Genomic DNA, 72089 nt, shown 5'->3' on the forward strand with positions numbered 1-72089 from the left:
CGGAATATTAGAGATGGATCAGTAACCGTCGCTAAAAGCGATGGACCTAAATTATCCGTGCTAATAGCAACGGATGTCGATAAAATCCGTCTCTAACAATTGGATTTTTTTGTAGTGCCGACGAATGATGATTCAGAAAGCACTCGATCAATGGGATCCAATTGGGGATAGGCGTAAAGCACCCGGTCGGTGTTCAAAGGGATGCTCGATTGAATCTCCACTTTGTTGAATTCCTCTTGACTTTGACTTTTTGACTTTGACTTCTAATTCCATCACCTTTCGGGATCCCCTTACTTACCACATCAACCCCAATTTGTCATATCAATACAATATGAAAGTTTATTGAAACATCTCTAATAGTTAGAACTCTAAATAAGCTTTTTTCAGATCTAATTCATAGCATGAGTTGCTGATTTTATACATATTACATCAATTTCAAAACAAAAGTACAAGCTTAAGTTTTACTTCTATTTATAAATTATAAGCCTCAAGCTTCACCTCTACAATGATTCAAATAGCTTGTTATTCAATTTTTTTATTTGACAAATTTCTCATAAATCTTGGCCCTAAGAGTGCTTAAGATTTTGATAGCTATATTTATGGAGAAAAAAAAAAATCTCAAGAATCTAAGTTAGAAACCATCACAAAGTTGCCAATAATTAAATAGGAATCTTCAATCAGATGCGTGCTATTTTTGTTTGATTAGTTAGCTAAAATTTTTCTTTTCAATCAAACTGAAAATTGTAAGAAGAAAAATTTTTAATCTCCAAAGGTTACGTCTGAAATCGATTTTATTTTAATAATTTTCTTTTCAATTATAATTTTAAGAAGAAAAAAAAATTCATTTTCCAAAATAAAATGGAATTACTTTGATATAACTATAAGTTTGCGAGCAATGAAAATTAGGAAGTTTTGCTTGACAAATTATTCACTTTTGATACATACCTTTTATGTTTGTGGTTACTTAGGCAAATATATTAGTTTTTTAATTAATGAAAGAGAATGATTTTTCAAGTACACAATAAAATAAATTAAAGAGAACCACATTAAAAAAAAAAAGTCAGGCTATTTACAACCCGTTTTCTGCTTGCTCAGGCAAATAGATTGGATTTTTATATATAATGAAAGTAAGAGCGTAATTTTTTAAGTAAACAATAAATGAAAGGGCACCATTTTGAATAAATTCAAAATATTTTTTTTAGAAATTTATAATATATTTTGGCAGTTAATTATAATTACATTAGATAGGATAAAATTTAGCATCCTTCATGAACATATAAAACAATTATTAGGCATCTTATTTTGCATTTGTTTAGTTATAATAGGTATATATCTATAATCCAACCGGGATGGATGTAAAGCACCTGGTCGGTGTTCCAAGGGATGCTCGATTGAATCTCCACTTCATTGAATTCCTCTTGACTTTAACTTTTACTTCCATCACCTTTGGGATCCCCTTACTTATCGTATCAATCCCAATATGTCATATCAATAAAATAAAAACTTATTGAAACATTTTCCATAGTTAGAACACTAAATGAACTTTTTTGTGATCCAATTCATAGCATGAATTGCTGACATTATGTATATTATATGAGTTTTACTACTGCTCTTGAACGGCAGTCCTCAAACTTCACCTCTATAATGATTCAAATGACTTTTTATTTAGTTTTTTGATTTGATAAATTTATCATAAACTTTACATTAGAGATGCCCTAAGAGTGGTTAAGATTTTGATAGCTATATTTGGTGAAAAAATTCTCAAGAATCCAAGTCAGAAACTATCACAAGTTGCTCGTAATTAAATATGAATCTTCAATCAGATCCGTCCTATTTTTATTTGATTAATTAGCTTAAATTTTTCTTTTCAATCAAACTAAAAATTTTAAGAATAAAAACTTTCAATCTCCAAATGTTGTGTTTGAAATCGATTTTATTTTAATAATTTTCTTTTCAATTAAAATTTTAAGAAGAAAAAAAAATCATTTTCTGAAATAAATTGGAATTACTTTGATATAACTATAAATTTGCAAGCAATGAAAATTAGGAAGCTTTGCTTGACAAAATATTCACTTTTGATTGCATACCTTTACTTAAGTAAATAAATTAGTTTTAATGAAAGAGAATGATTTTTCAAGTAAGCAATAAAAGAAATTAAACAGGACCACGTTAAAAAAAAAAATTAAAAAAAAAGCCAGGCTGTTTACAACCCTATTTCAGCTTCTTCAGGCAAATAAATTGAATTTTTAAAATAAATTAAGAGTGTAATTTTTTAAGTAAACAACAAATGAAAGGGCATCATTTTGAATAAATTTAAAATATTTTTTTAGAAATACATTTGATAGGATAAAATTTAGCATCCTTCATAAATATATATATAAAAAACTTTTATTAGTCGTCTTATTTTGCATTTGTTTATTATATATATATATATATATAATTGAAAATCCAAATTGGAAGCAAATTAACTAATTAATTCGGTTGGCGCGTTCCTTCCGTTCAAGAGTTCCCCCCCTGACATTATAAATACGACTAGTTGTCATAAAGACATTTGGCGAACAAAGACGACCTTTGGCGATCGAAATGGCTTCCAAGCAGTATTGTTTTCTCCTTGTCATCGTCGCCCTTCTTCTCTCCTCGTCCCCTGTGCTCGTCAAATCTGGTACGGCATGCCACACACACATTTGTCATTGAATTTATCTCAAGATATTTGATTATATATATATTGTTAGCTAATGTTTACTTTCTTGATCTGCAGATGGCGAATATAAGCCCCCCACTTATTATGTTTGTAATGATTACACTTGCATTAATGATGGTTACTGCTTCTCCGTCTGTCCGGGATCAACTTTTGCCGAGTGCCGAAATGGCGTCTGCTGCTGTAGTAAGCATGATTAGCAGAGAGCTAGCTAGGGGATGATAGTCGGATGATGTCAAATCCTGTTTTGCTTTCTGATGTTGTTTAATTCCTCTGTGGATCCAAATTAATAAATGATACAGAGTCGAGAAAATGAATATTAATCTGGAAAGAAAATGATGAAATTAATAAATGGATTTGCCCATTCCTTCCATTATATATATTGGAGCACTACTACGATGGTAAAAGATAAAATCGTCAACTTAATATATAATCCCTTTAGGACAGCGATTCTTTTAATTTTGTAGAGGACATAACTTTTAACTCAAAATTTTAAATCAAACTCTGTTAGTGCTCATCGCATAGAATTGAAAAAACTACGTTTATTATGAGATACTCGTAACGCTAAATTCCAAGCCCAAAACTAGATTTTTTTTTTTTTAAGCATCTGATGATTTTTTAAATTAGTTTTTATTTTATTAGTATTTAGAATATTTCTCATATTTATGGATTAATGTTTATATAAATTAATGTAATATTTTTATTAATTTTTTCTGTTAAGATTTTTTTTTTTTAACAGACGGCGGCCCCAATGACGGATAATATTTACCATAAAAATTCAAACTGTTATCTTAAGGGTTCCTATAAAACAGCCCCATAAATTTTAAAAGTTGATCAATTATAGGGGTATTTTACTTTAATACAGTGACATTTTATAAAAGCAGTAAAATGGATAATAGTATTATAAATTCAGTTAGCTTACTAGTCTTGGGTGGTCAGTCGGATCCTATAAAATTTTTTTACTGACTACTAGAATAAATTTTAAGACCTCATATAGCAACACTCCATGTCTTAACTACTGCACCGCTCTGAGGATATATTAGTAAAAAAAATAATAAATCCAGTTAGCCTCATTAACTATATCTGGGGACAAGGGCGGATGTACCGGGGGCGGCGGCGTCTTACGGTTGCCCCCTCCCCCTTGCCGGCGGAACAAAAAAAAATCGATACGGTAAGAAGCTCTTCATAGGCACTCGCAGCAGCCGGAGAAAAAACACGAGGGTAAGTAGAGAAAACGAAGAGTTGAATAGACGAAGACTAGTTCCTTTTTGTAATTGTGAACCATGTGTCCATCGACGTGACACGTTTCCATATATATCAAGATTTATTTTTTATAATTTTTATTTATCTCTCTGTTTTTTTGTTCCGCCGCTCACAAAACCTGTTGATCTTGCCATTTGTTTTTTCTCTCTATCGAGCACCGACCAAAACGACAAAGCCTTGCGCGGTTGAACCCAAAGGCTTTTTTTCTCTCTGCTGAGTGCCGATCAAAACGACAAAGCGCCAAAGTCCAAAGGTGAAGCCTTCAGCCTTAAGTAAGTGGATTTGATTTGATTTTATTTTATTTTTTAATAGTTATTTGATTATTTCTTGATTGCAATGTATGATACAATTAATAATTTAAAATTTTGATTGTTTAAATATTTAGTTGTTTTTTATATTTGATTGTTGGATAATTGAAAATTTAGATTTTGTATATTTAATGATTGGATAATTTGTAATTTAGTTTTTTATAAACTCTAATATATAATTAGTTTTTTTATTAGCGGTTAGTTAATTGTAATTTGTGAAAGTTGATAATTTATGCTAAATTAATTTTATTTTTTTTGAAAGAATTGTGTTGATGAATGATGTTAAATAATTTAATTGTGTTATTGTTAAATTGTTCACATTACTTTATGTTGATAATTTTTTCTCATACACTATAATTTATAGAAAATGTTGAAATATTTTGCAAAGAGGCCTAGGAATTTAATTGAATCGTCTAGTGTTCCGGATGAAGAGTCTACTCCTGCACCACAACCAACATCACCTCCTCCTCCTCCTTTGCAAATTTTATTTGAAAATATTGAAAATATGAGTAGTGAAGTAGAATTTGTTGCTAATCCTGATTTACGAAAATTGATCAAAGAGTATGATGTTGGTGCTAGAGATCGTATTCAAAAAGAATATATTGCTATGGGCCCTTGTCAACTTCGCGACCATAATTTTCCAAGAAAAAAAATAAGTAAAGACAATAGATGTTTCAGAGAGGTTTGGTTTAAAGACCGTGATTGGTTGGAGTATAGTGTTTCAAAGGATGCAACCTTTTGTTTCTAGTGTTATCTTTTTAGACCTAGTAATATAGAGTTTGGAGGAGATGATGTGTTTACGAGATCTAGTTTCATAAATTGAAAAAAAGCAATTGAAAAATTCAATGAGCATGTAGGTGGAGTTGGTAGTGTGCACAATGAGACAAGAAGATTCCATTTTCAAGGCACAAAAAAATTGAAAGAAGATTCCATTTAAGATTTCCTCCCCACATTATAAGTATTACTGATCATCACAAAAATCTTGACTGGCTGAGGAAAGGAAATGGCTTCCAAGCAGGACTGCTTCCTCTTTTTCATTGTCGTTCTTCTTCTCTCCTCCTTCGTTGTCGCCAAATCTGACATTGTCCCCAATGACCAAACTGCCGGTACGTGTAGCGCATGCATTGATTAGTTATTAGATTAATTTCTAAACTAATTATAAGTAGATCGATATTTTTTTAATTTAATTCATGTTGAGTTGCACTATTTACGTGAAATTTATAATTTGCAGGCGAAGTTTGCCTCTATGAAAGCTTTTGCGAGTTAATTAGTGACTGCATCGATGCGTGCGCCGATGCTCATTTGAAGGCTCCTGCTATATGCAATGATAACCTCTGTTGTTGCTCGCGTGATTAATGATTAATGATTAATGGTTAGCTTCTTGTTAAATAAATTAGAGAGAAGGGATATGTCGTAATCCTTTTTATTTTTTGAGAGGTTGTTTAATTCCTTTGTGGAAAATTGAATATTTTAATCTCAAAAGAAATGAAGGAATGGGTTTGAGTTTTGTCCAGTTTTTTAAATCATGATCATATATATATATATATATATATATATATATATATATATATATATATATATATATATATATATATATATATATATATACGGTTTTGATATCCTGCGCGCCGCACAGTGCGCGACTGTGCGCGCGCGCAGGATATCAGTGATTTTAATTTGTTTTTTATTTTTTTTTTTAATTTTTGAATTAAAAAAAATAATTAAAAAATTTTTTAAAAATTTTATTTTTAGGGTTCAGGCTTTGGGTATAGTGTTAAAGTTATTTTTTTTTTTAGATTTTACCTTTGGGGTTTAGGCTTTTCAATTAGGTTATAGTGTTTGGTTTTAAAAAAAAATTAAAATAGCTTTTATTTAAGCTTTTATTGAGTATTGTAATATGTTAAGGGGATATATTAAGGTATTAAAAATTTATATAAGGAAATGTTAAATTTTTTAATTAATTTTTTAAATTTAAAATATTAAAAAAATAAAAAAAATAAAAAAAAATTGACCGATCTCCTGCGCGCGCGCACAGTCGCGCACTGTGCGAGCGCGCAGGAGATCAAAACTCATATATATATATATATATATATATATATATATATATATATATATATATATATATATATATATATATTTTGAAATTTGTAAGATGAAAATTAAAGGTAAATGGATTGAATTTCTAAATTAAAGACCATGAATTTTAAGTAAACGATAAAATGAAAGAGCACAATTACAAATAATTGATTTTAAAATATTTTAAAGAAATGTAAAATATATTTTTACTATTAATTATAGCTATTCATATTAAATAGTTTAATTAAAATTGGGCATGTTTCACTAACATATAAATAATACTTTTATTAGTCATATTATAAATTTATTTCTTCCAATTATGATAAATTTCTTCACTTTAGCATTTACAGTTGTTTAGTTATAATAGGTGCGTTGGTTTAGTATTAGTATTGCAAACGTTTTGAAGAGGTTTATCCTCAACCCCATATCAAAATTAAAAACCTTACTCCTTTTTAAAATCTCTCTTATATAAGAAAACAACTCTCTTACTCCTTTTAAAAATCTCTCTTATATAAGAAAAAAACTCTCATTTTTTAAAAGACCTCCCTTTTTTTAAAATCCTCTCTCCATTTATTTTTTTTATAAATTTGGTCGTAAAATTTTGATATAAATTTGTAAAAATACTATAAACCATACTTATATAGTGGAGAGGGATTTATATTGAAAGGTTTATAATATAAATCACATGCTATAAATCCTCCATTGCAATGCTCTAACCATAGTACTTAGCGCAGGCATTGATTAGTCATCAAATTTCTGAACTGAGGAGATGTTGTTTAATTCCCATTGATCATGTTGAACGTACGTGATAAATTGCAGGTGAAGTTTGTTATTATAAAGGCAGCAATTGCAAGACAGTTGATGTGCATTGATCATGTTGAACGTACGTGATAAATTGCAGGTGAAGTTTGTTATTATAAAGTCAGCAATTGCAAGACAGTTGATGACACTATGTGAAAATGTGCAATATACTTGAGATATTATCTGAAGTAATAAGTAGATAATTATCGAAGTACACATGAAGTAAAAAGGTAAATTTATTACTTCGTCGGAAAAGTACCGAAGTCTTTTGCCAGTCTAAAAATTGTGTAACTGGTTCAAAATTAAACCGATTTCGAAGTAAAAAATCTCTTCTACTTCAGTGATTCCTTAAAAGTATCGAAGTAGTTGATTATATATGACTTCACTTGTTACATTAATTGATGAAGTAAAATATGTATACGGCTCCACATTTTTTATATTGTGACAAAGTAAATATTTTCTTTAACTACATCACTATTTATATTCGTCGAAGTCTTTTATTTTATATTACTTCATCATTTATTTGTAGTATAAAGTAACGGATCATATTTACTACAACACCATTTTAATTGAACAAAATATTAATTTTAAGTATCTAGAAAAGCACAGGAATATAAATTAAAATGTTAGGATATTTGAATGCAATTTATTTAAAGTACAAACCTTGTCATCTTCTCAACTTGTTTTGCCACATTATATTCCAAATCTGCATACTTTTGTTTCGCTTGTCCAGATTTAGCTAACTTTTTGGATCCCAAAATGCTTGGAAGAAGATAAAGCTGATAATCTTCATGTAATAGATCATACTGTATGAAAAATGTTAAAAATCTACTTAGAAATTTTATAATAATTAAAGAAAAATAACTTTCTCATTAAGGCAGGTATGGTATATCAAAGTTCAACTTAAATAAGAAGGATTATGACATGCATATTGCCTCATATAAGAATTTTCATGGAGAGTAATATTCAGAATAAGAAACGATTTAATATCACATGATAAGCAAATAAGCGACAATGGATGCTTATAAGAGATGTCATGTGCAAGAAATTTTTTGTTTAACAAAGATATAATAATCCTCTTCTCCTTTTAGCCTCATGAAGCAAAGCAGACAATCAAAATCTATATGCCCAAGATATGATAATTACATTAACAATTATCAAGATTACCTGCAGGTGAAGCATGCACATCACCTATAATTTTTGTAGAATACTTTAGTGAACAAATTAGTTAATCAAGCCTGAAGGAAGATAAAACAAAGCCAACATTTGACAGAAAATGCCTTTTGAACAACAATCTTCATACATCTGCATCTAGTTAAAGTTAGACATGTTTTCCAAACCTATTCCATAGCCATTAAATTAGAGAATTCAACAACAGGCATTACATATAGTATAATAGCTTAGTGGGAGCATACATTTTTCAGTAAACTATTAAATAGCCTAGATATCTAGGAATTCATGAAGAAGTATTCTTGACCTAATTGCTTGTAAACTTGAACTAGTGGTGTTACAATAGATATAGAGTTAGCTATGGATAGTGGTCTTTTTTTTTCTCGATGACAAAGTTCTTTCATTGTAGCCTTGATGTTTAGGAATGACCTTAGGCCTTTGGAGAGCCTACTCTCTGTACCTTAGCCATGTGAGCTTTCGAATTGGCTGCGATTTGACCACCAGATGCACTCTTTGTATTTGTAGAATCAACTGTCAAAACCATTGACTTTTTAATCTAAAAGAAAAGAAATGTGATAAATAGCAAACTGTGGTCCGAGCATGCATGCACCAAAAGAAAAGCATCAAAGCACTATAATTAAAACTATGGAAACGTAACAAAAGATAACATGTCTAACTTATGTCAGTCTCCATATTTACACAGGTACAAAAGATAAAATAGATAGAATACCTATTCTGGTCTATCCAATTAAAATGCATTGCATAAATACAAATATTGATAGAAAAAAGAACAAACACGTCCTGTTTCACTTAGATCAGCTTGTAACCACCAATGCAACTTCTATATGGTATATGATAAACCAAGACCAATGAAGCACAACTTGTTTAGCTGAACCCCAATCAGAAAATGTGCCTGCAAATAATTTTTTTTTATGTTTTTGCCACTATAATTCTAGTAAGCATATGAACTGGAATTGAGTGAGTGATTTGTGTGGTTGGTATAGTGAAAGGAAGTGCCGGATTTTGATAATATTCTTCAAAGATGCATGATAAAACATTGGAATTACTTGATTATAACTGCAAAGTTTGGATTTTGAGTATATTTGTGGTTCAGATTGTTGGTTGATCGAGAAGAAGCAATAGCAGGATCGGTAGATCTTGAGAGAAGAGAGTTTGGTGTAGAAGAACATGTGGTAAAAGGTGATTCGCTCGCCCCCATTGCCCTCGCCAATCCGTCCCTAGGCCAACACGATTGGTGTAGAAGAACATGATCAAACAGAAAGTGGGCAAATTATTTAGGGGAGATGAAGGAGGCACTAAAACCTTTTATGTTGTTGTAGACAGTGGCGGATCCAGAAATTCAATCATGGAGGGGCGGCCGTGATCTGAGCGTAGCGAATTTTTTTTGAACAGTTAATAACTTCTATGTAATTAAAAATTTTTTTTAAATAACTTGCCATACAGAAGAAAAAGGTACAATATTATGAAAAAAAACTCATACAATAATATTAAAATATTAAAATAGTCTACAAACGAATATGTGACAATTGCATTCTTCGAGACTCCATGTTCTGAAAATGCTGTAAAATTGACTCATTGTCGACAGTATTAAAAACATCTTTCTCGATATAGACTATCAAACTATTATTCATCCATTCATCTCCAATCTTGTTTTGACAATATTCATTGCCAAAAACACTCTTTCAACGGTTGTAGTAGCAACTGGAAGAAGTAAAGCTAGCTCAAGTATCCGATAAACCAAAGGAAACACACGGTTCTTCATTGTTTCAATCATTTTCTTTGTAAGAGCTCCCAAATCTGAAATGCCTTCAAACTGTTCATCTGATCTGACGTCATCAATATATGTTTCAAGCTCTTGTTCAACCAACATACGCTCATTCCAAGAAAAATCATCCTCATAAAAATGAACCAGACGCACTAACTTCTGTACATCAAATCTAGAGAACGAGTTCCAAGGATCAATGCATGACATATAAATCAGCAAATCTGTAGTTGTTTCAGAGAAACGACTATCTATCTCCTGTAGAATAATATCGATAACCTACAATTTAAAAATCAAACAACAAAAGTAAAAAATTAATAAATATGTTACTATTTAAAAGAATTTAATTGACGATAAAAAAAAAAGAATTATGAAGTTACCTCACAAAAGATTTCAACATGGTAGTAGTGATAAAAATTAACATTTTTTCCATCTCTCTTCAAACGACTACGACTATTGATGTTATCTGTCATATTAATTATTTCAACGGAATGAGTGTTACAAAATTTCTTCACATCCTTAAGTAAAATATCCCATCCGGAATCTCTCAACTTTTGCAATTTGCATTTCACATTATTGATCAAATGCATCGCATTCACAATATTTTGATCTTTCTCTTGTAGAACGGTTGACAAATGATTTGTGATTGCCAATATACGTTTCATTAATAGTAGAATAAACACAAATTCATACCTCTCCATTCTTTCAACCAAAGTTCTACTTAAACCCTTAGAAGAACAATCACCATCATCAATCAAATTTTGAAGAACCACTATAACAGATGGCCACATTTGTTCAATACGACATAAAGTTGAATGATGAGACCCCTATCGTGTATCTCCAGGTCTAGCTAGACTAGTTTCTTGGTTTAGTCCTCTACCAGAACTAATCTCTCCTCTTTCAAGAAGTTTAACTTTTCTATCATGTTCAAGTTGTCGAAGTTTGTCGACCCTTTTGCAAGATGATGCAGATGTGTTCACAATCGAACCAACAATCCATATGAAATCACAAACATATTGATTTGCTTGAGCAACAGCTACAACCACTAGCTAGAGTTGATGAGCAAAACAATGAACATACAATGCATACAGATTTTCTTTCATTATCAGTGACTTTAAGCCATTAAATTCTCCAGACATATTTGAAGCACCATCATATCCTTGAACCCTCAATCTCGCCACCGACAAACCATACTTAGCAAATAAAGAGTCGATTGCCTCCTTCAAACAAACAGCTGTAGTTGTTGCAACATGAACTACAACCATAAATCATTCAATCACCTCTCCATGTTTGTTCACATATCTAATAACAACTGTCATTTGCTCTTTTACTAAACAGTCACGCGCCTCATCAAGTAGTAAAGTGAATCACCTATCTCCAAGATCAGCTAGAATAGCATTTGTGGTCTCAACTGCACAAACATTCACCAATTGCTTTTGAATTTTTGGGGCAATCATTTGATTATTTCTAGGTGTATTCATTCCAACAACTGCCGCAAGTTCTGAACACTCTGAGCTATACCATTTGAGCAATTCTAAAAAATTTTCTCTATTGGATGATGTCGAAGACTCATCATGTCCTTGAAAAGGCAATCCTTGTAACAACAAAAATCGAATTACTTTTAAAATGGAAGTCAAGCGTTTGCGATAAGCAACTTCAAGCTCATGTTTCCCCGATGAAAATGAATACTCCACACTTTGTCTTTGATTCTTGAAACCCTCAAACTGTATTCTTGCCTCATTGTGCACACTACCAACTCCACCTACATGGTCATTGAATTTTTCAATTGTTTTTTTTCCAATTTATGAAACTAGATCTCGTAAACACATCATCTCCTCCAAACCCTATATTACTAAGTCTAAAAAGATAACACCAGAAACAAAAGGTTGCATCCTTTGAAACACTATACTCCAACCAATCATGGTCTTTAAACCAAATCTCTCTGAAACATCTATTGTCTTTACCCATTTTTTTTCTTGGAAAATTATGGTCGCGAAGTTGACAAGGGCCCATAGCAACATATTCTTTTCGAATACGATCTCTAGCACCAACATCATACTTTTTGATCAATTTTCGTAAATCAGGATCAGCAACAATTTCTACTTCACTACTCATATTTTCAATATTTTCAAATAAAATTTGCGAAGGAGGAGGAGGAGGTGATGGTGGTTGTGGTGCAGGAGTAGATTCTTCATCCGGAACACTAGACGATTCAATTGAATTCCTAGGCCTTTTTGCAAAATATTTCAACATTTTCTACAAATTATAATGTATAGGAAAAAATTATCAACATAAAGTAATGTGAACAATTTAACAATAACACAATTAAATTATTTAACATCATACACAATTCTTTAAAAAAAAAAAATAAGATTAATTTAGCATAAATTATCAACTTTCTCCAATTACAATTAACTAACAGCTAATAAAAAAACTAATTATATATTAGAGTTTATAAAAAACTAAATTACAAATTATTCAACCATTAAATATACAAAATCTAAATTTTCAATTATCCAACAATCAAATATAAAAAACAACTAAATATTTAAACAATTAAAATTTTAAATTATTAATTGTATCATACATTGTAATCAAGAAATAATCAAACAATTATTAAAAAATAAAATAAAATAAAATCCACTTACTTAAGGCTGAAGGCTTCACCTTTGGACTTTGGCGCTTTGTTGTTTTGATCGGCACTCAGCAAAAAGAAAAAAAAGCCTTTGGGTGCATCCGCGCAAGGCTTTGCCATTTTGGTCGGCGCTCGGCAGAGAGAAAAAACAAAGGGCAAGATCAACAAGTTTTGTGAGCGGCGGAAAAAAAAAAAAACAGAGAGATAAATAAAAAATATAAAAAATAAATCTTGATATATATGGAAACGTGTCACGTCGATGGACACATGGTTCACAATTACAAAAAGGAATTGGTCTTCATCTATTCAACTCTTCATTTTCTCTACTTACCCTCGTGCTTTTTTTCCGGCTGCTGCGAGTGCCTGTGAAGAGCTTCTTACCGCATCGATTTTTTTTTTCCGTCGGCAAGGGGGAGGGGGCAACCGTAAGATGCCGCCGCCCCGGTACATCCGCCCCTATCCCCAGATATAGTTAATGAGTCTAACTGGATTTATTATTTTTTTACTAATATACCCTCAGAGCGGTGCAGTATTTAAGACATGGAGTGTTGCTATATGAGGTCTTAAGATTTACTCTAGTAGTCAGTAAAAAAATTTTATAGGTCCGACCGATCACCCAAGACTAGTAAGCTAACTGGATTTATAATACTATTATCCATTTTACTGCTTTTATAAAATGTCACTGTATTAAAGTAAAATACCCTTATAATTGATCAACTTTTAAAATTTATGGGGCTGTTTTATAGGAACCTTTAAGATAACAGTTTGAATTTTTATGGTAAATATTATCCGTCTCTGGGGCCGTCTGTTAAAAAAAAAATCTTAATAGAAAAAATTAATAAAAATATTACATGAATTTATATAAACATTAATCCATAAATATGAGAAATATTCTAAATACTAATAAAATAAAAACTAATTTAAAAAATCATCAGATGCTTAAAAAAAATCTAGTTTTGGGCTTGGAATTTAGCGTTACGAGTATCTCATAATAAACGTAGTTTTTTCAATTCTATGCGATGAGCACTAACAGAGTTTGATTTAATAATTTTGAGTTAAAAATTATTTTTGTCATGATCGTGAGTTAGAAATTAAACTGGAGAAAAGCAAATCCATTTATTAATTTCATCATTTTCTTTCCAGATTAATATTCATTTTCTCGACTCTGTATCATTTATTAATTTGGATCCACAGAGGAATTAAACAACATCAGAAAGCAAAACAGGATTTGACATCATCCGACGATCATCCCCTAGCTAGCTCTCTGCTAATCATGCTTACTACAGCAGCAGACGCCATTTCGGCACTCGGCAAAGGTTGATCCCGGACAGACGGAGAAGCAGTAACCATCATTAATGCAAGTGTAATCATTACAAACATAATAAGTGGGGGGCTTATATTCGCCATCTGCAGATCAAGAAAGGATGCATATATGCATGGAGTAAACATTAGCTAACAATATATAATCGCAAATATCTTGAGATAAATTCAATGACAAATGTGTATGTGGCATGCCGTACCAGATTTGACGAGCACAGGGGACGAGGAGAGAAGAAGGGCGACGATGACAAGGAGAAAACAATACTGCTTGGAAGCCATTTCGATCGCCAAAGGTCGTCTTTGTTCGCCAAATGTCTTTATGACAACTAGTCGTATTTATAATGTCAGGGGGGGGGAACTCTTTAACGGAAGGAACGCGCCAACCGAATTAATTAATTAATTTGCTTCCAATTTGGATTTTCAATTATATATATATATATATATATAATAAACAAATGCAAAATAAGACGACTAATAAAAGTTTTTTTTATATATATTTATGAAGGATGCTAAATTTTATCCTATCTAATGTATTTCTAAAAAAATATTTTAAATTTATTCAAAATGATGCCCTTTCATTTGTTGTTTACTTAAAAAATTACACTCTTAATTTATTTTAAAAATTCAATTTATTTGCCTGAAGAAGTTGAAATAGGGTTGTAAACAGCCTGGCTTTTTTTTAATTTTTTTTTTTAATGTGGTCCTGTTTAATTTCTTTTATTGCTTACTTGAAAAATCATTCTCTTTCATTAAAACTAATTTATTTGCTTAAGTAAAGGTATGCAATCAAAAGTGAATATTTTGACAAGCAAAGCTTCATAATTTTCATTGCTTGCAAATTTATAGTTATATCAAAGTAATTCCATTTTATTTCAGAAAATGATTTTTTTTCAGAAAATGATTGAAGATTCCTATTTAATTATTGGCAACTTGTGATGGTTTCTAACTTAGATTCTTGAGATTTTTTTTTCTCCATAAATATAGCTATCAAAATCTTAAGCACTCTTAGGGCCAAGATTTATGAGAAATTTGTCAAATAAAAAAAATTGAATAACAAGCTATTTGAATCATTGTAGAGGTGAAGCTTGAGGTTATAATTTATAAACAGTAGTAAAACTTAAACTTGTATTTTTGTTTTGAAATTGATGTAATATGTATAAAATCAGCAACTCATGCTATGAATTAGATTTGAAAAAAACTCATTTAGAGTTCTAACGATTAGAGATGTTTCAAAAAACTTTCATATTGTATTGATATGACAAATTGGGGTTGATGTGGTAAGTAAGGGGATCCCGAAAGGTGATGGAATTAGAAGTCAAAGTCAAAAAGTCAAAGTCAAGAGGAATTCAACAAAGTGGAGATTCAATCGAGCATCCCTTTGAACACCGACCGAGTGCTTTACGCCTATCCCCGATTGGGTCCCATTGATCGAGTGCTTTCTGAATCATCATCCGTCGGCACTACAAAAAATCCAATTGTTAGAGATGGATTTTATCGACATCCGTTGCTATTAGCACGGATAATTTAGGTCCGTCGCTTTTAGCGACGGTTACTGATCCATCGCTAATATTCCGTCCCTATTAGTGATTGAATTTAAAAATCCATCTCTATTTAGTCGGGTTTTGATTTATTATTTATATATAGCGATGGATTGTTTATTTATTACCCGATGGGTAGAATTCCGTCGTTATATATAGGTAATACAATATATTAGATGATTATTTGCAATAGAATATTTAATTCCGTCGCTATTAGTGATAAACGATTTATTTTTAGTTGCTAAATTAGGTTGAAATTAGAGTTTGGGGTCGTGATTTCCATTTTCACGATCTCTCCTCCTCCGACGATCGACTTCTCCCCTCTGGCCTTCTCTCCTCCTTCGGTGATCGACGATCTCCCCTCCGGCATACTCTCCTCCTCAGGCGACCTTTCCTTTGGCGTGTAAGTAATTTCCTCTTCCTCTCCCCTTTTCTCATTTCTCCGTGGCTGCCTACGCCGATCACCGGCACAGCCGAGGATGTGCATAGATTGTATACACCTTTACATATATTTTGAGGCGCATTCACATACTTTTCTTATGATTGATTTATGCATTTTAATACCCCTTGTCATATTTTCAGCTTAATTACTCTTCTTTGTCGGAGATCTACTTTTTGTGCGTATTTTTGTTTGTAGAAACTGCTTTCAGAGTGAAAACGACATTTGTCGACGAACCGGAGAGCAAGCAAAGGCCATTGACACCGACCATGTGACCCCACACGGCCATGTGGCCAGTCTAGGAGCAAAGCAGCACACGGTTGTGTGATCCCACACGACCGTGCAACTCATCTAGAGGTGAAGAAGCACACGGCCGTGTGATCCCACACGGTCGTGCAACTCATCCAAAACCGAAGAAGAACATGACCGTGTGTAACCACAAGGTCGTGACACCTGACCAGAAGCCACGGCAACTTCAGCCGTGTGGATCTCACACAGCCGTGGCACGGGTCGTGCCATGCCGGTGCCCTATACTATATAAAGGGATCTTTGCCCTTTTTTGAGGGAGGAAGTCTCTCCCCTGGAGAGGATCATCTTGGTGTCGTTCCACGTTGTTCTCGTGTTCCTTTCAATGATATGAGGCTGATTCCTTCATCCCATCGACTCCAGAAGCGAAGTGTTGGATCCAAAGATTACTCGACGGGATTGGATAAGCATTCCTTTGCCTCTTTCTTCTAGTTGGGTTTGAATGCTTTTCTTTCTTTATGTCTTTGGATTCCTTTGTAAGTACCTCAGAGTAGTTTTGATGTGATCAACCAAGTCATGTTAGGTCCTGTTGGTATTTAACCCCTGTGTCTAAGTGTGCAGGAACTTATGAGCACAGGAAGTCTAGCGAAAGACGCAGCGAGTGAGAAGGATGACACGGAAGAGAGTTGACGAACTCATTGCGTCTGAGGGACGAAGTGCTACGGAAGAGTACGTGGGTTGACGAGAAGAAGGCGCACGACGTTTCCGAGGGATGAGAAGCCAGAGCGAAAGTTTGCTCGAGAATGACGTAAGTTAGGTTTGGGTGAGTCCTATTCCCGATGACCGATATCACCCAAGCGAGTGGAGCCGGAGTGGAAAACCCGGACCAATGCGAGCGGAACAATAATGGAAGGCTCAGACCAAAAAGTCAACTGGGAGTTGACTTTCTGGTCCAGGCGCCGAGAACCATTTCGGGCGCCCAAATCAGAATTTTATCCGGAACGCGACATGGCACATTCCGTTGCCATGGGGATAAAAGTTTATCCCCTCAGGCGCCTGGAACCCTTCCAGTCGTTCCGATCAGGGTTATAAATACAGTCCTAGTTCCATAAGGTCAAAACAACGCTTGTGGTTGATTCTTCTTTGAGTTTGTTCTGTAATTGAGTGCTTTAATTACTGTAAAGAGGCTTCTCCGTCTGAAGGAGATTGTTTAGTAAGCTCCAACTTCCTTGGTTTAATAACCTCCCCAGTTGTAATCAAGTAACCATTTCATGCCTCTTATTTTTTAGTCTTTTACTGTGTTCATGCAAGTGTTAGTTTAATTAAGCTGCAAAAGTTTGAGAAAGGTTCGTTTTATTTTGCATTGTTATTCACCCACCCCCCCCCCTCTAGCCTGCCGCCAGGGGGCCTTCAATTGGTATCAAAGACAAGGTCGCTTCAGGAGGACTAACCGCCGAATGAAACACACGAGATGGTCGGACCAAGCATCTTCCTCGATTAATAAATTTATACCTTTATGATTGGCATGAGCATGTTTCCTATATTAGTTTATCTTATGTCCCTATTCACCACATTGATAACATCTGATAGGGTCGTTATAATTAACCTATGGTGGCTATCACTAAGGCTATTGTTGTGACGAATGAGAATTCTAAGGGCGAAATGATTGACTATTTTGATCGTTTCTCCCAATTAGACTCCGATTCTATTGCTTTTCAACCACCAGTGCACGCTGGTGGGCCTCTAAAACCGTCAACAATGAATTATGTTTGAGGACATCTTGCAACTGTTGGAATGTATACTAAAATCCTAGCTTTTGTATAAACATTTATTTAGAAATAAAGAATCACATTGGTCAAATGCATACATTTATATGCTAAGTGTAGTTGTTCAATTAATTTATATTGCAAATAACATGGTGTGTAGTGTCACACACAGAAGATCATGTTATCAGTTCTTTATAAATTATAAACAGTTGCTCACGACTAAGATGGATAGGAACAAACCATTGGAATGGTCGTAGTGTAATTTGGTATTAGTTTATCTTGACTATAAAATTAAATTAATACACTCAGAGTGTATTGAGCTGGATCATTTAAGGTAAGTTCTTTTTATACTGACTAAATAAAAGAACAAGACCTTTGTTATTATGGAAGTGTGTGCTCTTAATCCTGATATAATAACAAGCGCATATATCTAGTATTTATTTCTTTGACTTATCAAAGGGTGAGATTTAGCTCGATAAATCAAAAGACCCGATAAATTGGGAAATGATATTATTTATAGTGTGTGTTGTTGATTATTGAAGGAAACTGTGTTCTAGGAATCTAGGTTGATGATGTCCCCAAGGGGAGCTCATAAGGATTGTCATGTAAACCCTGCAGGTGGACTTAGTCCGACATAATAATACGGTTGAGTGGTACTACTCTTGGACTAAGATATTAATTAAAGTGAGTTGTCAGTAACTCATTTAATTAGTGTACATTCGATATCTTAGACACAGGGAGATTAACACAGTCATGAATAGAAAGAGCTCATATAGTAATATGGAATTGATGCGGTAGTTCAATAATAACTCTTTAGTGGAATGAGTTATTATTGATGAACTCGAGTTGGGTGTTCGGGGTGAACACGGGAAGCTCAAGTTCATCGGGAGATCAAAACCAATTCCTCCTCTCGATCCCTGTCGTAGCCTCTTATTTATAAAGTATTATACCCACCCATACCCACCTTCTTACCCACCTTAAGGTGGCCGGCCAAGCCTAGCTTGGAGCCCAAGCTAGGGCCGGCCAAACCTAGGTGAGTTTGTTTGCTTAGGTGGCCGACCCTAGCTTGAACCCAAGCTAAGGTGGTGGCCGACCATAATAAAAAAATAAAAGGATTTTATTTTTAAAATATTTTCTTATGTGGAAGCATGGTTTTAAAAGAGAGTTTAAAATTTAAATCTTTCCTTTTATAGCTTTCTACAAAAGATTAAGTGAAAGGTTTGATATCTTTTCTTATTTGTAGTTAAAAGGAAGATTTTAATTTTTGATAAAACTTTTATTTTATGAAAACATCCTCATGATTTTAAAAAGAGAGTTTTAAAATTAAATATTTCCTTTTATAACTTTCTACAAAAGATTAAGAGAAAGATATCTTTCCTTATTTGTAGTTAAAAGGAAGATTTTAATTTTAGAGAAAATATTCCTTTTTTGTAAATCATCCATATGTTTTAATAGAGAGATTTTAATTTATAAAAGTTTCATTTTATAACCAACCATAAAGAGAATTTTTAAAGAGAAAATTTTATTTTAAAAATTTCTAGAAATAAATTAGGAAGTTTTAATTTTTGTTTAAAACTTTCCTTGTATAGAGGATGTTGAGGTGGCCGACCAGATAAAAACAAGAAAGAAAATTTTAATTAAATTTTCCTTTCATTGGCAAAAAGGATAAGGAAGGTTTTATTTAAATTTTCCTTATTTGCCAAGGCCAAGGAATATAAAAGAGAGGGTAGAGGTGTCTCGCATCACAACAACCTATTATCTAGTGTTCCTCTCTTTTCTTCCTTGTGGTGGTCGGCTCTTCTCTTCATCCTCTTCCCCTATTCTTCTTCTCAAGTGGCCGACGACATCATCTTCTTGGAGAAATATTGGTGGCCGGATTTTACTTGGAGAAGAAGGAGAGATAGGAGACTTTGTTTCTTGCATCCCTTGGAGCTTGGTGGTGGTGGTCGAACCTCATTCTCTCTTGGAGTTCTTGTGGTGGCCGAAACTTGCTTGGAGAAGAAGGAAGCTTGGGTGGATTCTCGTCTCGGTAGATCATCGCCCACATGACGTCCGAGATAAAAAGAGGAATACGATAGAAGATCGTGAGGTCTATAAGCAACAAAAGGTATAACTAGTTATTAGTTTCCCCATCGTAACTAGTTCGTACTTTTTGTTTAGATCTTGAAATACCAAACACAAGAGGCTAGAGATTCTAGGTTTCGGATTTGCGATTCGAATTTGTGTTTCTTTGTTTTTCGATCTTGTGATTTAATTGTTCATTTTGGTTAAACCTAGGGTTACTATAAGAAGATTAAATATTGAATTTCTTTGAAAGGCTTTGTCGAGACAGTGGTGGATGCTCCCATTCCCAGGAAGGTCAAGTGCCTCGTCATGTTTTACCTGAGAGCCGATCTCTGAAATAAATATTTAATCGAATTTGTAATATAGATGGATTTGGATCAATAATGTTAAGTATCGTTTGCGATCCAAGTCTAAACCTCTAAGAACAGATAAGTTAAATTTGGAATCAATAATGTTAAATTATGTTTGCAATTTCATATTTAATTTCTAAAGAACACAATAGGTTGTTAGGAAAGGTTCAAAACTTGTACAAAATTTTTGTATAAAGGAACCGGTAGGATATTCCTAGGAGCAACCAACAGCAACAATAGGTGCAACCCCCTTAAGTATTGTTCCATCATCTACTCCTCCGTTTTGGATAAGTTGTTTTGGGCAGCCAACTAGAAGAATTCATCCATATATTTGTTGATCAATCTCACGCACTATCTCAACGAGTGGAATCATTAGAATAAAGTTTGGGTGTAGTTAAAAGGAAGGAAGTGTTCCTTCATCTTCTCCTAGTTAGTTATTTAGATTTACCCTATTTGTCTCATGAGCATCACATCGGTTCCCACCATGCCAATGTTCACCCCTTGAGTCTGATGGCAATCAACTATACCTTCATCTGATCCGGAGCTTGCTTGTAATCGAAGATCCGCTCTATTTCATTCATCCAATTAATAAAACCCTCTGCTTGTAATGTACCAGAAAATATGGGCAGATACATGAGAAAACAGATGTCTCCGTAGGACTCCTCCTAACTATAGCATTTCAGGTATGTATCCCACTAGTGATAAGGGTTCTCAAAGGAAGACTCAGATCCAAGATCTAAGATCTCACGATCCTCTAATTTTCGTGCCGACTCAAATCCACGATATAAGATCTTACAATCCTCCAGTTTTTGCTTCGCCTCATCAAGTTGTTGGGTCAAATATGCGACTTACCTAGAAGGTAAGAAGAGAAGCCGAAGAAAACAAAGAGAAACTCACCATTTGTCAAAAATATAAGCTTTGTTAATAATAGAGGATTATCCCTTAAGCATCTAAATTGATGCTTATAGACTCTAGACTCTAGACTCTAAGATTGAAAAAATGAAAGAATTCCTAATATTATTATTTCGATTCCTATCTTATAAATAAAGAAAAGAAATCTTCCAAAAAAAAATTCTTAACAAAAATAAATTAATAAGAACATGATGTTAATTTAGATAAACATAACTCATATATACTAAATACCATAAAAATAGAAATTACTAAAAATAAAACAAAAAATCTTCGGAGGTTCTAAAAAAGAGACCTAAACAGTTGATTCTGAGCCCAAAATTTAACGGTTATGGGTACTCGTAACAAACATAGATTTTTCAATTCTGCACGATAAGTGCTAACAAAATATGATTCTAAATCCCAAATCAAAAATTATATTCTTGTAAAAGATTAGATCTTCCTATATATATTCATCCTACATCACAAAGTATGTGAGACTGTCATGAAGGGACCATTAAGATGATGATTGAGCTCCAGTATATAATGAGAGCAAATGGGTAGAAATTTTGTCAATGATGATGAGTTAGAAATTAAACCGGAGAAAATCAAATCCATTTATTAATCTCATAATTTTCTTTCCATATTAATATCCATTTTCTTGGCTCTCAATCATTTATTAATATTCCTTTGTGTGGATCCACAAAGGAATTAAACAACATATTAAAGAAAAACAAAGATTCGACATCATCCCATCATCCCCTTTAATTTCATACTGCTAATTTATTTTAAAGAGGCAGACCACAGCAGCAGATGCCAGATACGCAGCGGACAATAGGAGATGAGCCACAGGCCTCGAAGCAGGTTTCTTCATCAGTGCAAGCGATACCCGTACAATCATCATCTGCAGATTAAAAAAGGATACATACATGGCATAAACATTAGCTAACAATATAAAATCAAATATCTTGAGATATATTCAATGACAAATGTGTATGTGCCATGCAGTACCAGATTTGACGAGCACGAGGTATGAGGAGAGCAGAAGGGCGACGACGACAAGCAGAAAATAGTAGTGTTTCGAAGCCATTTCAATCGCCAAGGTTTTTTGTGATTTAAAAGTTAGCTAGTTTGATAGAATTAATGTTTATGATGACGACGGGTTATATTTATAATATTGTGAGGAAAAGACGTTAGGTTGTCATTCAATTGATGATTTAATATTTGTAAGATTTTTATTTTTTAAATGGGACATATAATTGGATGTTAGATTTTTTAGGTCATTGGTCATGAATACTTATCAATTTATTTTGACAATTAATAGAAAATTTTTATGGACCCAATCAATCTTCTCAAATTTGATATTAACGGCTTCCAATTTGAATTTTCAAATATATATAAATAGATAGATATTAATGCACCTATTATAACTAAACAAATGCAAAATAAAACGGCTATTAAAAGTATATTTTTATACGTCATGAAGGATGATGAATTTTATCCTATCTAATGTGATAATAATAAACTACTAAAATATATTTAAATTTCTAAAAAATATTTTAAATTTATTCCAAATGATGCCCTTTCATTTGTGTTGGTGCAACCTTAGGTCAAGGTTGACCTGGTTGACCCGACTCGAGTTGACCTGACTCGAGTTGTATTTTGATGTTTGACAAGAACAAAAGAGTTGTATTTTGATGGGAGATTGTGGGTGCAACCTTTGGTCAAGGTTGACCTGGTTGACCCAAGGTGAGTTGACCTGACTCGGAAAAGTCCAAGCAGGGAGTTTGGCATGTGAAAAGTCCAAGCAGGGAGCTTGGCACGGGAAAAGTCCAAGTATGGAGACTTGGCACGGAGAAGTCCAAGTATGAAAGCTTGGCACATGGGAAGTCGGAGAGGGCTCGGTAGCTCGTTCTCCGGACTGTGGTCAGAGAGGGCTCGGTAGCTCGTTCTCTGGACCGGAAGTGAAAGACGGAGAGGGCTCGGTAGCTCGTTCTCCAAACTAGGTCAGAGAGGGCTCGGTAGCTCGTTCTCTGGACCGGATGGAAGTCGGAGAGGGCTCGGTAGCTCGTTCTCCGAACTGTGGTCAGAGAGGGCTCGGTAGCTCGTTCTCTGGACCGGATGTGGAAAGTCCTGGTGAGTGAAGCCAGGTAGTTGTGAAAACCCTAGTGAGTGAAGCTAGGTGAAAGTCCTGGTGAGTGAATCCAGGCAGTGGGAAAGTCCTGGTGAGTGAAGCCAGGCAGTTGGAAAGTCCTGGTGAGTGAAGCCGGGCAGATTGAAAGTCCTGGTGAGTGAAGCCAGATGAAAAACCCTAGTGAGTGAAGCTAGGTGAAAGTCCTGGTGAGTGAAGCCGGGCAGATTGGGAATCCTGGTGAGTGAAGCCAGGTGAAAACCCTAGTGAGTGAAGCTAGGTGAAAGTCCTGGTGAGTGAAGCCGGGCAAGGGAAAATCCAGATGGATCAAGGGTGATCGGACATCTGGTGTTGAGAAGGTCAAGTAGGTCAAAGGAGTGACCGGATACTTGGCACGAAGAGAAAAGTCCAAGTGGGTCAAAGGGATTGACCGGACACTTGGTGGGGAGTCTTAGCAGGTCAAGGGAGTGACCGGACACTAAGCATGATGTACCAACAGGTCAAGGTTAACCGGATGTTGGTGTGGGAGACTTGGGACTTGGTATTGGGAAAACCCAAGCTCTGGATCGATCTGGGGACCGATCCAGTGATACGGCTGATCGGTCTGGTGACCGATCAGTAACCACACAGTGAGCTTCTGTGTGTTATCTGATCGGACTGGAGACCGATCAGTGATCGATCAGTAGCATACAGTGAAGTTCCTGATCGGTTTGCAGACCGATCAGGAAACGATCAGAAGGAGACGATCAGGAGGAGAGAAAGGCCCTGATCGGTCATGGGACCGATCAGGGAAGGACCTGATCGGTCACCATGACCGATCAGGGAAGGGCCTGATCGGTCCTGTGACCGATCAGGACCCTTGTGGACCGATCAGGAAGAAGCCTGATCGGTCCACATCCTAGCCGTTGCGTAGCAACGGCTAGTTTCTGTTGTGTCTTCTTCGCAGGTTATAAAAGGGGTTGAGGAGCTACTGTTCGTACTACTTCTTCTTTCTTCTCGAGCTGTTGTTCTTCTTCACTGCTGTAATCTGAGCTTTGCTGAGCTCGCTTCTGCTTGAAGCTTCGTGTGAGCTTCATCGGCTGGGTTCTTGCTGTTGTAGGCGTCGTTTGAAGCTGCTGCTTCATCCAGTCGACAAGAAGGCAAGCTAGGGTTATTACATTTTTGTATTGTACTTAGTTTCTTGCTGTATTCTTGTACTCCTATTTATCTTGCTGTTGCAAGACATTGTGGCGAGGTTTCTTCACCCAGAAGGAGTGATTATTAGCCGGGTTTCCGGGGACTCATCCACCGACGGATTGATAGGCTTCGTCCACCTTACGGACACGCCGAGGATTAGGAGTTTCATCTCCGAACCTCGTTATATCGACGCGTATTGAGGTTTGATTTCTTGTCTTTGTTTCTTTGTTTTATTTTCCGCTGCGCTAACGTCAACTTGTAGAAAGAAACGAATATTTGGGGTCGGCTATTCACACCCCCCCTCTCTAGCCGCGATCATCGATCCTAACAAGTGGTATCAGAGCGAGGTCGCTCTTCGCCGGATTAACACCCGAGGGAGCACAAGCTAGAGATGGATCAACTCGGAGAGGACATCACGATTCCACCCTTCTACGATCGCGACGACTTCGCATTTTGGAAGGTAAGAATGAAATATTTCCTTATGACTAATCTTGAGAATTGGAGGTGTGTGCAAGTAGGTTTCACTCCTCCGGAAGATGAAGAAGGAAAACCTCTCAAGAAGAAGAAGTGGACGAAGGAAGAAATCCACCAATTCACAATCAACGATGAGGTAACGAAAGTTTTAGAATCTTCTTTACCTAATGATATTTTGTGTAGGATAGATAGATACAACAATGCCAAGGAGTTGTGGAACAACTTGACTAAGTTCCATGAGGGAAACTCCACTTCAAGCCATGAAGAGGAGTCAAGTGAGCCAAGGAGCTCATTTCATGGAGGAATGGATTTAGAAGTTGAGGGCCACTCAACATCTAAAGAAGAAGAGGAGAAGAGTTCTTCTTCAAGTTCAGAGCAAGAAGAAGAAGCGTCTACCTCCGGAAGGGATGAAGAAGAGAGCTCTCATCCACCCTCATGTTGGTGCAACATCCCTCAGGTCAAGGTTGACCTGGTTGACCAAGCTGAGTCTTGGTTTGAGTTTAGATGTTTGACAATAAGATACTGATTGAAGAAGAGTCAAGTAGGTCAAGGGAGTGACCGGATACTTGACTGGGAAGTCCTACTGAGTGAAGCTAGGCAGATGGAAAACCCTAGTGAGTGAAACTAGGTGGAAGTCCTGGTGAGTGAAGCCAGACAAGGGAAAATTCAGATGGATCAAGGATGATCGGACATCTGGAGTTGGGAAGTCCAAGTAGGTCAAAGGATTGACTGGATACTTGGCATGAGGAAATCCAGATGGGTCAAGGTTGACCAGACATCTGGTGGAAGTCCAAGTAGATCAAGGGAGTGACCGGATACTTGGCACGACTAGAAAAGTCCAAGTGGGTCAAAGGGATTGACCAGACACTTGGTGGGAAGTCCTAGCAGGTCAAAGGAGTGACCAGATGCTAGGCATGATGTACCAACGGGTCAAGGTTGACCGGGTGTTGGTTTGGTAGGCTTGGGACTTGGTTTTGGGCAAAACCAAATCGGATCGATGGATCGATCCAAGCCTTCCTAGCGAGCAGAGCCTCGGATCGATCCGTGGATCGATCCAGATGTCCCAATCGATCGCGATCGATTGGGAGCTTCGCGCGATAAGCGCCGGATCGATCGGTGGATCGATCCAGCGCTTTCACAGCAACAGGCTGGATCGATCCATGGATCGATCCAAAGCCTCCCGATCGATTGGGAACATTCGAATTGATCGATCCGACCGTTGGTTTATAGCCGCAGGCGGACGTTGTCTTCGGCATCTCTTCTCCGATTCACTCCAGATCTTTCGCCAACTTCTCCACAGCGCTCTCAAAGATCAGATCGCCAGTTCTTGAAGGATCTTGGAAGCTTTCCAAGTCAAGAGGCGGATCAAAGACAAGAAGAGAAGCTAGGGTTAGGGTTTTCTGTACTCATTGTAAGCTTTGCGCTTGTATTTAGTTTCCCTTTCCTTTCTTCTTGTACTGAGAGTCTTGTAGGGCTTCTCCGCCCTCGGTAGTTACCAAAAAGGAGTGTTTTCATAGTGGAGGGTGCGTGCGTGGTGTGGATCCTTGGACTAGTCACCTCTTGTGAGGTGGATACCAAGTAAACCAACCTTGTTAGCGTTGTGTGTTTGTTTCCGCATTTTCCGCTGCACATCTTAGAAGAGACGAGCACGTGACGAGCTATTCACCCCCCCCTCTAGCTACTTTTGGTCCTAACACCTCAAACCTAGGTAACTCAAACATTTCAATTTCAAATAAATTGCATATATTATGCTTTGAGTGTAGGGAATTTGGACATTACAAGAGTAAGTGTCCAAAGAGGGTTAGGAAGACTCCACCGGCGCCAAAGATCAAGGAAGTCGGAGTCCCGATACGCAAGGGCAAGGAGCACGTGGTGTGCTTCCAATGCAAGCGAAGGGGACACTATAGGAGTCAATGTCCGAGGGGGAGGCAATCTCACAAGGACAAGAGATCGAGCACATGTATAGGGGGAGCTAGGGCAAACCCTAAGGTAATCTCTAAGGCACATTCTTGCAATTCTAGTAGGATGCATGCTAGTAGCCTTATTGCTATTGTCAAGAATGATAAGCATGATAACATTAGAAATCGATACACATGCTTAGGTGCTAAACATGTTAGCCTAGATAAGGACAATTCTAGAAATGTTGACCCTAGAATTAACTCATCTAAGGCTAAGGAGAATCTAGGTAGAAATCCCAAATCAACTAGACACATGCCTAGGAATATCTCAAAGAAAAATGATAAATTAAAGCTTGAGGTATTAGAGAAAGAAAATCAAGTCTTGAGGTCAAGACTTGACTCTCTAGAAAAGGCTCTTGAGGATTTGACTCTAGGGTCTAGGGGTCAAAAACCCAAGTCCAAGGACAAGAAATGTTTGGGTCACAAACCTAAGTCCCAAGTGGTCAAGCCCACTTATCATAATGTTTCATTCGATTATGGAACAAAATCTAGGGCTAGGAAGACCATCACCAAGGTCACAAGGGGAGTCACCCCTAGAGTTGATCTTGATGAGTCTCAAATGACCAAGGCTTCAAAGCCTAAGAGGGTCATTAGGAGGGTTGCTAGGGAAGTCATCCCTAGTGAATACTTAGTGAACCCAATGAGCTCCAATAGGTATTGGGTTCCTAGGAGCGTGATTTCATCACGCTAGATGAGTTAGGGTGTGCCAACCTTACTTGAATAGGTAGTTAACCTAATCATGGCAAAAGGTGGCATGTTAGGAATTTTCAAGGTGCAATCAAGCCTTGAAAATGAAATTGAAAATTATTCCTAAGGTGATTAGGATGTGCCAATCACATTTGAGGAGTTCTCTTAGGTCAATTTAATTGGCACATGGTGATCTAAAAATCCTTAGTATATGATTTTAGGTCTAATACACTTAGGAATATGGATTTTATGGCAAAATGATCAAAATTATCAAAAATGGCAACTAAAGCTAGAATTAGGTATTTTCTATACCTTTATATGTTATTTGCCATGTATTGTTTGCCATATGTCATGTCATGACATCATATTTATTTTATGATCATTTAAAATGTCATGATAATGCTTAGGTTATTTATATGTCATGCTCTAGTTAAGTTTCATACTTTATGCCATGACATCATGACATTGGCACATGTTATTATGTATGATATCATTTTATGCCATGTCATCATTTCTTGCATTTATAATCAATGAAATTGATTTAAGGTTAAAAACACAATTTGATATGGAGATCAAATTGATGTTTAGAAAATGCATGAGACCTTAGTTTAAGATAACCTAAACCCATATCTCACATCAAAATTGACTTGGATGTGTTTGATACACCTTAGATGTGTGTGAGATATTATGATTGTGAGTTAGGATCAAGGTGCATAGTTCTTGTACCTAGATGAGCCTAATTCTAATTGGGGATCATAGGAAAAGCTTATGTACAAGTCATGTACATTTAGCCCAAAGATTGTGGTCCTAAATTAAATGGTTTAAAATCATTTCAAAATTGATTTGAAAAACCTTGATGAAGCTTTTCTAGTGATAGCATTCATCATTGAACAAGTTGATACAAAGATAAGTTAACTTTGAGCTATTTCAAAGACTTTTGAACTTTGTATCAAGATTGAAAAATGGAAGTTATTTTCATAGAAAATTATTTTTCCATGATAGTATATGTTATGAGGAATGTATCCTCAAAATTTCACAATTTTTGGAATTTTCTGTAATTTTCTAGAGGTTTCTGAACTTCGGGAGAAGAAAAATTCAGAAAATCAGAAATCAGAGGTCGTGGACCGATCAGGAGGTTCCCTGATCGGTCCAGGTCAGTGTGGATCGGTCACTAGGACCGATCCAGGAGAGTGTGGATCGGTCTGGTGACCGATCCAGTGAAGGCTGATCGGTCTGGTGACCGATCAGCGCGTGCCAACTTGCTGATTTTCGACTGTTTTGTCTGAAATTTTAGCTGGGAGTTGGTGTTTTGGATTTCTAAAGGTTTGAAACTCTCCAAGACATTGTTGGTGCAATGGTCAAGGGGGAGTTGACCTTTAGGGGGAGTTTTACCTATTAGTCAAGGAGGAGTTGACTTTTAGGGGGAGTTTTTACTCGTCGAAATTTTTGAGGATGAGTGATATGGGATTATCACTGAGTTGATTGTTGAATTTAGTATCAAGGGGGAAATTAAGGGTTTCAATGAAAGGTATGGGACTTTCATTAGGAAGAAACTCTTGACCTTGATTCACTCCTTTTGATGTGTGTCAAAAAGGGGAAGAATGTCTAGAGAATGTTCAAGGAAGAACATTGGAGTTAGTGGGAGAGTTTGTTGATCACGACGAGTGAAGTTGTAAACAACGATAACTTACTCTTCAGGGGGAGAGTTTGTTGATGTGTGCCAATAGGGGGAGAATGAAGGGTTTAAGTTAGGCCTTCATTATCGAAGAAGGAGGTTGCCTTCTTAGAACGAGAATGTAAGGTTGTAACGTATGTTTCATTACCTAGTGGCATGAGGAAAGTTGAGGCTATTGGATTAGCCTAACTTAAAGGTATTGTCAAACATCAAAAAGGGGGAGATTGTTGGTGCAACCTTAGGTCAAGGTTGACATGGTTGACCCGACTCGAGTTGACCTGACTCGAGTTGTATTTTGATGTTTGACAAGAACAAAAGAGTCGTATTTTGATGGGAGATTGTGGGTGCAACCTTTGGTCAAGGTTGACCTGGTTGACCCAAGGTGAGTTGACCTGACTCGGAAAAGTCCAAGCAGGGAGTTTGGCATGTGAAAAATCCAAGCAGGGAGCTTGGCACGAGAAAAGTCCAAGTATGGAGACTTGGCACGGAGAAGTCCAATTATGGAAGCTTGGCACATGGGAAGTCGGAGAGGGCTCGGTAGCTCGTTCTCCGGACTGTGATCAGAGAGGGCTCGGTAGCTCGTTCTCTGGACCGGAAGTGAAAGACGGAGAGGGCTCGGTAGCTCGTTCTCTGAACTAGGTCAGAGAGGGCTCGGTAGCTCGTTCTCTGGACCGGATGGAAGTCGGAGAGGGCTCGGTAGCTCGTTCTCCGAACTGTGGTCAGAGAGGGCTCGGTAGCTCGTTCTCTGGACCGAATGTGGAAAGTCCTGGTGAGTGAAGCCAGGCAGACGGATAAGTCCTGGTGAGTGAAGCCAGGCAGTGGGAAAGTCCTGGTGAGTGAAGCCAGGCAAACGGATAAGTCCTGGTGAGTGAAGCCAGGCAGTGGGAAAGTCCTGGTGAGTGAAGCCAGGCAGTGGGAAAGTCCTGGTGAGTGAAAGTCCTGGTGAGTGAAGCCAGGCAGTGGGAAAGTCCTGGTGAGTGAAGCCAGGCAGTTGGAAAGTCCTGGTGAGTGAAGCCGGGCAGATTGAAAGTCCTGGTGAGTGAAGTCAGGTGAAAACCCTAGTGAGTGAAGCTAGGTGAAAGTCCTGGTGAGTGAAGCCGGGCAGATTGGGAATCCTGGTGAGTGAAGCCAGGTGAAAACCCTAGTGAGTGAAGCTAGGTGAAAGTCCTGGTGAGTGAAGCCGGGCAAGGGAAAATCTAGATGGATCAAGGGTGATCGGACATCTGGTGTTGAGAAGGTCAAGTAGGTCAAGGGAGTGACCGGATACTTGGCACGAAGAGAAAAGTCCAAGTGGGTCAAAAGGATTGACCGGACACTTGGTGGGGAGTCTTAGCAGGTCAAGGGAGTGACCGGACACTAAGCATGATGTACCAACAGGTCAAGATTAACCCGATGTTGGTGTGGGAGACTTGGGACTTGGTATTGGGAAAAACCAAGCTCTGGATCGATCTGGGGACCGATCCAGTGATACGGTTGATCGGTCTGGTGACCGATCAGTAACCACACAGTGAGCTTCTGTGTGTTATCTGATCGGACTGGAGACCGATTAGTGATCGATCAGTAGCATACAGTGAAGTTCCTGATCGGTCTGCAGACCGATCAGGAAACGATCAGAAGGAGACGATCAGGAGGAGGGAAAGGCCCTGATCGGTCATGGGACCGATCAGGGAAGGACCTGATCGGTCACCATGACCGATCAGGGAAGGGCCTGATCGGTCCTGTGACCGATCAGGACCCTTGTGGACCGATCAGGATGAAGCATGATCGGTCCACATCCTAGCCGTTGCGTAGCAACGGCTAGTTTCTGTTGTGTCTTCTTCGCAGGTCATAAAAGGGGTTGAGGAGCTACTGTTCGTACTACTTCTTCTTTCTTCTCGAACTGCTGTTCTTCTTCACTGCTGTAATCTGAGCTTTGCTGAGCTCGCTTCTGCTTGAAGCTTCGTGTGAGCTTTATCGGCTGGGTTCCTGCTGTTGTAGGCGTCGTTTGAAGCTGTTGCTTCATCCAGTCGACAAGAAGGCAAGCTAGGGTTATTACATTTTTGTATTGTACTTAGTTTCTTGCTGTATTCTTGTACTCCTATTTATCTTGCTGTTGCAAGACATTGTGGCGAGATTTCTCCACCCAGAAGGAGCGATTATTAGCCGGGTTTCCGGGGACTCATCCACCGACGGATTGATAGGCTTCGTCCACCTTACGGACACGCCGAGGAGTAGGAGTTTCATCTCCGAACCTCGTTACATCGACGCGTATTGAGGTTTGATTTCTTGTCTTTGTTTCTTTGTTTTATTTTCCGCTGCGCTAACGTCAACTTGTAGAAAGAAACGAAGATTTGGGGTTGGCTATTCACACCCCCCCTCTCTAGCCGCGATCATCGATCCTAACAATTTGTTGTTTACTTATTTAAATTACGCTCTTTAATTTGAAAAATCCAATCTATTTGCCTAAGCAAGTAGAAATAGGGCCGTAAACTATTTTTATGTTTATTTGCATGCACTCCCCATTGGTAAACACAACTTTACATGCAGTCTCCATCCATGAAAAACTTTCTTTTCACTTCCCAGTCAAACATATTTACCTAATTGCCCATGATATTTTTAGGTACAAAAAGTCCAAAAATCAGTATAAATCCTCTTAAATTCAGTATATTAAATTAGAATCTAGTATATTTTCTATTAAATTGAATACGATTCTTTTTTCACCTCAAAATATACTCGATTTTAGTTTATTGTGCTGAATTTAATAGAAAATATACTCGATTTTTAATATAAAGTACTGATTTTAAGAAAAATTATACTCATTTTCGGACTTTTTGTACTCAATTTTTGACTTTTTGTACCTAAAAAATATGGGTTAATTTCAATAGAAAATATACTTGATCATAGTATAGAGTACTGGATTATAGTGTAAAGTGCTGAATTTAACAAGAATTATATTTATTTTTAGACTTTTTATACCTAAAAAATAAGAGGGATAATTTTGATAGAAAATATACTCGATTTTTAATATAAAGTACTGACTTTAAGAAGAATTATACTTGTTTTCAGACTTTTTGTACTCAATTTAGGACTTTTTGTACCTAAAAAATCTGAGGGGCAATTTAGGTATCAATATTTGCATGAGGGAGTTGAAACAAGTAATACTTTGCATGTAGGGAGTGGAAACAAAGTTTTTTAGGCATGGGGATTGCATGCAAAGTTATTATTACCATTAGGGATTTTTCTCTAATTTACCGTTTTTTTTAATATGGTACTCTTTAATTTCTTTTATTGTTTACTTGAAAAATCATTCTCTTTCATTAATTAAAAATCTAATTTATTTGCCTAAGTAAGCACAAACATAAAAGTGAATAAATTATCATCAAAATTTCCAAATTTTCATTGCTTGCAAATCATTCTGATCTTCTTCTGATCCATATATTATTCTTAGGGGGTGTTTGGTTGATGAGTTTGGGAATGAGGGAATAGAATGATAGTAAAAGATAGTGTTTGGATTGTGGGTTTGGATGAGGGAATACAAGCTTCCAGATTTTATTAGAATACATATATTCTAATTCTATTATTCATTACTCTTTGCCAAGATGCTGCATATTTATCTTGGAGTGCTTCGTCATATGTCCGGAGATCAGGTTTATGTCCTTCAGGGATCGAGTCCAAAACTCTCCCAAAACATGACCTATTTAGGTTGCCTAACAACCCTCCCACTACGACAAGGCACTTTCTGCAATTGTGTATCATTTGTGATACGTGTTACAGTTTTCTTGTGGTATCTTATCTTGTACAGTTGGTACTAGGTTAGACATGTCCTTTATTATTTCCTTAAGAACAAATTTACTTATGAGCACGTGGTTCATTATATAGTCCTTTTCTAAAAATCAGTCATTGTTGCTAACAATGACTTTCTGATTTTTAAGACTATAAACCTACTTTTGTTTATCTAGGATAACTTACAAACAAGTGAACTTTTATCCAACTTATCATTGTCTCTCATATGTGCTGGATTACCCGAATCCGAATATGCTTCAAAATAGGTTTTCACCTATTCAGCAATTCTATATGAGTAGAGAGTTCTAACTTGGAAGGTACTATGTTCACTTTCGTTTTCAGAGTTTATCCTTAAAACAAATTTGATAATTTTCTGAATAACTCATCATCTATCTAATTATTCCATAAGAGTCCTTTACCTTCTTTCTACTACACCATTCTGTTGGAGTGTACCAGCTGTAGTTAGTTGGGATTGAATCCCTACTTCTGATAAATGACTCCTAAATTCTCCCAAGAGGTACTTGCCACTACGATCTTACCGTAGTGTCTTGATATTTTTACTTTGTCGTTTCTCCACATCAGCCTCGTACTCTTTGAACTAATCAAAGCACTTAGACTTGCGGCACATCAAGTAAATATATCCGTATCTCAAATAGTTATCTATAAAATAGATAAAATATTTGAAACAACCTCTTGCCTGGATGCTCATAGGATCACACAAATCAGAATGAACCAATTCCTATATATCTTTGGTTCCATACCCCTTAGACTTAAAAGCTCCTTGGTTATTTTCCTTCCAAGTAAGACTCGCAGGTTGGAAAGATTTCCACTACTAATGAACCCAAAAGTTCATTAGCTACCAATGAATCCTACTCAAGTATAACCTAGCTTTTAGATGTCAAAGATATAATTGGTTCATTTCCGAAGGTTGCTTTCTCTTAAAATTAGAAGATGTGTTACTAATTTCCATTTGTTGTATCGTGGGAGTTATTGGATTATAAATTGTCAACCATCATACCAGAATAGATAACTTTCCTATTTTTCTTGATAACAACTTTGTTATCAAAATAGACACAATATCTATAATAGTTTAGAAACTGAAATCAGGTTCTTTCTAAACTTGGTACGTAAAGACAATTACTTAAAATCCATATTTTATTCTTATCAAAGGATAAACATCTCCCACTGCAACAGCTACCACTTTTACAGTAGTGCCCATGTGGACGGTGATTTACCTTTCATTTAGTTGTCGGGTTTCTTGGAACCCTGCAATGAATTGCAGACATGATTAATGGCATCTTGTATCTACACTCCAGGTTCTGGTAGATAACACCACTGGACATGTTTCAACTAATGAATTAAATACATCTAAATTGTTCTTAGTTCTAAGAAGACAGTCTACCTTAATGTCCAAGTCCTATTTCCAATCATTACAATTGGGACTAATAAGTCTTTTTCTATAGTATGACTACTAGGGATTGACAAACATCCTAAGAATCACAAAATATTTGGTCAAGATCAACTCCTTAAAATCTCCATGAATTTTGTGTATACAAAATCGAAGAGGAGATTTTATTCATTAATTTTATTATCTCGTCAACTTTACTTTATGACGAATAAAATTAATAGTTGATCTGTCTTTGATCAAATATTTGGTCAAAACTCTTTGAATTTAAAATAAAATATTGATTCCTCAAACAATATTATTTAAATTCACCAACACCGTGAATTTTGCATGCCACGTTAGTGTGGACGTATACAAATTCAACATTTGTAAAAGGAGGGTTTTACCCATTAACTATCTTGTCAACGTATCTTTATGACAAATAAAATTATCTCAAACACCGTTAATTTTGTATGCCACGTTAGTGTGGACGTATACAAAATCAATCATTTGTAAGAGGGGTTTTACCCTTTAATTTTATTATCTTGTCAACCTAGTTTTATGACAAATTAATAGTTGGTTTCATTTGGTCACACAAATAATAGCAGTGACTCCGATGGGAGGATACTATTAGATGTGTCTAAGTGTATACCATTACTTGACACTAAGTCCATTAATAAGATTATGCCCCTTCCGCTGGGGAAGATCACACGCTCTTAATTAACTTCCTATAGTCATCCAAAATGGAAGTCTTCTAGTGATCCACAAACAAGCTCATCCGTTATGGAGGAAGGCACTCGAGCCAACGCAAGCTTGTTTGCATCACTTACAAACCAAGAATGGAGACCATGGGATTTATTTAAAATCCCTCTCCCACTTAGTTATTTATAAACGAGGAATTTTAACTATGCTAGCCTACTAGTCATGTATACTAACATGCACACAAGACAATATAAAAGCAATAAATAGAAAATCTAATTTTCAACTATTATGGCTTTTATCTCTAGTTGTCCTCCGTGTGTTGTCATCCCAAGTGCTGCCATATTTGGCCACCGCCACCGGGTCTAGCGCATCCATCTTGCTCCTAGTTCCGCTGCGCCTCTGGTCCTTAGAAGGTTCCACGCTTTGCAAGATTCGATCCATGACATAAATAGAATTTTACATTTTGATCCTATATTCCACAAAAGGAATGTACATGTATCTAGATCAAAAATAAAATCCTAATAAAACTAAATACTCCTCCTGTATTTTAATACAATCATGCACACACATATAAATTGCCCTTGACATGTCCAAGGGTCCAATCACACACATAATTAACTAAAAGCCATAATAGTTGGATCCTGCATCCACAAAGTTAGCACATCCTACTATTATCCTGCCTAAATTATGTATGACATGTGCATAATTAAACTAATACCAAATACACAGAGGCAAAACCCTAGCTCTGATACCAATTGTTGGTTGCTACTCGGAAAACCTATAGGTTCCACTGTACAAAAAATTTTGTACAAAGGTCTGAACCTTTTCCTAGCTACCATGTGTTCTTTTAAATTAAATTTTGGATCGCCTGCGGAACTTTACACGTTTGATCCAAAACTTAATCTATTTGTTCTTTTAGGTTTTGACTTGGATCTCCTGCGGAACTTAACACGTTTGACCCAAGTCTCCTTAAGTTATTAATTCCATTAAATATTAATTTCCATAAAAGGTTCCCAAGATCGACGTGGCGAGGCACATGGCCTTCTTGGATATGGGAGCAACCACCACCGACTAGACAAAACCTTTAATAGAAAGCTAATATTTAATTTCCTAAAATAACTTTAGGTTAACCAAAGAGAACAATCAAATCACAAGGAAAAGAAAGAAACAAAAGAACACAACTTCGAAAAACCATATTCGAAACACTAGAACGTAAGCCTCTTGTATTTGGTATTATTTCCATAAATAACTAGCATGATGCGGAAATAAAATTTACTAGTTATACCTTGTAGAAAAACCTCTTGATCTTCTACCGTATTCCTCTTCTAACCTCGGACGTTGTGTGGGCAACGATCTTCCGAGATGAGAAACCACCAATCACCTTCTTCTCCTCCTAGCTAGGTTCGGCCAACAAAGAGGAAGCTTCACCAAGGAAGAAAAACAAAATACTAACCAAGGTCCAAGAGATGCTAGCTTTCTCTCCTTCTTCTTCTTCTTCTCCGAGTAGTATCCGGCCACCACAAGAGCTCCAATAGAAGGGTAGGGTTCGGCCACCACAAGAGGAAGAAAAGGAGAGATTGGCCGGCCACACCAAGGAACAAAAGAGGGAGAGGAATAATAGATGTTGTGTCTTGTGAAGGCACCCTCACCCCTTCTTTTATATTCCTTGGCCTAGGCAAATTAGGAAATTTAATTACAATAAATTTTCCTTAATTTCCTTGACATGATTTAATTGAGAGAAATAAAATAAAATTTCCCCAATTAATTTCAAGTGGCCGGCCACATCATTGGAAAACAAAAGAGGACAAGTTTTAATCAACAATTAAAACTTCCTAATTTGTTTCCAGAAATTTTAAAAAATAAAATTTCTCTTTAAAATCTCTTCATGGTTGATAAAAGGAAATTTCTATAATTTTAATTTTATCAACATGTGAATAATTTTTAAAGAAAAAATAAAACATCTCTCCAATCTACAAATAAGGAAAGAGATCTAATCTATTTCTTTAATCTTTTGTAGATCTTTTACAAAAGAGATATTTTAATTTTAATTCTCTTTAAAATATATCTTCCACATAATAATAAAAATTAAAATTAAATTTCTTTTTAATTTATTTTGGCCGGCCCTACTAGCTTGGGTTCAAGCTATGGCCGGCCACCCAAACCGGCCCTAGCTTGTTCCCAAGCTAGCTTGGCCGGCCCCCATTGGGTGGATATAGAAAGTGGGTATAGGTGGGTATAGAACTCTATAAATAAGAGGCTACGATAGGGACCGAGAGGAGGAATTGGTTTTGGTCTCCCGATAAAATTAAGCATCCCGTGTTCGCCCCGAACACACAACTTAATTTTATCAATGATAATTCATTCCACTAGAGAATTATCATTGAACTACCGCACCAATCCCAAATTACATTTTTGGGCTCCTTCTTATTATGAGTGTGTTAGTCTCCTTGTGTTTAAGATATCAAATGCCCACTAATTAAGTGAGTTACTGACAACTCATTTAATTAATATCTAAGTCCAAGAGTAGTACCACTCAACCTTATTATCATGTCGGACTAAGTCCACCTGCAGGGTTTAACATGACAATCTTTATGAGCTCCTCTTGAGGACATTATCAACCTAGTATCTCTAGGACACAGTTTCCTTCTATAATCAACAACACACACTATAAGTGATACCATTTCCCAACTTATCGGGTTTATTGATTCAACGAACTAAATCTCACCCATTGATAAATTAAATAAATAAATATCAAATATATGTGCTTGTTATTACATTAGGATTAAGAGCACACACTTCCATAATAACCGAGGTCTTTGTTTCTTTATAAAGTCAGTATAAAAGAAACGACCCCAAATGGTCCTACTCAACACACTCTAAGTGTACTAGTGTAATTATATAGTTAAGATAAACTAATACATAATTACACTACGACCTTCCGATGGCTTGTTCCTTTCCATTTTAGTCGTGAGCTACTGTTTATAATTTATAAGGAAACCGATAACATGATCTTCTGTGTGTGACACCACACACCATGTTATCTACAATATAAATTAATTGAACAACTACATTTATCATAAATGTAGACATTTGACCAATGTGATTCTTATTTCTAGATAAATGTTTATACCAAAAGCTAGGCTTTTAGTATACACTCTAACACTTATTTGTCATGATCTAACATAAATAAATATATTATTTAGTATTCAGTGCAATTCATATGCATGCAATTTATAATTGACTCAATATTAATTTGAATTGGTTTACAAAATCAAGTGATAACTACGTTTCCACTCATCATTTGTATGGTCCAATCAAATCAAAATTGATCAATATATACTATTACATACATCCCAACAAATGAACTAATCATTGTTCTATCATGATTTCTTTAATTAAATAAACTAATCATTTTTCATGTATCATGAAGTAATCAGCATATGAATGAACATATCATTCATATAAACATGTCGCATATGTTAACATATAACAAATGGACATGAATTAAATGGACTAATACTGTTCATACATAATGACAATAACAATAATAGAACTCTTACAAACGAGATAGGCTGACACCACTCCCACTAGGACAGACACTAGTGCAGTGGTCAACATAATTCCCTTCAATCTGGACTCATTTGAGGCAATCTCAGATAGAATAATTTCAAGATTTTCAATTTGATCTATCATTGAAATTTCTTCAGAATCCTCTTTAGATTCTTCAGGATCCTCCTCTAGAAACTCATGGTGAAATAGCTCCACACACAACTGTGCATATAAGATTCTCCCTTCGGAGAGCCTCCATATCTGGTGTGCTACCACCTTAGGATTCTTCGGTAGTGAACGAATCAACGCCCAGATCCTGTAATTATCTAGGATTGGAAACTCTTCTTATTCGAGTTTCTAGGATTGATAATCATTCGTGCCAACTTTAAATTGAAATTAAATAAGTTAGTACAAAACCAACTAACCAGTACAAAACTGACTTTATTTAATTTATATAGGCATGAAACCAACATTATTAATCAAGAAAAACAAATCTTCTTGATTTACAAGAGTCTAAATCGATTGATCCATTTGATCGATTGATTAGGAATTCAGATCCTGAGCTCTGTCCAATGTCCTCATTAGAACTAATCTAATTGGACTGGGATTTCTTACATGTGTTCTGTTAATCTAAGTCCATTTAAGTCAATTTCAGACATATTGATCAAACTCAGACCCATTTGATCAATCCAATGCTTATTGGATTAAGTCCGACCCATTAGAACAAATCTAATCATTTTGGTTAAACCAACTTATGTAATCAAAATCATCCCAATTAATTCAATAATAAACTAAACTGGTTAAACCAACGAATGATTTGAGCTCGATCTAGGTATTATTGAATTAAACTGGTCTGGTTAAACAGACCAATGATTTGAACCAGATCTGGGATCAAGCTGGTATAGTTCAATTTTCAATTAATCAATTTCAATTGATTAAATAGTGAGCAATCGGTTCACGCATGATTAGCATAACATACTGTTCATGCATGAAATCTTAATCGATTAAAACAATCGTTTTCAAACAGTGTTGACTGACAGTAATTAATACGGTTTATCTTCATTTAATCGATTATCTCAATCAATTAAAAAAAAACTATTTGAATCGATTACTCCAATTGGTTACACAGATTCACTGTGCTTCATTAGTTTAATCGATTGCACAGCTTCTTCTCTTCTCTGTCACGATCGCGACACTCTCTTCTTCTGCCGCGATGAACGCGATTGTCATTACCTTCGATTGTCAGCCTCCCGACGTGGTCATCGACACTCTCCAGCCATGGATGCCAATAGCCAGCAACTTCTCGGGGCTCGACAACTACGACAGATCGCAACCCAGTCGCGATCTTGCCTAGCGACGGCGGCAGAGAGATTTTTATTTCGACGAAGAGATTATTTCATGCTTAGGTATTGCTCTAATACCATTGTTGATAGTTCTAAGCATGAAAAATAGTAAACACGAAAACTGTAAACACTTACAACGATCTCCCGCAGATCTGCAATCGGTGCCGGTAAGACTTACTGACGGAAGAACGATCACAGAATCGGAAAACTCTTCATGGTTCATAAACCAAATCGCTCTTGCGAGATTTGACAAACCAATATTGAATGTTCTTCTATCCTCTTACAATCTTGTGCACATGGACGAACCTTGCACAGTGACCTTTCCGATATGGGACGAACCCTTTCTCAACCTTGCGCACAGCAAGTCCCCTCTTCTTCTTCTTTCTTTTGCTTGGACGCATATATATATTGAGGAAGATGACTCTTCCTCTTCCTCTTCCTCCATTAATGAAGGAAATGAATGTGCTAGAAGATGAAGGGGAAGGGGTGCTCTTTCATCTTCCAACATAAAATAAATGAAGATGGGGCTGAAATAAAATTTTACTTGTAAATTTTTAAAAATGGGTAGGGCTGGAGTCCACCCTAGCCCAAGGGTGGCTCTGCCCCTGAAACAATCAACTAAGCTAAGGGATTATGGAGCAAGTCGGCTGAGGTCGATAAGACAGGGATATCCGACCGAGTGGTTCCTCAGCTTAGCCAAACAGTAGGACCCCTTTCATATCCTTTAATATCCATTTGAGAGACAATGCCGTCGGCAATAAGACATGGTCAATAGGTGAATTGTACGACAGAAGATTTTACTGTCACATTAGAAATTTGCATACCCTATTAAAGTATGGTGTCATAGACACTTTCCAGCTGACAAGTCCTTTCATAGGATGGTTAGGGAAGCGTGTCCGCGCCTTAAGGCACATGCACGTCGCCCACTGGGGTACTATATTAAGGGGGTCCATGTACCGGCGGAAGTACGCATTATTCACTATTCATGTGGCAAAAGGCGATTCGCTCGCCCCCAGCGGCCCCGCCAACCCGTCCCTAGGCCAACACGGAGGAGGTAAATCACGGGTGACTACTAGCCATTAGTGCAAATGGCCAAGACATGGGGGAGGTTATGCTCGGTCACGCCGAGTTTCGACCCCAAGACCTCATGTGGCAACACCCCATGTCTTAACCATCGCACCGCCCCGAAGGGACGCATTATTCACTATTCATGCATGTACTTATTGTTGCTCCATTTCCTTCATCTTTTCAATGACTAATTTGAGCGTCGGAGGATTAATGTCGTCGGAACCCTTTCCCTGACTTGACACTGACATTTTCTATATTACATAGTATAGTGAGGTCTACGCATAGTTAATCCAGACACTATATATAGTTCCAATCAAACCTTCTTTATAATTTTCAGGCAGGGTTATTGGATGCGATCAACAACGATGAGGAGGCAAAAAGCAGTACTGCTTGGAAGTCATTTCACCAATGTTTTAATAGCTAGCCAGTTTGATAGATTAATGTTCATGACTAGTTCTATTTATAATGCGGGGGAGAACCCCACCAGACAACTAATTTGCTTCCAATTTGGATTTTTATTTTTTAGAAAGAAAATTTAATAATAAAAGAACACATTTTAGTATTATATTTACTACGTGACTATTTTTTTCCATCCATATTAGTCTTATATTTAGAAGAAAAATACTAAACTAACGCGCCTATTATTACTAAACAACTGTACTTGCTAAATTGAAGAAATTTATCTTAATTGAATGAAATAAAATAATATGGCTAATAAAAGTATTCCTTATATGTTAGTGAAGGATGCCCAATTTTAATTAAACTATTTAATATGACTAGCTATAATTAACAGTGAAAATATAATTTAAATTTCTTTAAAATATTTTAAAATTAATTATTTGTAATTATGCTCTTTCATTTTAGTGTTTACTTAAAATTCATGATCTTTCATTTAGAAATTCAATCCATTTACCTTTAATTTTCATCTTAAAAATTATAATTTAATTAAATATATATATAAAAAATAGCCAGATGATCATGTGTTAGAAAAACTGGACAAAATCAAACCCATTCCTTCATTTCTTTTCAGATTAATATTCATTTTTCCACAAAGAAATTAAACATCTCAAAAAGGATTCGGCATAACCCTTTAAGAAGCTAGCCATTAATTATTAATGGCGTGAGCAACAGCAGAAGTTCTCAGTGCAACTGGTAGGAGCATTCAAATGAGCATCAGCGCACACAACGATGCAGTCATCAACAACGTCGCAAAAGCTTTCATAAAAGCAAACTTCGCCTGCAAATTAAATTTCACGTACATAGTGCAACTCAACATGAATTAAATTAAACAATATCGATCTACTTTTAATTAGTTTAGAAATTAATCTAATAACTAATCAATACGTGCGCTACCCGTACCAGTAGTGTTATTGGGGACAATATCAGATTTGGCGACCACGAAGGAGGAGAGAAGAAGGGCGACGATGAAAAGGCGAAAGCAATACTGCTTGGAAGCCATTTCCTTCTTTCCTCAGCAAGCCAAGGTTTTTGTTTCTTAAAAACTAGTTCGGTAGAATATTTAAAAGATTGTGATGATCGATTATAATTATAGTGCGGGGAGGAAATCTTAAATGGAATCTTCTTCAACTTTTATTGTGCGTTAATAATCTTCCAATTTAGAATTTTATTTTTTAAAAAATAAAATTTAATATAAAGGAACAATATTAAACTAGTGCACATTTGTTAACTATAACGGTCTTTGGGAGAAGGTGAGGGAAGGGGAAGGAAGGAGAAAGGAAATTTTGAACCTCGTTTAGGAAGGAGTGAAGAAAGGGAAGGAAAGGTAAGGAATGGTAAGTTTTAACCTTCGTTACTCATGGAAAGAGAGATTTTCTTATGCCCCGAATTGGGGTGTAAGGAAGGGGAAGGGAAAACAAAATATTTTTTATTCCAATTTTATCCCTGTTCTTAATAGTTTAAGAAATATTCCAATTTCTAATTTTGCTATGTCACCGGAGTTCAATTTCCTCGCTTTCTTTACAGCTCGCTTGCTGCCAGATTATTAGAGGAGGGGATCCGACACGTCTTCTAACTGAATTGAAGGGAGAAACTATTTTTGTTGTCAAAATTTAAGAGGATATCTACTGTTTTTTAATTTTTTCATCAAAATTTAATAAGTTTTTAAAGAATAGGAAGCGTTATCTTTCAAATTTTTTTATTTAAGGTTTCTAAAATAATTATTTTCATTATTTCTCATTTAATTACTTGATTATCGTTAATTCATTGTTTTGTTATGAATAGTATAAAAAGATTAATTTTTTATTAAAAAAATAGTTAATTTAAATGATAATATAAAAAATTAATTTTATTATTAAAAATATCTAATTTATATTTATAAAATAAATATTAATATTATGAAAAAAATTTAATTTAAAATGTAAGAGTATTTTTATAATTTTATCTATTTAACTTTCATTCCCCTTCCTTTCCTTCCAAACAAAGTAACACATGTTATGTTAATGAACCTTCCCTCCCTCCCAAACAAGGAGAAGTTAAATACTTTACTTCCCCTCACTTCCCCTTCCTTCCCCTCCCTTCCTCTTCCGTTAATGAATCTTCCCTCACCCCATCCAAATAGAGGGTAAGGGTGTGTTTGGTTCAAGTTATCATGTATAACCTTGATTATGTGATTACCAGGTAATCACATAACCAAAGTTATGGGGAATAAAACATAACCAAATGTTGTTTGGTTCAACCTAGGTAATGCAAAAAAAAATTATTTATTTGAAGGTTTTAATGAATACCTTAGTTTAATATTTTACCGTATTACCCTCAGTTACAAAATCAACTATACATATTATTATTATTATTATTATTTATTTTTTTATATTTTTTACTTTTCTTTTTCTTGTATTTTTTTTTACATTTTTATGTGTTTTTTTTATTTTTTTTATGTTTTTATATTTTTTATATTATTTATATTTATATTCATATTTTTTTATTTTTTAACATTTTTAAAATTTTAATTTTAATTTATTTATTTTTTAATTTTTATAAATTTTTTGTTATTTTTTTATTTTTTTAAAATTTTTTTAAATTTTAAAAAAAAAATTAAATTTTTTAAAATTTGTTAAATTTTTTTTAAAATTTAAATTTTTTATTTTTACAATTTATATTTTTTATTTTTTTAAAATTATTTATTTTAAAAAAAATAAAATTTTAAATTTTTTTTACATTTTTTTCTCTTTTTTCCAATGTTTTTTCTTATCGGAGGGTATTTTTGGTAAAAAAAATTCGTTAACCCCGGAATCAAGAAAAACCTTAGGGTGCGTTTGGTTTGCACCGTTTTCATTTTCATTTTCTGGAAAACGCGCGTTTTCTAGAAAACAGAAAATGACTTTTTGTCATTCTCTGTTTTTCTAGAAAACGATAGCCAATTTTTTAGAAAACGCGCGCGGAAAACGCATACCAAACACCGTTTTTCAAAAAACGCGCGTTTTCCAGAAAATGAAAATGGAAAACGCGCGTACCAAACGCCCCCTTAGTTTTCTGAGGTTTTCTGATTCCGGACTGCATGATCCTTTTGCTGACGTGTCGAGCATGGAACATTACCCGGGAATCATCGAATACCTAAACCAAATAAAATTTTTGTTGATAACCTTAAATAGATAATTAAAATTATCAAAAATAACTCCGAACCAAACGCACCTTAAAGATCTCATGAGAATGGTTCATATTCACTCACCTTACCTCCTATTAATAATTTGGATATATACGGAATCCAAAGATTTTGTCAATATGCATTCTATTATTTATAGCACGTACGGGCCGGGAGGAAATCCTAAACGGAATCTTGCAATTTTTTGTGTGCATTGAGACTCTTCCAATTTGGATTTTTCATATTTTTTAAATAAAATTTGATATAAAGGAGCACAATTAATCTAGTTATTTTTTTCATCCGCATTCTAGTTTTAAGTTTATATATATCTATATATTTATTTTTTAAAAAGATATTAAACTAATGCACATATTTAACTATAAGAGATCTCACAGGATTTACGGCTCATGTTCGCTCACATCTCCTATTAATAATTTGGATATATATGTGATATGGGATATAGCCACGGACCTAAAAGATGATGTAATGATCAAAATCAAGATGAAATGATGGTCAAAGTCAATGAAGGAGAACATTTTCTCATCTAGCGTGATTACTTGTCAAACACTAAGTCTCGTCAGATCAGCCTTGTCGGATTCTGAGTCATGCGAAAAAGGGCCGATCGGCCCTTAAGCCGATCGAACCGAAGGAGTTCGATGCTTTACTCTTGAGATAGAAAGACAACATGTCCGATTACACAGTCAACCTTATAACTCATTCTGTACGAGCCTCTATAGGCACGCCCGATCGATCCTATTACCGATCACTCCATATTGATTTCCACATAATGATATGCTTATGTAGTTGGTCGATAATAGAACCGAATGGGTTCATATGGTTGTATACTTGTACCTTAGATAAACAAAGGTAAGATAGATCCCTTCATAAATCCGGCCAAAATTCTAAAGGCATCTTACCTGTGAGTTATTATACGCCTGGCCGACCAAAAGGCCGACCAAACCTAAGGCACTTCAGCTTAAAGAACCAATTGCAACTCCCAGAACACAGCTTCATTTCTCTAGGCGGCTCATTATATGCCCAGACTGTTAAATAAAGACCGGTCGGACTTAAGGCATTCAGCCTCATACATTTCTCTACGCATGCCCGGCCAAATAAAGGTCAACCAGACTTAAGCCACTTAGTCTTATACATTTCTCTATGCATGCTCGGCCAAATAAAGACTCGTTAGACTTAAGACACTTAATCTCATAAATCTCTCTATGCAAGCTCGACTAGGTATAAGGTTGGTCGGGTCTAAGGCACTCAGCTCCATATTAATTTCTGAATAGATTTCCAGCATGTACAGTTCATCATATGACTTCTTGAATAGATTTCTAAAAGGTCCAATGCATCATATTGTTTGACGAGCAGAACGCTAATATTGTGCAGAACATGACTAAGCAGTACAATGCAAGGATAGGCATAATTAAAGATAATCAGACTTATTGGTCGGACAAGATATATTCCGCATACAACAAGAGTAGATAATCCTGATAGCATCCTTCATTACATAAACCGATCATCTTAAGGCATGGTCAGCCATAAAAACGGTAGATATGATAGACCAGCCATAATATACTCAGTCTGTAACATGAGCAGAGAATCCTGACAACTTGTCAGAGAATATTCCACTGAAACCTTCTGCAAGGACTATTGTGTCTCCCATCAGCCAACCACTTATTACAACATATTCCTTCAAAATCTCATTAAAAGCATAAGCTATAAACAACAAAAAAAAATATACATATTGGTGAATGGAAAATTCCACGGACAATTGTTGCATATTGTCCAGGTTATACACTCTGGGGCCTCGGTTACCACTTCATCATCTGTGGATCAAGAAAGGATGCATGACGTAAACATTAGCAATATATAATCAAATATCTTGAGATTCATTAATGGCAAATGTGTATGTGGCTGCAATACCAGATTTGACGAGCACGAGGGATGAGGATAGAAGAAGGGCGACGTCAAGAAGGAGAAAGCAGCTAGCACTGCTTGGAAGCCATTTCGCCAACGTTTTTGTGCCTTAATAGCTAGCTAGTTTGATAGATTAATGTTTATGAGTTTGTGATGATTAATTAAATTTGTAATGTGGAGGAGAACGCCACAACTAATTTGCTTCCAATTTGGATTTTCATTTTTTAGAAATAAAAGTTATTATAAAAGAATATATTTAGTATTACATTTACTACGTGGCTATTTTTTTTCCATCCATATTAGTTTTATTTTTTTTTAAAAAATACTAAACTAACGCGCCTATTATTACTAAACAACTGTACTTGCTAAATTGAAGAAATTTATCGTAATTGAATGAGATAAAATAATATGGCTAATAAAAGTATTCTTTATATGTTAGCGAAGGATGCCCAATTTTAATTATACTATTTAATATCACTAGCTATAATTAACAGTAAAAATATATTTTAAAATATAAATATTATACTATTCTTTAAAATATTTTAAAATTAAATATTTGTAATTGTGCTCTTTCATTTTATTGTTTATTTAAAATTCATGATCTTTCGTTTAGAAATTCAATCCATTTACCTTTAATTTTCATCTTAAAAATTTCAAAATATATATATATATATATATATATATATATATATATATATATATATATATATATATATATATATATATGATGCATATTGATAGGGTTTGATAAGATTGAGTAGTCAGAAGTCAAGAAGACATGTAAGTCAGAAATTAAGAGGACGTGACAGTCAGAAATTAAAGAGACGTGACGATCAAAAATCCAAAAAAATGGGACAATCAATAGATATGAAAAGAGGAGATAGGACTGTCTGACGACGTCAGTAACATGATTCCCGATCAAATTTTCTCAGACCGAAATTCCAAATTTAAAAGATCTTGATCTAAGACCTGACAGGCAGTCGGGTTCAACAAAGGAATTAAACAACATCTCAAAAAAGATTCGGCATATCCCTTCTCTCCAATTTATTTAATTAACAAGAAGCTAGGCATTAATTATTAATCACGCGAGCAACAACAGAGGTGATCATTGCATCTAGTAGGAGCCTTCAAACGAGCATCAGCGCACACAACAATGCAGTCATTAACTACGTCGCAAAAGCTTTCATAGAAGCAAACTTCGCCTGCCAATTTAATTTCACGTCGTACGTAGTGAAACTCAACATGAAATAAATTAAACGATATCGATCTACTTATAATTAGTTTAGAAACTAATCTAATAACTAATCAATGCATGCGCTACACGTACCGGCAGTTTGGTCATTGGGGACAATGTCAGATTTGGCGACAACGAAGGAGGAGAGAAGAAGAACGACGATGAAAAAGAGGAAGCAGTCCTGCTTGGAAGCCATTTCCTTTCCTCAGCCAGTCAAGATTTTTGTGATGATCAGTAATACTTAATAGTGTGGGGAGGAAATCTCAAATGGAATCTTCTTCCAATTTTTTTTGCCTTAAAAATCTTTCCATTTGGATTTTCATTTTTTTAAAAGATAAAATTTAATATAAAAATGTTCCAACTTTATATATACATTTTTAAAAATAAAAATATTAACTAATTCACCTATTAGTACATCTCATGACGTTTAGTGCATATGTTCACTCACCTTGCCTATTTATAATGCGGGGAAGAAATCTTAGACGAATCTTCCAATTTTTTTGTGCATTAAAATTCTTCCAATTTAGATTTTTATTTTTTTTAAATAAAATTTAATATAAAAGAACATACAATAAACCTAGTTATTTTTTTCAGCCACATTATATATATATATATAATAGTTAACTAAAAAAGATCAGACGAGATTTACGGCTCATGTTAACTCACCTTTTCTCCTATTCATAAGATATATATATATATAATCACCTTAAATTATTTTTTTTTTAAAAAACTCTTACCAAAAAGAGGAACCTTAGAAGTGAATATCCTACTAAATTAATTAAAATTAATTTTTTTTTATCAAACAGATTGATTTTTATGATTAGAATCGATTATTTTTTATAATTAAAACAAACAGATAACAAAATTATATATATATATATATATATATAATCACATTAAATTATTTTTTTTAAAAAAAAAACTCTTACCAAAAAGAGGAACCTCTAGAAGTGAACATCCTACTAAATTAATTAAAATTAAAATTAAATTTATTTTTTTCTATCAAACAGATTGATTTTTATGATTAGAATCGATTATTTTTTATAATTAAAATCAAACAAAACAAACAGATAAAAAAATTAATTATTCTTTAATTAAAAAGATATTATTATTTTAATAAATCAATCGATTTAATTAAAAAATAAAAAATCTTAATTTTTTATTATGACTGACTATAATTAATATGACTGACTATAATTAACATGCAGCAAAAATATATTTTAAATTTCTTTAAATATTTTAAAATTAACTATTTGTGATTGTGGTCTTTCATTTTATTGTGTTGGGCGAACAATCCATCAGAAAATTTAGCAGAGGCTGAGAAGCTGAGTGAATATGTGGCCGAGGGAGTATTCTGTCGGCCGGGCAAAAATCGAGTGGTCGGGCGAGTAAAGCAATAAGTAGTTGGTCGGGCAAAGCAACAAAGGGGCTGAACGAGGGGGCGAATGGATTGAGGTATGCGATGGTCATAATTTCCTTGACCTTCGACTGTATTTCGAGGTTTATTCAGGTCATCTGTTTTTCATGATACAACGATTAATCATGATTTCCATCGGATCGTGCTCGCACACGACCTGAGTGGTCCTTCGTTGAGCAAGAGACTAGAGTTTATGTGGTAAAAGGTTGGTGGTTTCACTTGGGTAAATTTTATCCCGACCAGTCCAGCATTCAACCCGCTAAGGTCGTCCTCGCACATGAGTCAACATGATTCAGTGCTATCTAAACCCTGGATTTACACCCTCTACTCATCCATGAGTAAAAGAGAGTCTTTTTATATGTATTTGTCAATATAAATCAACTAGTATATCTTAAATTTTTAATGTGGAACTAAAGTCTCATTCACAATAGAGAATTTCTTTTCTCTTCCACCTCTTCTCCATTCACATATATCCACCATATTGTTTCTTTAAAATTCATGATCTTTCATTTAGAAATTCAATCCATTTGCCTTTAATTTCCATCTTAAAAATTTCAATTTATATATATATATATATAAAAAGCCAGATGATCATGTGTTAGAAAAACTGGACAAAATCAAATAATCCATTCCTTCATTCATTTTCAGATTAATATTCATTTTTCCACAGAGGAATTAAACAACATCTTAAAAAGGATTCGGCATATCCCTTCTCTCTAATTTATTTAACAAGAAGCTGACCATTAATTATTAAGGGGCCGAGCAGCAGCACATGTTATAATAGCACATGGTAGGAGCATTAGTGCACATAATGGTGCAGTCCTCAACTGCGTTGCAATAGGTTCCATCAAAGCATTCGCCTGCAAATTAAATTTCACGTACATAGTGCAGCTCAACATGAATTAAATTAAAAAATATCGATCTACTTTTAATTAGTTTAGAAATTAATCTAATAACTAATCAATGCATGCGCTACACGTACCAGCAGGTTCGTCATTGGGGACAATATCAGATTTGGCGACAACGAAGGAGGAGAGAAGGAGGGCGACGATGAAAAGGAGAAAGCAGCACTGCTTGGAAGCCATTTCCTTCTTTCCTGAGCAAGCCAAGGTTTTTGTTTCTTAAAAACTAGTTCGGTAGAATATTTAAAAGATTGTGATAATCGGTTATATTTATAGTGCGGGGAGGAAATCTTAAACGGAATCTTCTTCAACATTCATTGTGCCTTAAAAATCTTTCAATTTGGATTTTCATTTTTTAAAATATAAAATTTAATGTAAACGAACATACAATTACAACTAACCTGATTAGTTTTTTCATTAACATTCTAGTTTTAACTTTATATACATGTATATATATATATATTTTTTAAAAAATATTAAACTAATGCACATATTAGTTAACTATACGAGATGTACTATTAATAGTTTGGATATATATGGAATCTAAAGATTTTGTCAAAAAATATTATGCATTCTACTATTTATAGCTAGAGGAGAAAATCCTAAATGAAATCTTCCAATTTTTTTTTGTGTGCGCATTAAGAATCTTCCAATTTGGTTTTTTCATATTTTTTAAATAAAATTTAATATAAAGGAGCATACAATTAATCTGGTTATTTTTTCCCTCCACATTCTAGTTTTAACTTTATATATATATATATATAATTAATAATTTGGATATATATGTGATACTTATATATAGGGCAGACCCAAAAGATGACATGGAGGTCAAAGTCAAAATGATATGATGGTCAAAGTTAATAAAGGAGAATATTTCTCCACCTGCATCTGATTGTTTGCCTAGTGCTAAGTCTTGTCGGACCAGCCTGGTCGGATTCCATGCCATGCGAAAAAGGGTCGACCGATCCTTAAGCTGGTTGAACCTAAGGAGTTCGGTGCTTTACTCTTGAGATGGAAAGACAGCATGTCTGATTATTCAATGGCCGACCAAGTTTAAAGGCGGTCGATCTTATAACTCATTCCATACGAGCCATTATATGCACACCTGGTCAATTCTATTACTGATCACCCCATATTGGTTTCCAAATGATGATATGCTTATATAGCTGATCGATAATAGAACTGGACAAATGCATATGATTGTATACCTGTACCTTATATAAACAAAGGTAAGATAGCTCCCTTCATAAATCCGGCCAAAATTCTAGAGGCATCTTACTTGTGAGTTATTAAATGCATGGCGGGCCAAAAGGCCGACCGGACCTAAGACACTTCAGCATAAAGAACCAATTGCACCTCTCAGAACATAGTTCATTTCTCCAAGCGGCTCATTATATGCCCAGGTGGCCAAATAAAGACCAACAAGGCTTAAGGCACTCAGCCTCATACATTTCTCTACTCATGCTAGCCAAATAAAGGTTAGTCGGGCTTAAGACACTTAGCCTCATACATTTCTCTATGCATACCCGGTCAAATATAGACCGGCCGAGCTTAAGGCATTTAGCCTCATAAATCTCTCTATCCATGCCCAGTTAGGTAAAAGGCTAGTTGGGTCCAAGACACTCAGCTCCATATTAATTCCCGAATGGATTTCTAACCTGCATAGTTCTTCATATGGCTTCTTGAACAGATTTCCAACACGCCCAATGTATCATATTATTTGCAGAGCAGAACGCTAATACTATGCAAAACATAACTAAGCAGTTCAATACAAGAACAGACATAAAGACGACCGACCTTATTGGCCAGCCAAGATATATTCTGCATACAACAGAAGCAGGTAATCCTGATAGCATCCTTACATAACCGATCAGCTTAAGGCAAGATCTGATATAAAAACGGTTGGTGTTATAGATCGGCCTTATTGAATTTTCATTTTTTAAAAAAATAAAATTTAATGTAAACGAACATACAAGTACAATTAACCTGATTAGTTTTTTCATTAACATTCTAGTTTTAACTTTATATACATGTATATATATTTTTTACAAAAAAAAAAAAATATTAAACTAATGCACACATTAGTTAACTATACGAGATATATTAATAATTTGGATATATATGGAATCTAAATATTTTGTCAAAAAATATTATGCATTCTACTATTTATGGCTAGGGGAGGAAATCCTAAATGAAATCTTCCATTTTTTTTTTGCGCGCATTAAGAATCTTCCAATTTGGTTTTTTCATATTTTTAAAATAAAATTTAATATAAAGGAACATACAATTAATCTGGTTATTTTTTTTCCTTCACATTCTAGTTTTAACTTTATATATATATATATATAATTAATAATTTGGATATATATATGTGATACTGGATATACCGAGCAGACCTAGAAGATGACATGATGGTCAAAATCAAAATGATATGATAGTCAAAGTCAATAAAGGAGAACATTTTCCCACTTGACTCTGATTGTTTGCCCAGCGCTAAATCTCGCCAGACCAGTCTGGTCAGATTCCGAGCCATGCGAAAAAGGGTCGATCGACACTTAAGCTGGTCGAACCTAAGGAGTTTGGTGGTTTACTCTTGAGATGGAAAGACAACATGTTCAATTATTCAATGGTTAGCCAAGTTTAAGGGCGGTAGACCTTATAACTCATTTCATACGAGCCATTATATGCATATCTGGTCGATCCTATTACTGATCACCCCATATTGGTTTCCAAATGATGATATGCTTATGTAACTGATTGATAATAGAACCGGACGGATTCATATGGTTGTATACCTATATCTTATGTAAACTGTTAGAGTATATACTAAAAGTCTAGCTTTTGTATAAATATTTATTTAGAAATAAGAATCATATTGGTCAAGTATCTACATTTTATACTGAGTGTAGTCGTTCAATTAATTTATATTGTAGATAACACGGTGTGTGGTGTCACACACAGGAGATCATATTATCGATTCTTTATAAATTATAAACAGTAGCTCACGACTAAGATGAAAAGGAACAAACCATTGGAATAGTCGTAGTGTAATTAGGTATTAGTTTATCTTAACTAATAAATTACACTAGTACACTCTAAGTATATTGAGCAGGACCATTTAAGGAAAGTTCTTTTTATACTGACTTAATAAAAGAACAAGTCCTTAGTTATTATGGAAGTGCGCGCTCTTAATCCTAATATAATAACAAGTACATATATTTAATATTCATTTCTTTAACTTATCAAAGGGTGAGATTTAGCCTGATAAATCAAAAGATCCGATAAGTTGGGAAATGATATTACTTATAGTGTGTGTTGTTGATTATAGAAGAAAATCGTGTCCTAGTAATCTAGGTTGATAATGTCCCCAAGAGGAGCTCGTAAAGATTGTCATGTTAAACCCTGCAGGTGGACTTAGTCCGATATGACGATAAGGTTGAGTGGTACTACTCTTGGATTAAGACATTAATTAAAATGAGATGTCAGTAACTCAATTAATTAGTGGACATCCGACATCTTAAACATAGGGAGACTAACACACTCATAATAAGAAGGAGCCCAAAATGTAATTTGGGATTGGTGCGGTAGTTCAATAATAATTCTTTAGTGGTATGAATTATTATTGATGAAATTGAGTTATGTGTTCGGAGCGAACATGGGAAGCTTATTTTCATCGGGAGACCAAAACCAATTCCTCCTCTCGGTCCCTATCGTAGTTTCTTGTATATAGAGAATTATACCCACCTATACCCACCTTCTTACCCACTCTTGGTGGCCGGCCAAGCTAGGGATGGCCAAGACCCAAGGATTGAGCCAAGATTAGTGGCTGGCCCTAGCTTGGAGTCCAAGCTAGGTGTGGCCGGCCACATATAATATAAAAGGAATTTTATTTATAAATTTTTCTTATGTGGATTCCATGGTTTTAAAAGAGAGTTTAAAATTTAAATCTTTCATTTTATAGCTTTCTACAAAAGTTTAAGAAAAGATTTGAAATCTTTCCTTATTTGTAGATTGAAAGGTAGATTTTAATTTTGAGAAAACTTTCCTTTTTTGTAATCATGTTCATGATTTAAAAGAGAGTTTAAAAATTAAATATTCCCTTTTATAAGTTTCTACAATTAAAAAAAGATTTGATATATTTCCTTATTTGTAGATTGAAAGGAGATTTTAATTTTTAGAGATAACTTTCCTTTTTGGAAATCATCCACATGTTTAAAAGAAAGATTTTAATTTATAAAATTTTCTTTTATAACCCACCATGAAGGAAAAAATTATTAGAGAAATTATTTATAAATTTCCGGAAATAAATTAGGAAGTTTTAATTCTTGTGAATAAAACTTTCCTTGATGGAGAATTGGATGTGGCCGGCCACCTTAATAAGAGAAAAGAAAATTGATTTTATCAATTATTTTTTTTCTTTTCCATGGCAAAGAAAATAAGAAAGTTTTATTAAACTTTCCTTATTTGCTAAGAAATTCTACATCCTTGGAGGATTCTTGATTTGGCCGAAACTTGCAAAGAGGAAGAAGAAGGGCTTGGGTGGTTCTCATCTCGGTAGATCGTTGCCCACACAACGTCCGGGATAAGAAGAGGAATACGGTAGAAGATCAAGAGGTTGTTGCATACAAAGGAAGGTATAACTAGTAATTATTTTCCGTATCATACTAGTTATTTTTCTTTGTAAGAATTCCAAACACAAGAGACATTAGATTCTAATTTTTCGAATTCGTTATTTGAGTTTGTGTTTTTTTTTGTTTTTCGAATTTATGATTCGATTGTTCTTTTTGGTAAATCTAGAGTTATATAAGGAAATTAAATATTAGCTTTCCTTAAAAGGCTTTGTCTAGGCGGTGGTGGATGCTCCCATACCCAAGAAGGCCATGTGCCTCGCCATGCAGTCCTGGAAGTCAATTTTGGAAATTAATATTTAATTGAATTTATAACATAGGTGGATTTGGATCAATAGTGTTAAGTTCCACTTGCGATCCAAGTCTAAACCATTAAGAACAGATAAGTTAAATTTGGAATCAATAATGTTAAGTTCCATTTATGATTCCTAATTTAACTTCTAAAGAACACAATAGGTTATTAGGAAAGGTTCGACACTTGTACAAAATTTTTGTACAGTGAAACTGGTACGATCTTCCTAGGACTAACCAACATAAACAAAGGTAAGATAGCTCCCTTCATAAATCCGGCCAGAATTCCAGAGGCATCTTACTTGTGAGTTATTAAATGCATGGCTGGCCAAAAGATCGACCAGACCTAAGGCACTTCAGCTTAAAGAACCAATTGCGCCTCCCAGAACATAGCTTCATTTCTCCAAGCAACTCATTATATGCCCAAGCGGCCAAATAAAGACTGGCAGGGCTTAAGGCACTCGGCCTCATACATTTCTCTGAACATCTACAACTTACTCTCACGTGCATGTTCTCTATTGTTCACCTGTCTGAACTTGTACTGACTTGAGCGTCGGAGGGCCTTACCTTAAGATTCCCCTTTGCTTTCTAGGCAGTGACATTTTGTTAGACCGTCTTCATGTGGGCAGGATTGCAAAGAAGCTTTTTCATGGAGTAAAAAGTCTTCTACCAATCAGCCATCAAGACACCACACCTAGCGCGCCATCTCTGTATGTTTCAGACATGATCAAATTTGGCGTCATGGGAACTTTCACCTGAATCTGTAGTGTTGGTTGGTCTTAGGAAGAACGTACCGGTTCCACTGTATAAAAATTTTGTACAAGTGTCTAACCTTTCCTAAACAACCTATTGTGTTCTTTAGAAATTAAATTAGGAATCGCAAACGGAACTTAACATTATTGATTCCAAATTTAACTTATCTGTTCTTAATGGTTTAGACTTAGATCGCAAACGGAACTTAACACTATTGATCCAAGTCCGACCTATGTTACAAAGTTGATTAAATATTTATTTCTAAAATCGGCTCCCAGGTCAAATATGACGAGGCACTAGGCCTTCTAGGGTATGAGATCATCCACCACTGCCTCAACAAAGCCTTTTATAGAAATTCAATATTTAATTTCCTAAAATAACATTAGGTTTAACCAAAAACAACAATCGAATCACAAATTTGAAAAATAAAAAAAAAACACAAACTCAAATCACAAATTCGAAACTCTAGAATCATATGCCTCTTGTGTTTGGGATTCGTACAAAGAAGAACTAGCATGATAAACAACAACAACAACAACCAAGCCTTTTCCCACTAGATGGGGTCGGCTGTATGAATCCTTTTACGCCATTGAGCTCTATCTCCTATTATATCATCATCTATATTTAAATAAATTTTATCTAGTTTTATTGTTGCTAACCAAGTCTTTTTTGATCTTCCTCTTCCTCGTTTGATATGCATGTTTATCATAGTTTCACATCGCCTAACTGGAGTATTTATTGGTTGTCTAAGTACATGTCTGTACCATCTTAAACGTGTCTCTCGGAGTTTGTCCTCAATAGATGCAACTCCGACTTGCTCTCTAATGCTCTCATTCCTTATTTTGTCCATCTTCGTATGTCCACACATCCACCTTAATATCCTCATCTCTGCAACTCTCATCTTATGCTCATGTGCTCGAGTCATAGCCCAACATTCAGCTCCATATAACATAGCAAGTCTAACAGCGATTTTTATAGAACTTACCTTTAAGTTTAAGAGATACTTTACGGTCACATAAAACATCCGACGCTCCCCTCCATTTCACCCATCCTGCTTATATTCTATGTAAGACGTCTCTCTCAATCCCTCCATCATTTTATAAAAATGATCCTAAATATTTAAATCTCTCGGTTCCGGGCAACTCGTCCTCTCCTATCTTAATAATTGTTTCATTACTTCTAATATTGCTAAATTTAAATTCCATATATTCTATCTTTAATCTACTAAGCTTAAAACCTTTCCCTTCTAGTGTTTCCCTTCAATATTCTAGCTTAGCATTTACTCCTTCACGTATCTCATCTACCAAAATAATATCATCTGCAAACAACATGCACCACGGTACTGTGTCTTGAATATGCGCAGTTACCAAAATAATATCATCTACAAAGAAGAACTAGCATGATGTGGAAAATAAATACTAGTTATACCTTTCTTTGTAAGCAAATAACCTCTTGATCTTCTATGTAAGACATCTTACTAGTTATAACCTCTTGGTCTAACAGCGATTTTTATAGAACTTACCTTTAAGTTTAAGAGGTACTTTACGGTCACATAAAACATCCGACGCTCCCCTCCATTTCACCCATCCTGCTTGTATTCTATGTAAGACGTCTCTCTCAATCCCTCCATCATTTTATAAAAATGATCCTAAATATTTAAATCTCTCGGTTCCGGGCAACTCGTCCTCTCCTATCTTAACAATTGTTTCATTACTTCTAATATTGCTAAATTTAAATTCCATATATTCTATCTTTAATCTACTAAGCTTAAAACTTTTCCCTTCTAGTGTTTCCCTTCAAGATTCTAGCTTAGCATTTACTCCTTCACGTATCTCATCTACCAAAATAATATCATCTGCAAACAACATGCACCACGGTACTGTGTCTTGAATATGCGCAGTTACTAAAATAATATCATCTACAAAGAAGAACTAGCATGATGTGGAAAATAAATACTAGTTATACCTTTCTTTGTAAGCAAATAACCTCTTGATCTTCTACCATATTCCTCTTCTAATCTCGGACGTTGTGTGGGCAACGATCTTCCGAGACGAGAACCACCAAGCCCCTTCTTCTCTAAGCTAGATTCGGCCACCACAAAACTCCAAGAGATGTTTGGTTCGGCCACCACCACCAAGCTTCAAGGGATGCTAGAAACAAAGCCTCCTATCTCTCCTTCTTCACCAAGCAAAATCCGACCACCAAGATTTCTTCAAGAGGATGATGCCACCGGCCACTTGAGAGGAAGAATAGGGGAAGAGGAGAAAAGAAATCCGGCCACACCAAGGAAGAGAGAAGAAGAATAGAATAGAGTTCTTCGCTATGAAGGCACCCCTACCCCCTCTTTTATAATCCTTGGTCTTGGCAAATAAGGAAAATTTAAATAAAAACTTTCTTATTACTTTGTCATGAAAAGGAAAATTTAATTTGATTTAAAATCAAATTCCTTTTCTTAAACTATATGGCCGACCACTCTAAAACTCCAAACAAGGAAAATTTTAATTACAAGAATTAAAACTTCCTAATTTGTTTCCAGAAATTTTAAATAAAAATTTCTCTAACAATTTTTCCCTTCATGGTTGGTTATAAAAGGAAATTTTATAAATTAAAATCTTTCTTTTAAACATGTGGATGATTTCCAAAAAGGAAAGTTATCTTTAAAATAAAATCTCCTTACAATCTACAAATGACCTTAGTCAACGCCCACATTCCTTGGATCTCTTCGAAATTTGCGTCAATCTTCGACATTAAGGCCAGGCATGCACTCTGTGCCTCGTGAAGGCCCTCATTAAATGCACTCCAGTGGCCGAATGCCACATGGCACTGCTGCCGTCATCGTACGGCGGCGGCGTCACAAGTGACGAGACCGAGGCGGTTTGAAATGGACGGCTCGATAGAGTCCTTGGTTTTTGCAACCTGCATCCGACGGCTGAGGTCGTTCGGGCCCAACCCTATAAAGCTTTCACCTTCTTCCTCCGCCGCATTCCTGCTCTCGCGTGCCCAGAAGTTTTCCCTGCCGTTTTTGCTCCGGTGATCCTGCTGCTGCTTCTTCCGGCGACCTCTCTCATTCTTCCTTCGATCTTCGTATGCTTCCGTAAGGTCCTTCTGCCATCTTCTTTTCATTTCTTGTTTTTCCTCGTGCTTTCTTCTTCTATTCGCGTTCTCGTCTCCTTGTTACGATTCGGTCTCCTCTCTTAAGCCTTTTGCCCTTTCGTCCATCTCTTGCTCCATTTCCCACTCGGCTTATGGCCAGCTCTTCTCAACCTCAAAACCCAGCCCTCGGCCCATGGTATACCACCATGGAGTCGCGCTTCGATCGGCGCGACGCTGATATTCTGATGGACAATTTTGACATCCCCTCTGACTTTGAACTTATCTTACCCTCCCCCTCCATTCGGCCACACAGACCGCTGCGCGGAGCTATCTATTTTTTCCGCGACCAGTTCATAGCCGGTCTGCGATTTCCACTCCATCCCTTTATCGTAGAAGTCTGTAATTTTTTCGGCATTCCGCTCGGAAGCTTAGTCCCTAACACCTTCCGCCTTTTATGTGGCGTTGTTGTCTTGTTCAGAATCCACAACATTCCCCTCCGACCGGAGGTCTTCAACTATTTTTATTATCCTAAACAGTCCGAGCTGGGTACTTACATGTTCCAGGCTCGGCCCGGGGTAGTCTTCTTTAATAAACTGCCCTCTTCCAATAAACATTGGAAAGAGTACTACTTCTATCTTTGTCTTCCCGAACGGGCCCTTTTCCGAACCCAGTGGCAGGTCGGACCGCCAACCTCCCCTGAGTTAAAGAGGTTCAAGACCCGACCGGACTATCTTCACGCTGCCAACATGCTAGCCGGTCTGAAGTTCGACATCAACAAATTCCTACCCGAAGGGGTGATGTACATATTTGGTCTGAGTCCGATCCAGACTCCCCTCCCGAGCAGCTTCGGTAAGAATTTTACTTGTGCATTCGCCTTGATTGCTAACTGATTTTCTCCTTTTTCCTTTGCAGCGGACATTGTCATGGAGTCCGTGATGGCCGGGATTTTGAAGAGGAAAGCGGCGGCGCTCGAGGCCGCAGCTGCCAAGGAGATGGAGTTGCATGGCATTGAGCCAGCATTGAGCCGGTCGGCTCACACGAAGGGGAGAGCGAGACCCACGAGGAGTCGGCCGCTCAAGCCTTTCCCCGGGATGTGGCAAGAGGCGCCACCCCCAGCAGGGGACCAACCGTCCAGGAGGAAGGCTCTGCTCAGGAGGAAGAGCGCCCTCTCCGACAAAAGAGGCGCCGAACGGAGACACCACTTCGATCGGCCACTTCCGCGGTCCAGCCGTCCGAACGGACCACCGCCGATTCTCGCGGCAAAGCCCCAGCGGTTGAGGCGATCTCGTCCGATCGGACCCCATCCCAACTGGACGCGTCCGCGGACCCCCTCGAGGCCATACCCGTCAGCGCCCTTCCGCCCTCTCCCCGTCGAGTCCAACGCTCGGCCATTTTGTCCCAGTTTTCTGCACTGGCCTCCGATCCTTCTCCAGCTTCCGCTCAGACGACTCCCGTTCGGCGCCGTACCATTAGGGTCGCCCTGCATCTCCCCACTGAAGAGTTGATGCCCAAGTCCGATCGGCCAACCGCGCCTGAGCACATGATCACCATGAAGGGGCCCCTAGCCGAGATGTGGGCCGACGCTCGGGCACGTGTCGCGATGATTCCACTCGGCAATCTGGCCAACAGCCATATGCAGCAGGCCACTGGGGTAACTATGTTTTCTTTGGAGTCTTCTACGCGCTTTCTCCGATCGGCTATTAATGATTTTATTTATGTCAGAGATGGGTAGAGGAGATCGTTGTCTCCAATCGTCTGGCCATGGTGGACGAATAGTTAAAGAGGTTAAGGAGTTCAGGCGGCGCGCCCTCCCAGGGTCCTTCATACGCCGAGCTGCAGAAAGAACTCAAAAAGACCCAAGATCTATTGGCGGCTGAGCAAAAGAAGACGGCCGCCCAGGCCCATACTATAGCCGAACTCGAACGACAGGTCAAGTCACTTGACTGGAAAATAAGCCTTGCCACCGATCGGAAGAAGACGGCCATCGCCGATCTGGAGAAGAAAAATGTCGAGGCTCGAGGCCTGGAGCAACTGGTCAAAGAGCTGATGGAGCAGCTAGATGGCGAGAAGGCGAGCCGTTCGGGCGAAGCCATCAAACATAAGGACGAGCTGAAGAAATTACAGGAGGCTCTTGAAGCTTCCCAAGCTACCTTCAAGGAGTACCAGGAGGCTGAGCCCGGCCGAGTCGCAGCCCTGAGGCTGAAGCACATCCGCTCGACCGAATTTTCAGAAAAAGTGTGCGAGCGGATGTATACTGCCTTTGAACTTGCCATCACCGCCACGACGGACTATCTGAAGTCCAAGGGTCAGCTCCCTGACTCCGCCAGCATCCCGGCCCAAGACTATGCGGCCCTCCGTAGCACCATCCCTAAGGACCTTTATGATTTTCTGGAATAGAAGTCTTTATGTAATTCGGCTGTTCGGCCACAAACTTCCCTTTTTGTAATTCGGCCGCTCGACCTTGATTCCTCTAATTTCAATGAAAAATTTATCTGTGTCGTGCAACTTCGTTTTTACTTCGCATGCTTGTGGGTGATTGGTCGGGGCCTATGATACACAACTCGGCCAACTAGGCCTCCCGAGCGGGCCTAGGTGGCATATGACTTGTCACTACTTTCCCTTGCCACTCTTCTTCAAGCATCTTTCGTTCCGACCGGGGGGTTTATAGTCGCCGGTCCGACTCTCGAGTTTAACGTCGGAGCTCGACAGTCTTCCGGCCGGAGCGTTTGTAGTCGCCGGTCCGACTCTGGATATTTAACGTGGAAGCTCGACGGTCTTCCGGCCGGAGGGTTTATAGTCGCCGGTCCGACTCTCGATATTTAACGTCGGAGCTCGACGGTCTTCCGGCTAGAGGGTTTATAGTCGCCGGTCCAACTCTCGATATTTAACGTCGGAGCTCGACGGTCTTCCTGCTGGAGGGTTTATAGTCGCCGGTCCGACTCTCGATATTTAACGTCGGAGCTCGACGGTCTTCCGGCTGGAAGGTTTATAGTCGCTGATCCGACTCTCGATATTTAACGTGGGAGCTCGACGGTCTTCCGGCCGGAGGGTTTATAGTAACCGGTCCGACTCTCGATATTTAACGTCGGAGCTCGACGGTCTTCCGGCCGGAGGGTTTATAGTCGCCGGTCCGACTCTCGATATTTAACGTCGGAGCTCGACGGTCTTCCGGCCGGAGGGTTTATAGTCGCCGGTCCGACTCTCGATATTTAACGTCGGAGCTCGACGGTCTTCCGGCCAGAGGGTTTATAGTCGCCGGTCCGACTCTCGATATTTAACGTTGGAGTTCGACGGTCTTCCGGCCGGAGGGTTTATAGTCACCGGTCCGCCTCTCGGGTTTAACGTCGGAGCTCAACGGTCTTCCGGCCGGAGGGTTTATAGTCGCCGGTCCGACTCTCGATATTTAACGTCGGAGCTCGACGGTCTTCCGGCCGGAGTGTTTATAGTCGCCGATCTTCCGGCCGGAGGGTTTATAGTCGCCGGTCTGACTCTCGATATTTAACGTCGGAGCTCGACGGTCTTCAAGGCTAATTTCAACACGGATGATATACGTCCTGCCGAGCGGCGAATAATGCCAAATGTGTTTTTATCACTTTGCTTCCTGCATTAAAAGGACACAGGCGACCAAGACATACATAAAATGAATTACATCGGCGCACCTCTCACCCAGCTCGGTACGGCTGGAGATGATTTGCACTCCACGGTCGATCCAGCTGCCGTCCGTCTTCATCCTCCAAATAATAGGCACCCGAGCTGAGCTTTTCGATGACTTTGAAGGGGCCCGCCCAAGGAGCTTCCAGCTTGCCAACATCCCCGACCGACTTTACTTTCTTCCATACTAGGTCGCCGACCTGGAATACTCTAGGGATTACGCGCCGGTTGTAGTTCTGCTTCATTCTATGCCGGTATGCCATCAGCCGGACGGACGCCTTGGCTCGCTCCTTGTCGATCAAGTCCAAATCCATCTTCCTCCGCTCGGCATTGTCATCATCATAGTTCTGGATCCGGACGGACTCTACGCCGACTTCAACTGGGATAACTGCTTCACCTCCGTACACTAAATGGAATGGCGTGACCCAACTCGTCCACCCAGCTTCCTCCTATGTGGTTAAGTCGAGCCCGAAGAATTCTGAGGATTTCTCGGTTGGTTACTTCAGCTTGGCCGTTACTCTGGGGATACGCCACGGAAGTAAAGTGTTGTTCGATGCCATAACTTTTGCACCATTCTTCGAGCTGCTTCCCGACGAACTGTCGCCCGTTATCAGATATGAGCTGGCGAGGAATGCCGAACTGACAGATTATATGCTGCCAGATAAACCTTTTGACCATCTGCTCGGTGATCTTGGCCAGTGGCTCGGCCTCCACCCATTTGGAAAAGTAGTCGACCGCCACTAGTAGAAACTTCCGCTGACCGGTCGCCATAGGGAACGGACCTACGATATCCATTCCCCACTGATCGAACGGACAGGACACTGTAGATGCTTTCATCTCCTCCGCTGGTCGGTGGGAGACGTTGTGGTACTTTTGGCAGGAGAGGTACATCGCGACGGTCCGAGCGGCGTCTGCTTGCAGGGTTGGCCAAAAGTACCCAGCCAGTAGGATCTTCCTAGCCAGCGATCGCCCGCCCGGATGTCCTCCGCACGATCCTTGGTGCACTTCCTGTAGGATGTACTCCGCGTCCTCCGAGCTCACATATTTCAAAAGTGGGCGGGAGAAAGCCTTCTTGTAGAGTTGGTCTCCAACGAGTGTGAACCGGCCGGCTCTCCTTCTCAATAGTTGGGCTTCCTCCCGATCGGACGGTGTCGCACCTGAGCGCAGAAACTCCATAATGGTTGTCCTCCAATCGCTCGGAAATGCGAGGCCCTCCATCCGGTCAATGTGCGCCACCAAGGATACTTGCTCAATTGGCTGCTGGATGACGACCGGTGATATTGAACTTGCGAGCTTGGCTAACTCATCTGCCGCCTGGTTCTCTGCTCAGGGTATCTTCTGGATAATGACTTCTCTGAAGTGGGTCTTGAGCTTTTTGAAGGCCTCAGCGTAGAGCTTGAGCCGAGCGTTGTTAATCTCAAAAGTGCCCGGAGCTGCTGGGCGGCCAGCTGAGTGTCTGAATGGATTGTCACCCGACTGACTCCTACATGCCTGGCTACCTGCAAGCCGGCTATGAGGGCCTCATACTCCGCTTCATTATTTGTGGCTCTGTAGTTCAGCCGGACGGATAGGTGCATCCGTTCTTCTTGGGGAGAGAGTAATAGCACACCAATCCCGCTCTCGAGCCGAGTGGACAATCTATCCACAAATATTTTCCACATAGCTTCGGGCTCGGGATTTTGCACTTCGGTAACAAAGTCGGCTAAGGACTGCGCCCTTATCGCCGAACGGGGTTGATACTGAATGTCAAATTCACTTAACTCCGTTGTCCATTTGATGAGTCGTCCGGACGCTTCTGGGTTCAGCAGCACTCTTCCCAATGGGCTATTTGTCCGGACGATGATTGTATGTGCTAGGAAATAAGGACGAAGTCTCCGAGCGGCGAGGACCAAAGCAAAAGCCAACTTCTCGAGCCCAGTGTAGCGAGATTCAGCATCTTTTAGAATATGACTCAAGAAGTACACAGGTTGTTCTCCACCGCTCATCCTCACTAATGCCGAGCCTACTGCCTGCTCGGTTGAAGATAAATAAATACAGAGCGGCTCACCTACAGTTGGCTTGGCTAGCACGGGCAAGGAGTTCAGGTATGTCTTCAGCTCCTCAAACGTCCGATCGCATTCCTCGTCCCAATGAAACTTAGTAGCTTTGCGTAGGATCTTGAAAAAAGGGAGACTCCGGTCGGCAGTCTTAGAGATGAATCTTGACAATGCAATTATCCGCCTGGTCAGGCGCTGTACTTCCCTCAGATTTCTTGGGGGCAGCATATCCTGCAACGCTTTTACCTTGCTGGGATTTGCCTCTATGCCCCGCTCGGTCACTATATAGCCCAAGGAACGCCCGCCTTTTGCTCCGAATAAACATTTCTGAGGGTTCAGCTTGACTCCATACTTCCTCAGCGTTCGGAAGGTTTCCTCCATGTCCATAAAAAGATCAGCCGCTCGGACAGACTTAATGAGAATATCATCCACGTACACTTCTAAATTACGTCCGACCTGCTCCTTGAATACCTTGTTCATTAAGCGCTGGTAGGTTGCTCCCGCATTCTTCAGTCCGAACGGCATTACATTATAACAGTAAGTGTCGTCGGCTGTGATGAAGCTGACCTTTTCTTGATCTTCTCAGGCGAGTGGCACCTGATGGTAGTCCTGATAAGCGTCTAGCATGCATATCAGCTCGTACCCGGTTGTGGAGTCCACCAGTTGATCAATCAGGCACAAAGGGTAGAAATCCTTCGGGCATGCTTTGTTGAGATCCCGGAAATCGATGCAAACCCTCCACTTCTTGCCCGGCTTGGAGACTAGCACTACATTTGCGAGCCAGCTCGGGAACTGGACCTCCCTTATATGGCCGGCCTTCAGGAGCTTCTCGACCTCCGCTCGGATGATGGCGTTTTGTTCGGCGCTAAAGTCCCTCTTCCTTTGCTTCACCGGCTGAGCGTTCGGTCGGACGTGAAGCTCATGATGTGCTATACTTGGCGAAATTCCCGTCAACTCATGCGTCAACCACACGAAGACGTCGCAATTTCTCTGGAGACATTTGATCACCTCCTTTTTCTGGCTTGCCCCCAGATCGGCCGCAATGAATGTGGTGGCCTCCGATCGGGTCGGGTGGATCTGCACCTCTTCTTTTTCTTCATAAACCAAAGAGGGTGGTTTTTCAGTTATGGCGTTCACCTCGATCCGTGGCATCTTCCGCGCAGAATTAGCTTTGGCTCGGACCATTTCGACGTAGCATCGCCGAGCCGCCAGCTGATCTCCTCGCACTTCTCCAACTTTATCTTCAACCGAGAACTTAATTTTCTGGTAGAAGGTGGAGACGGCCGCTCGGAACTCACTAAGCACTGGTCTCCCCAGGATAACATTGTATGCTGAGGGAGAGTCGACCACGACGAAGTTGTCAGTCCGCGTCCTTCTGAGCGGCTCTTCTCCTAGCGAAATAGCCAGTCGGACCTGTCCGACCGGTAGAACTTCATTGCCCGTAAACCCGTAGAGGGGGGTTGTCATGGGCAGCAACTCAGCTCGATCAATTTGTAATTGGTCGAAAGCCTTTTTAAATATAATGTTGACCGAGCTTCCTGTATCGATGAAAATGCGGTGAATAGTATAGTTAGCTATTACCGCTTTGATAATGAGGGCGTCATCATGTGGCACTTCGACTCCCTCAAGGTCCCTTGGCCCGAAGCTGATTTCGGGCCCGCTCGCCCGTTCTTGATTGCAGCCGACCGCATGGATCTTGAGTTGCCTGACACTCACTTTCCTCGCTCTGTTGGAGTCACCTCCGGTCGGTCCGCCAGCGATGATGTTGATTTCGCCCCGGGACGTGTTGCTTCTATTTTCTTCCTCCCGTGCGGACGGCCTAGGCTGCTCCTTGGATACCCGGGGATTGTCCTCGTGCCTCTGAGGATGATACTGCTGTTGGGTTTTTCGGACCGCGAAAACCGCTTTTCGCGTCGTGGAAACCCTGAATCACCCAAAGCCGTAGATCAGTGCAAGGAAAACCGAACGAAAATTACGAGTACGAGTTTCAAAATATCTAGATCTACTCCTAGATCTATGTGTTAAGAATATACCTTGAAGCGTGCCCTTTCGCGTTCCCGCTCGTCCAAGGAGTTGCCGGATCTCTAGACCGTCAAGCGTCGGTCCTCTAGAAATATCCACACGGACACGTAGGTGGAGAAAACCTCACACAAAGGTGTGCTAGCACCTTGGTGAGATTCGGCCAAGCAAGGAGGAGAGGGAGAGGAAGAGCTTCAAGAGGAAGAAGAAGAAGATACACCACTTGAATGAAAAATTGAATTCACACTCAAACCCAAAGTGGCCGGCCACTCTCAATGGTGAAAACTCCCAAATTAATTGCAATTAATATGAAGCCATTAAAGAGAATGGCTTTGTAACTTCCATGAGGTGGCACCCATGATGATGTGGAGTATCATCATTGGTCCACCTAATGCCAACTCACCAATGAGGTGGCAAAAGGTCAAGTCAAAATTAACCTTTGGTCTTCCTTCTTAAGTCAAGTCAAACTTGACCCAATTTCTTCCATGGTTGATCTAATCTAACCATTTGATTCAAGTCAACTTAATATAATGAATCTAATTCATTTAATTAAATTGATTCAATGAGTCAAAATCTAAATTAGACTCATCGAACACATGAATCAACTTGAGTCGAACTCAAGTTAGCCCAATTAGGATTACTCTTAATCCAATTTGATTCATCAAATGAATCTAATCCTCTTGGTTCACCATATGAACCTAATCTCCATCTAATTGTCCTAAGTGTGTGACCCTATAGGTTCTTGTAACGTTGGCAATGCCCTAAACCCATTTAGGAGCATAAGTAATGAGTGGTATCTAGCAACACATCATTACTACCCAAGTTACAAGAATATCGAGATTTGACATCACCTTGTGACTACTAATTGTGACTCCTCACAATATGTAACATTGTCCTTCTATCCTAGACATCTAGATTGATCAATGTGAGGCATAGACCGTGTCATCCTCTAATCAATCTAAATCTTGAACTCCAAGTAGACTCACTCAATCAAATGAGCTCAACATCTCATGTTGACTCACTTGGGCATGGCCATGCACTTCGTGGTCTAACTCTATCAAGAATATTGATGTCGCTCCTGTCATATGGGAAGGATAGATCCCATCTACATCACTCACATCCCTCTGTATAATTTGTTACATACCCAGTAATCGCCTTTATAGTCCACCCTGTTACGGGTGACGTTTGACGAAATCAAAGTACATAACTTCTTATGTAGGGATCCATGGTGACTTCAGGTCAAAGGACTAATAGTCATACTAATAGCCACATGAGAAAGTATATGACACTCATATAACGATCCATGATACTTTCTCATGGCGGGTCATTCAGTATACATTCTCTAATGCATACCCATGTGTCAGCTTGATATCTCTATATCCATGACTTGTGAGATCAAGTCATCGAGCTGACCTACATGCTAGTCTTATTGCATTAACATTGTCCCTGAATGTTAATACTCGACTAGGAATGATTTAGAGTAGTGTTCCCTATATCATCTCACTATCGATTCAACTAATCGATTGATATAGGTATGAACCTTCTACTCAAGGGCACTATTATACTTAGTCTATTTGACACTAATACAAATAAGTATAATAGACAAACAAATGCCTTTATTAATATACAAGAATATGATACAATGAGTCCATACAATCATCAAATGATTGGCTCTAGGGCTCTAACTAACAACTGCTCGGGAGACTTTCTGGATATCCGCCGACCGACTTCATGGTGTCGCTGTCGCCCGTCGGGCTATGTCGATCGACGACTGCCACTCCGAGGAGCGGGGTGGGCGATCAGGGGAAGGCTTCGGCAATCTCGGGTGTTATGCGTGTCGATCCGGTAGAACGAGCAAAACATGGGGGGGTCCATATCTTCTTTTTTGGTTTGGTTCGCTCGGCGGCTACCTCTTGGATGGCGTGGGACCTTGCGTGGTGAGGGCGAACTGCTTCGACTCGCGGTCCTCTGGGCGGCTGGTGGCCAGTGAGCGGCTTTCGCTCGGCAGGGGCTAGCCGCTCAATTGGAGCTTCTTTTCTTCGGGCCGCCTGGGCTTCCTCCACATTAATGTACTCATTGGCCCGGTGTAACATATGATCATAGTCTCAGGGCGACTTTCGAATAAGTTAACAGAAGAAGTCACCGTCCACAAGGCCTTGCGTGAACGCATTCATCATTATTTCTGAGGTGGTCGTTGGAATATCCATGGCCACCCGGTTGAATCGTTGGATGTAAGCTCGGAGCGACTCCCTAGGCTCTTGCTTGATGGCAAATAGACTGACACTGGTCTTCTGGTAACGCCGACTGCTCGCAAAATGATGGAGAAAAGCGATGCGGAACTCTTTAAAGCTGGTGATGGATCCGTTCGGCAGCCTCCGGAACCATCGTTGCGCCGATCCCGAGAGGGTGGTAAGGAACACCCGTCATTTCACTCCATCTGTGTATTGATGTAGTGTAGCTGTGTTGTCGAACTTACCTAGATGGTCGTCCGGGTCGGTGGTTCCATTGTATTCCCCGATCGTCGGGGGCACATAATGCTTTGGCAGAGGGTCCCGCAGGATGGCCTCTGAAAACTGCCGGTTGATCCGCTCAGGGGAGGCGTCCGTTCGGGGAGCCTTGCCTTTTCTGTAGTCTCGCCTGGGCGCTTCGTCGGATGAAGATCCTCGATCAAGGTTAGCTGGTGTGACTTCAGGAGGCGTACGGAATAGGGCCCGATGAAACGGAACCGGGCCAGGCGGTGCTTCTCCTTAGATACCGATCGGATCCTTATCTCGGCCCCATGCTGAGATGTTCTCGGATCCTTAACTCTGCTGCCGCTTGGCCTCCTAACACTGACGTCGCTTGTTGCTCCAGTCGCTCGGCTTGCGCATTCTGTTTCTGTTGCTCCACGAGCTTAGCTGCTCTTGCCTCGATTAGAGCGTCGAGCTCCTCCTGGGAGAGCATCACGGTGTGAGGTTGTCCAGCTTCGTCCATCTCGTCCGCTCGGATGCAGGTGCGTTCCCACAGACGGCGCCAATTTGATCCTGTCCGAACGCTAAGTCGATGGACGCTGGGGACGTGGCGCTCTCCGCTGTCTTCGACTGGCTGAACGAATCTCCAGCGAACCTGCAAGGAAGTCGATCCGGAAAGGGGTTCCTGGCGACGACCCTCCGACGCTCAAGTCAGGCAAGATGAAAACGATGAAGTGGCTCCAAAGATGAAGGATCGCGTACCTCCGGTGAAGTTTGTGGGCTCTTATATATAGCTCTAAGGAGGCTTGTGCACACCTGTCGAGGCGTACACGTGTCCTTTACCACACCTCAGTATGGGCTTACCAGAGGAGCATGCCTGACACCATACTGCTATAGTCCGAACACCTCTCTGATGGGACAGCAGAACCTTCCGTCGTAGGATTCTGCGTATGGCCTGGTCGTCGAACATGCCTGTTGTCAAAAGATGATGTTCCCCAATGTCCCCTTGTCCTTGTCTCTTTTTTCCCCGAGCCGAGCGTCCATCCGCTCGGCATGTACATCACTTCCGACCGGGCGTAGGTATCGGTCCGACCGGGAAGATCCCCGGTCGCGTGCTCGGCTGAGACTGTTCCTTCACAGCATTGCTGCTTTACGCCTCGGTCGAGCGGGCTACCCGCTCGGCCCGGCGACCCTGTTCACAATGAGCGTTGGAAACCCCACTCTCCGTCGGGTTGTCTTTGATTCCACCCAGACCCGTTCGGCCGGTTGACCCGACCCTTCTCCGATCGGATGGACCTCATGCTGATCCTTTTGACTTCTGACCTCTACATGTCATTGGCTCCCCACAAAGGGGGTCCCCCGTCCTTACTACCGGATCACCAACTATTCACTAGTTTCAAACCCATCAATTCGCGATGTTTTTCAAAAGATGGTCCTGGCAAGGGCTTTGTAAGTGGATCAACAATATTATCTATAGAGGGAACTTTCTCAATTGTAATGCCACCTCTTCCCACAATATCTCGGATGATGTTGAATTTTCTCAGTATATGTTTGGACCGATGATGAGATCTTGGTTCCTTTGCTTGTGCAATAGTATCAGTGTTGTCACAGTGAACCGGTACTGGATCAACTCCATTTGGAATAACACCCAACACTTGGATGAAATTTCTAATCCAAACTGTCTCCTTTGCTACTTCTAAAGTCGCAATGTATTCTGCCTTTGTGGTGGAATCCGCAATTGTGTCTTGTTTGGAACTCTTCCAAGAGACCGCACCACCATTCAATGTGAATACATATCCAGAGGTTGATTTCGAATCATCCACATCTGATTGGAAGCTAGAGTCAGTGTAGCATTCCAATTTTAATTCTCCAACCCCATATGTCATGAACAAATTCTTAGTCCTTCGTAAGTACTTAAGAATATCTTTCACAACTTTCCAATAAAATGGACCGGGGTGTGACTGATATCGGCTCGTGACACTCAGAGTGTATGCTATATCAAGTCTTGTAGATATCATACTATACATGATACTACCAATGGCAGACACATAGGGAATGCGTGTCATCATCTCTATCTCTTCGTCTGTCTTAGGGCACATAGACTTGGATAAAGTTATACTATGACACATTGGTAAATTTCCTCTCTTAGATTCTTCCATTGAGAATCTTCTAAGTATGATATCTATATATGTAGATTGGGTCAACCCTAGCATTCTCTTTGATCTATCTCTACAGATCTGTATTCCCAATACATAAGATGCTTCACCTAAATCCTTCATGGAGAATCTACTGGCTAACCATACTTTTGTTCATTGAAGCATTCCTACATCATTCTCAATGAGTAAAATGTCATCAACATACAGTATTAGGAATGCCACTGCACTCCCACTAACCTTCTTGTACACACATGGTTCCTCAGGATTTTTAATAAAATTAAACTATCTAATTGTATCATCAAATCTGAGGTTCCAACTTCTCGACGCTTGTTTGAGACCATAAATTGATCTCTGAAGTTTGCATACTTTATGCTCACTTCCCACAGATGTGAAGCCTTCAAACTGAGACATGTAAATCTCTTCCTTAATATCACCATTAATAAATGTCGTCTTCACATTCATCTGTCATATCTCATAGTCATACAATGTAGCTATGGCAAGTAATATCCGAATGGACTTAAGCTTTGCGACTGATGAAAAAGCTTCATCATAGTCAATTCCTTGTCTTTGATTATATCCTTTTGCCGCCAATCTAACTTTGAAGATCAATACATTTCCATCAACTCCAAGTTTCCTCTTATAAATCCATTTGCATCCTATGGGAACAATTCCTTCAGGTGGATCCAC

At 38.0% G+C, this 72089-nt stretch overlaps 1 protein-coding gene across 1 annotated transcript; it reads right to left on the reverse strand.

Moving 5' to 3' along the window:
• Window positions 1-9964: 9964 nt before the first annotated feature.
• On the reverse strand, window positions 9965-22435 carry LOC122036026. Its single transcript, XM_042595195.1, has 4 exons — window positions 22357-22435; window positions 22148-22249; window positions 11176-11354; window positions 9965-10378 (listed from the first exon to the last, which is right to left on the reverse strand). The coding sequence occupies exons 1-4, from the start codon at window positions 22433-22435 to the stop codon at window positions 9965-9967; spliced, it is 774 nt and encodes a 257-aa protein (XP_042451129.1).
• Window positions 22436-72089: the final 49654 nt, after the last annotated feature.

This window comes from Zingiber officinale, unplaced genomic scaffold (genome assembly GCF_018446385.1).
Source record: "Zingiber officinale cultivar Zhangliang unplaced genomic scaffold, Zo_v1.1 ctg131, whole genome shotgun sequence".
Taxonomy (NCBI): Eukaryota; Viridiplantae; Streptophyta; class Magnoliopsida; order Zingiberales; family Zingiberaceae; genus Zingiber; species Zingiber officinale.

Bases quoted from the DNA above. Each gene is read 5' to 3' on its own strand.
- LOC122036026 (XM_042595195.1), bottom strand. From the start codon at position 22,435: ATGGCTTCGAAACACTACTATTTTCTGCTTGTCGTCGTCGCCCTTCTG. The intron at 22,250-22,356 runs GTACTGCATGGC...TTTAATCTGCAG, and splicing joins CCTCGTGCTCGTCAAATCTG to ATGATGATTGTACGGGTATC. The intron at 10,379-11,175 runs GTTCATTGTTTT...TTTAAATTGTAG, and splicing joins AAAATCTGTATGCATTGTAT to GTTATCGATATTATTCTACA.